Consider the following 66,125-nt stretch of genomic DNA (forward strand, 5'->3'; position numbering starts at 1 on the left):
CTCCACTTCCAATCCAGCTCTGCTATGGCCTGGGAAAGTAGTAGAAGATAATCCAAGTCCTCAGGCCCCTGGACCCACATGGGAGACCCAGAAGAAGCTCCTGGTTTTGGATTGGCACAGCTCGGGCCGTTGTGGCCAACTGGGGAGTGAACCAGCGGATGGAAGATCTCTCTCTCTCTCTCTGCCTCTCCCACTCTCTCTGTGTAACTCTGACTTTCAAGTAAATAAATAAATCTTAAAAAAATACTATGCATGAATTTCAAAACATTTTGCACCAAAGCAAACTTATCTATTTGTTTATTTGAGAGGTAGAGAGACCCAGAGTTCCCATCTGCCAGTTTGCTCTCCAAATGTGACACTTGGAGTCAACAATGCAGTTCCCATGTGGGTGTGGCAGGGATCCGGTTATTTGAGCCATCACTGCCTCTTCCCGGGGTCTGCATTAGGAGCTGGAGCAAGGAATTGAACTCAGGTACTCTGAGAGGAGACAGAGGCATGTTAACTGCTAGACTAAATGCCCGCTGCAAACATTTAATTCCAGGTTTCTATGCACTTTCTGAAGTACCCTTGTATTTCAGGCATCTCAAGTACCCACATTCCGTTGGCATAAGTCAAGACTAAGTTAAGAGGGCACAGATCCATTTCACTTGACATTGATAAAGAGGTTTAAATTCTCTGAAGACCTGTCTAGTGAGTTGCTTAGAAGCTGTGCTGAGCAAGTCTAGGATTCCAGAGAGATGCTGAAAGCCAGCGGGAATAGGTTTGCCAGGAGCACTGCATCGTCATGGTGTGAACTTGAAAGACCTGACCACAATAGTGATACATCACTGGCCTTGAATTCCAGTGCACAGTACATAGTGTTATGGTAAGACGCAGGATATGAGAAAAGAGAAGACATTCTATTTTTCATATTTCTTCCCCCTTCTAAACTGTAAATAAAAGGGAAAAGATATTACTGAGCAAATATTCTTCAGAAAACATTTGATTTCTTCTCATGCTTAGAAATTTTGCTATAGGAATAATCATTGCTACTGTTTACAGTGGGCATTCCTCACTTGAAAACTAAACTCTGAAGTGTGAAGTGTTTACCATGCTTAGATAAATCACATATTTTCCCTTGTGAGTACAGCCTGTTCAGGTTTATGTATGCCATTGGATAATTCCCCAGTTTAAAAGCATGACGTTGGATGCATTTGTGGAAGTTTGCTCTTTAAGATACTTCCCAAACAGGCCAGTTAAAGGAGTGCTTTGTTATTGAGTTTGGTTTTGATCAGTAGAGGCTCCAAGAATATTGATAAAAAGGAGAAAAAGAAATGACTATTTTTCTCAAATTTGAATAGAGACAAGGCTAAGAGTGAGAAGTTTGTCATGATGATGCAGAATTTTCAAAGGAAGAAACAAGTAAATGCAGCTAAGGGACCTGAAGACTCCTCTAATTTCTGCACCTCCTCTCCTATGGCTTCCCTTCACAAAACACCCAATGAATTCCTGTAATCTTCAATCATACTCTAAAATATCCCCACTCCCTATATTGTTAGGTAAAGTAACTCAACTATGAACAGACCAAAAGCTGGTGTACAACATCACCTCATTGTTCTCATCATGTTCGGTTCTACCCTCCCACCCCAACTATTGATGTGAGAGGGGCCAGATGATGTCTCCCTCACCAAGATCCTGAGAGATGCGTTAGTGAGCTCTGTGAGTGCTCTCGCCCGATGGCCAGCTAGAAGAGCATGCCATGAACACATGATGTCCCTGATTTCCATGGGGATGATGGGATCTCAGTGGGGAAGAGGCAGAGGCAGCACTGAGTGCCTTGGAGTCGGGATGCATTGGCCTGCAGTTCTTTGATGGTGGCTAAGTTAGCATGGTGTACTTAGGAGTGAAATAGGTGGGCAGTCTCCTGGAATATGACTTGATCTGCATGAGAGGAAAACAGGCTAGGTCTATAGCCAAACACCTGACTGTAGTCCCTACGTGGACAGTCCTGGACTCTTGTCCAGTTTTGAGATCTAAGTTGTGCTGTGTTCCTGCAGCATATGGCCATCACTGGCACATGGCACATTCCTGGGACAGACTTATTTGGCCTCACCTTGGGCAGCTTCACAGTATAATGATGTCATCATGGTACTTCCTATGAACAGGTTTTCCATGGAGCAGCTTTGACAAGTTGCAAGGCATGGCACTTTCCTGCGAATAGATTGTTCTAGAAACTCAGGTGGTCTATTTCCAGTTCCTGCCAGCAGTACAGCACCATAGCAAACTTCTCTGCCGTTCAGTTTCCCATGTCATACCTGCCTGGCCTGGATCTCAGCCCTTGAGGAAGAGTCTCTTCTCTGGTGCTGTGTCTAAACCCTAGAGTTGACAGCTGGAACCTACTATTTCCACAGATTTGAGGTTCTTTTTCCTTCTTTTTTTTTTAGAGGTTTATTTATTTATTTATTTGAGATATAGAGTTAGAGAAAGAGAGAGGGAGAGACAGAGAAAAAGGTCTTCCATCTGCTGGTTCACTCCCCAAATGGCCACAAAGGCCGGAGTTGAGCTGATCCAAAGCCAGGAGCCAGGAACCAGGAACTTCTTCCAGGTCTCCCAGGCAGGTACAAAGGCCCAAGCACTTGGGGCGTCTTCTATTGCTTACCCAGCCCATAGCGGAGAGCTGGATTGGAAGAGGAGCAGTCAGGACTTGAATTGGCGCCCACATGGGATGCCAGCACTGCAGATGTTGGCTTTGTCTGCTACACCACAGCACTAGCCCTGGCTCTTTTTACTTTGAACAAGTCTAAATTCTATTCCATAAGTCCCTTATTACAGTTAAAAATTATTTATATTAAGATTTCTCGGCTGGCGCCATGGCTCACTAGGCTAATTCTCTGCCTTGCGGTGCCAGCACACGGGGTTCTAGTCCCAGTCGGGGCGCCGGATTCTGTCCCGGTTGCCCCTCTTCCAGGTCAGCTCTCTGCTGTGGCCAGGGAAGTGCAGTGGAGGATGGCCCAAGTGCTTGGGCCCTGCACCCCATGGGAGACCAGGAGAAGTACCTGGCTCCTGCCAGCGGATCAGCGTGGTGCGCCGGCCACCGCAGTGGCCATTGGAGGGTGAACCAACGGCAAAGGAAGACCTTTCTCTCTGTCTCTCTCTCTCACTGTCCACTCTGCCTGTCAAAAAAAAAAAAAAAAAAAAGATTTCTCAGTGTCTCAGTGTGGTTTCTACTTACTGATTGGACCCTGCATGATACATATAAAAATTAAAAAAAGAACATTGACCCTATTATGGATTGGATTTTGTCCCCTAAAAGTGACATGCTGAAGTCTGTACCCCTGGTAATCTCAGATAACTTATTTAGATCTTATTTAGAAATAAGATCTTTGTAGATGTGATTAGTTAAGATGAGGTCATTCTGTGAGTCATAATAGACAGCTGGTTTATTAATAGTTTTAATCATTGTTGCATAGCATTTGTGTACAATTAACAATTTTTAGCACCACAGGTCTTGAAGATTCTGGAGAGAAAAAGCATTCCTTTGATTTAGAACCCTCACAAGCTTGTGGATCTTGATTAATGTGTTTTTTATTATATGGGTTGAACTAAATTTGCTATATAAATTTGTTATATACCCTATTTGGGTTTTTTTCCCCAAGCTTTTAATCTTGGAGTTTTCATGAATAAATCTACTTTCTTCAAATATTGAATGCTTTTTTAAAAAATTCTTCAGATTTTTTTCAATAGAAAAAAACCACATCAGTGTTTTATGCATGGATATTACATGTAAAGCTGTTAAAATAGATAATTTTAAATGCAAAAAAAAAAAAAAAGATGAAGTCTTTCTGGAATAGGGTGGCTCCAGATCCATTATGAGTGATGCCCTTCTGAGAGGATAGCTGTGTGAAGGCACAGGGAGAGTGCCTGTGACTTTGGAGGCCAACATTGGAGTGATGCATCTTCGGGCCAAGAGACGCCAGTGATTGCTGGGAACCAGCAGAAGCTGGAAGAGGCAAGGAAGACGTCTCCCTTACAGCCTTTGGAGAGAGCACGACCCTGTTAATGCTTAGATCTGAGACTTCCTGCTTCCAGAACTATGAAACTGCACGTTCTGTGGTTTTAAGTGCCACAGCTTGTGGTACCGTGGCAGCCCTAGGAAACTAATGCTGACCCTTAGCTCAGACCATAGCAAAAATTAATCTAAAATTAATCGTGATCTGATGTAAAAAATGAAAATTATGGGGCTGACATTATGGCACAGCAGGTTAAGGCATGCCTGCAGTGCTGGCATCCCATATGGGCACCTATTCGAGTCCCAGCTGCTCCACTTCCAATCCAGCTCCCTGCTAATGTACCTGGGAAAATGGTGAAAGATGGTCCAAGTCCCTTGGCCTCTCCTACCCACCTGGGGGTCTTAGAAGAAGCTCTAGACTTCTAGCTTTAGCCTGGCCCAGCTCTCATCTGCTGGTTCATTCCACAAATGCCCAGAACAGGACAGCTGGGGCTGGGCCAGGGCTGAAACTGGGAGTTGGGAACTCAATCCTGATCTCCCATGTGGGTGTAGAAGAAGCCTAATTTCTTGAATCATCATCATAGCTTGGGAAAAGTGTTAGAACAGAGACTTTTGTTTTTAGATTCATTTTATTTATTTGAAAGAGTTATGGGGCCAGCATATGCAGTGCCGGCATCCCATATGGGCACCGGTTCAAGTCCTGGCTGCCGCACTTCTGATCCAGCTCTCTGCTATGACCTGGGAGAGCAGTAGGAGATGGCCCAGTCCTTGACCCCTAAACCCAAACAGCTGCAGTAGTGGAGCTCAGCTGATCTGAAGCCAGGAGCCAGAAGCTTCCTCCAGCCCCGCCCCCCAACATGGGTGCATGAGCCAAAGGACTTGGGCCATCCTCTGCCACTTTCTCAGGTGCATCAGCAGGGAGCTGGATTGGAAGCCGGGACTCAAACCGGTGCCCATATGGAATGCCGGTGCTGCAGGCTGGGGCTTTAACCCACTGTGCCATGGTACAGGCCCCTGAAACAGATACTTTACATTAAAAAAAAAAACAAAAAACACATGAGAGGATGTTCAATATCATTAGTAATCAGGGAAGAGCAAATTAAAATCACACTAAATGTCACTATGAACCAATTAGAGTGGCTAACTTTAAAAGACTAATGATAACAAATATTGCTGGGGATATAAAGCAGTTGAAACTCTCAGACGCTGTCAGTGGCAATGCAAAATGGCACAGTCAATTTAGAAAACAGCTTGGTAGCTTCTTGAAAATTTATAGTGTCTTTGTCCACACCAATCTTGTATGCAAATGTTTGTGGCAGCTGTATTGTAGTGGCTTCAAACTGGAAATTACCCAAATATCCATCCACAGGCAAATAGAGAGACAAATTGTGGTTATCCATGCCATGGAAGAGTATGGAGGGGAAAAACTGAATGAATCACTGACTGACACAGAAAACATGGATACATCTCAAAATAGTAGTGTGAGCAGACAGAAACCAAACCAAGAATATATACTGTACTGCTCCATTCCCATAAAATTCTTGAAAAACCAGTTGATGTAGATAGAATGGAGAGCAGTGGTTGCCTGGGTACAGGTTTGAAGGAGGGATGGATTGCAAACAGGCCTGTGAAAACCTTTTTTTAAGACTTATTTATTTATTTATTTAATTGACAGATAGAGTTAGACAGTGAGAGAGAGAGAGAGAGAGAGAGAGAGGTCTTCCTTCCGTTGGTTCACCCCCCAAATGGCCGCTACGGTCAGAGCTGCACCGATCCGAAGCCAGGAGCCAGGTGCTTCCTCCTGGTCTCCCATGGGGTGCAGGGCTCAAGCACTTCGGCCATCCTCCACTGCACTCCCGGGCCACAGCAGAGAGCTGGACTGGAAGAGGAGCAACCAGGACAGAATCTGGCGCCCATATGGGATGCCAGCACCGCAGGCGGAGGATTAACCAAGTGAGCCACGGCGCTGGCCTCAAGACTTATTTATTTATTTGAAAGAGAGAGAGAGAGAGAGAGAGAGAGAGAAGGGAGGAGGGAGGAAGAGGAAGATCTTCTATTTGTGGGTTTATTCCCCAGATGGTCGCAATGGCCATGGCTGGGTCAAGCTGAATCCAGGAGCTTCTTCCAGGTCTCCCACGTGGGTGCAGGGGCCCAAATGCTTGGCCATCCTCCACTGCTTTTCCCAAGCCATTAGCAGGGAGCTGGATTGGAAGAGGAGCAACTGGGGCTCAAACCAGTGCCCATATGGGACGCTGGCATAACAGGCAGTAGCTTTTCTTGCTATGCCACCATGCCGGCCCCCCGTGGAAACTTTTGAAGGTGATAGAAATATCCAGCATCTTGTTTGTGGAGATGATTTCAGAGTTGTATTTGCGTCATAAAATTTATCAGCTGGTACAATTTAAGTATATGCATTTTATTATACAAAATTATGTTTCAATAAAGTTGTGAAGATGGAGAGGGAAAGAAAACAAAGGTTGGTGGGTCAACACTCTATGCCACGTCAGCTCTTCTCGTTGTCCAGAGGCACACTGAGTCCCCCGGAGGGTCTTCTTTGCCCACTGTCCTCTATGGAACCCCTACAGGGCCACGCGCAAGTTGTGTCCTCTTCGCCTTGGCAGCTCGTGTCCTGTGGGCGGCCAGGCCCTGGGTTTTCTGCCAACAGAGCTCTCTTTAAATCCTGCTGGACTACCTTTGAGGGGATTTCACTCGCGAATCACATGAGAAATCTTACAAAACTGGGGCCATGGAATTAGGACCTAACCTTTGAGTTTCCTCACTCTGGCTTCAGCTATGTCATTTGCAGTAGATGCCACCTTAGGATGGTGTGCTATCGCTTCTCAACCTTTTGGCTAAGATCAAACGTAGGATGGTGTGGATGCTGAAGGGCTAACGCGCCAGGAATTTGACTCCTGTTTCCAGGCCACAGCTAAGGTAACGGGGTCCCAGTGGGAGCCCTCTGGCTTTCACTGGACATAGGGTCCAACACCCAGGGAAGGGCTGGCACCCAGCTTCCTCCTCCTGGGCTCCTCCTGGGTGTCTCATCCCTCGTCAGTGCATTACTTAGAATAAGGGGCAGAGTGACAGTGATTGTGAACTAAGTATGTGTCAGATGCTCACAGAGAAAAATAAAAGTATAATAGATATTAAGAAGGAATGAGAGGTTATAGAAGCAGGCAGAAATTGAACAAATGGGTAAGACAGACGGTGAAGGGAAGATTAAGAATGGAGGCAGCGTCTGTGGACATCTTCTGGGAGCGGTTTTACTGTGCAGGGAAGCATAAATGGGGAAGTAGCTGGAGGGAAATGCATCTTAAAAGACAAGATGTGCCAGAATCTTCTGAGAAATGCACATACTGTGATTCAGCATTTCTATTCTGAGTGATAAAATCAACAAAAGGTTGCACATGCGCACAGAAAGGCCTGATCAAGAATGTCCAGAGCTTGGGATGGGAGTTGTGGTGCAGTGGGTTAAACTATTACTTGGGCTGCCTGCAACCCATACTGGAGTGAGCGGGACTGAGTCCTGCCTAGTGCCCAGCTCCGATCTAATGTGCCTGAGAGGTAGCAAGTGATGGTTCAAGTACTGGGGTTCCTGTCACCCATGTGGGAGACCCAAATGGAATTCACGGCTCCTGCTTTCAGACTAGCCTTTGAGGGCATCCGGGGAGTGAACCAGTGGATGGAAGATCTCTCCCTGTGTGTCACTCTGCCTCTCAAACAAATATATCCATTCTTTATTTAAAAAATAGAACGTCCACGGCAGAATTGTTTGTAACATCAGTAACTGGAAACAAACCAAATGTCCATCAACAGTAGAATGATTAAATAAAGTGTGAGATAGTTTAAAAAAAAAGGAAAATACAGAACAGTGTAAATGACTTTGCTATGGTTATATGTATAACATTGACAAACTTCATAAATGAAATATTGGGCAAAAGAAGGTAGACACAAATTAATGGTTGCCATTGGGTAGGGCAGAGGGTTAGGAATAGAAGAGGCCATGGAGGGCATTTCTGGGTGCTGGGAATGTCCCATTTTCTGTGGTTGTTCAATATGTGCATTCACCTTGTGGTAATTGGTTGAGCTGTTTACTTTTTAAAAAGAAAGTAAAGTAAAATTCATGTAACATATAACTGGGGTGGGCCTACATCTCACTTTGAAGTACTTGGGTTTGACTCCCAGCTTCAGCACTGGACTCCAGCTTCCTACTAATGCAGATCCCAGAAGGCAGCAGTGACGGCTCAAGTAGGTGAGTTTCTGCCATCCATGTGGGAAATCTGAGCTGAGTTTGCAGCTCCAGGTTTTGCCTCTGCCCAGCCCTGACTGCTGCAGGCATTTGGGGAGTGAACCAGGTCAGAGGGCTCTCTTTCTGCCTATCTGTCCCTCTCTTTATGTCTCTCTGCCATTCTGCCTCTTAAAAAAAATGAAAAACATGACACATAATTGACCATTATTTAACATGGATAATTCAGTGCATTTAGCACAATGTTGTTCAAGCATCACTTCTATCTAGTTCCAGAATAGTTTCATTGTCCTCAGAGGGAAGCCCATACCTATTAGGCAACTGCTGCCCATGTCCTGAGCTATTTATTTTTCTTTACTTTTTCACATGCATATTATACTTCAACTAAAAAAAAAATTTAGGGGCTGGCTCTGTGATGTAGTGGGTAAAGCCACCACCTTGTGGTGCCGGCATCCCATATGGCCACCAATTTGAGTCCCAGTTGTGCCACTTCCGATCCAGCTCTCTGCTGTGGCCTAGGAAAGCAGTAGAAGACAGTCCAAGACCTTGGGCCCCTTCACCCGCATGGGAGAAGTTCCTGGCTTCCGGCTTTGGAATAGCACAGCTCTAGCCACTGTGGCCAATTGGGGAGTGAACCAGCGGATGGAGGACCTCTCTCTTTGCCTCTCCTTCTCTCTGTGTAACTCTGATTTTCAAGTAAATAAATAAATCATTAAAAAAATTTTAATTGCAACCAAGCAGATTGAAATTTGATTTTTCCCTAGCAATATTCATCTGCTTAGATAAATGAGGCATGAAAGAGCCACTCCAAGGCTGGGGATCTGTCAGGGAAGAAAGACTCAGGCCAGAGGAGAGAGGGGGATTCGGAAAGGAGCAGCTCTGATGGCAGTCCAGGAAGTCTAGGCTGGACAAGGAGGAGAATAAATTCAAGGAGCTGATGAGTGTCAAGCCATGGTAGGGACTATGGGGCAGAGGTTTTGATGAGGTTGAAGAAATGTGTTGCACTTGAGCAAGTAACCCAGGGGTGGTCAGAAGGTAGGAGGCTTAAAGAAAGATTTCAGAGGTGGGCCATTTCTGGGGAGAGTCAGGTGTGAGTGGTTGGACACAGAGGTCTGTAGAGATGTGCTGGTTAAAGATCTAACAGGCCAGAATATCCAAGTGGTTCAGTTATGTGGTGTTGGAGGGTTCCAGCCAATTACTGATGAGTCACCAAGAATGGATGAGAAGGACTTGACAGGCATTGGGTAAGATGTGGGACAGAGGATTAGCAAGGCCAGGAGGAAACGTTTGAAGATGATGAGTATGCTCATGATCTTGGGCATCGTGATGGTTTCGGGATGTGTATGTATGGTAAAATTTGTCAGGTTGTGCACTTTAAATATGTGCAGTTTTTTTGCATGTCAGCCATAGCTCAATAAAGCTGGAAAATAAATAAATTCAATGCATGGCTGCTAGGGACCAGGCACTGTGTATGCCTCTTTTAATTCTTATCCTCTCCCTCTCCTTGAGGCAGGCATTATCATCTTCCACTTCAGAGAGGAGGAAACCAAGGGCTCCTCTCTGAATTTTCCTTTCACCCTCTTGTTTTAACTGAACCCGCCAGCCTCTGAAGACCTTGGCGCCCTGCCTGGCAGGTGGAGGTTGAATTCCTTCCCTCTCACACTAAAATGCCTCCGCATCTAGGAGTGAGGGCTGTGCCCTTCTCATCCCCTCGTTGGCTTTCAGACCATTATTCTTCACCCCTCTGTCCAACATCCTAAAACCGGTTTATTCAGGTCAGCTTTTGAACTCAGGACCATCAGACAGTCAAGGATGAGCTCTTTTCTGATGCTGTTCCTCGGAGATGGGCCAGCAGCAGGGGGAGCTGGGCTTCTACCTCCCAACCAAATGTCCTGGACGAGGTCTGAGTTCTTTAGGCTAGTTTTCCCATCTGAAAAATGGGGCTAACACCACTAGTTCTGTGGGTGCAAATGGGGAAACGGATGTGAGTGGAACAGTTGCTAACGATGCTTAGTAAACATCTGAATGGGGCTCAGCCTGGGTGGCTGGAAAGGTCAGAACACACAGCCTGGATGTTGTAATTATTAGTTTGCTGACCTTGGGCAAATATTTTACCTCACTAGATTTTCCTGGAAGGATTTGTGTATCTCTCTTGTCCCAACATATTATTTTGAAAAGTTTCAAATATATAAAGTTGAAATAATTGTACAGTAAGCACCCATGTATCCACCATCAGGATTCTAGAGTTAACTTTTTGCTGCTGTCTGCTTTATCACACACCTATCCATTCCTTTGTCCATCTGTTTTAGACTAAATGTTTGTGTCCGCCCCCGACCCCCACAATTCAAATGCTGAAGCTCTTACACTTACAGTGTGCTATATTAGGGGATGGTGGCCTCTAGGGAAGTTATTGAAGTTAAATGCAGTCACAGGAGCAGGGGAGCTTTGATCTGATAGGATCAGTGTTCCTGCAAGAAAAGTAGCCGACAGGTAGACTATGCGTTGTGTCTACACCCGCCCAAAGAAGTCATGTGAGTACACAGTAAGGTGGAAGCTGCCCACAAGCCCTGAGAGGAGACCTGAGAAGCAAATCTGCCATGCTGGCACCTTGATCTTGGGCTGCTAGCCCCAGTCCATGAGAGAGAAATTTCTGCCATTTAAGCCACCCAGTTTATGTATTTTGTCATGACAACCCTGATAGACCATCCATCAGTCCAGCTGTTCTGATGGATGTCAGAGTAAGTTGCAGACATGAGTACACTTTACCTCCAAACATATCAGTATGCAGTTCGGTGTTTATTCAGATCTCACTTTTTAGTCCTATTAAAAGTAAATATATTAGGATGGGCATTTAGCTTTGCGCTTAGGGTACTCATTCAGTTGTCCACATTCCAAGCTGGAGTACCTGGGTTTGATACCTGACTCCAGTTTCCCACAATGCAGACCTTGGGAAGGCAGCAGTCATGGCCCAAGTAATTGGGTTCCTGCCACCCATGCGAGGGGCCTGGATTGAGTTCCCAGCTCCTGGCTTCAGCCTGGTCCAGCTTTGGCGACTGCAGGCATCTGGATGAGTGGATGGGAACATGATCTCTTGTTCTTTTTCTCTGTCATTGTGTCTTTCCAATAAGTAAATGAAAACTTAGAAAATGATAGTTATTTAAAAATTATAAAAATGTTTATTATATTTTATTTAAATTTAAAATAAACAAAAATTTAATAGAAACTATTTAAACTAAGTTTATGTATATATAATATGTAAGATGCTTCTCTTGTATATTTAACTTACATATATTTTATATAATTGTATGTAGGTGTATGTGTGTACATAGAAGACATTTAAATTATTAGCCTCTGAAGAGAGGAGTGAATAACACGTAGGCAGATAATACTTTTACCCTTTATTATTTTATAAGTAGAAAACAATGAGTTTTCAAACGTGATGGTTATTAAATGTACTATTTCCCACTTGATATTTTACTTTTTCCCCAGTACATATATATTAAAAGGTAAGGGCTCGAAGCACAAACACATTCATCATGCCTTAGGAAAATTGCCACAAGCATCCAGAGAGTGTTCAAATTCCAATAGTCTCGTGTATATCAACAAATTTTTTTTCCAGTATTTAAAAACATTAGGATTCAAATAAAGCCCACGCGTGGTAAGTTTTCTAAGACTTAATCCACATTTCCCTCTCCAGCGCCCTCTTTTGGCTTCTTTGCAGTGTGTTGAGGTTGGATGCTATGCGTCGTGCTGGACTTCCCAGAGCTGCCTTTTGCAAGCTGTCTCCCTAGCCTCTGTGGTGCTGGGCAATATGTTCTTCTGTCCTCAAAATTCCCTGTCCATTAGTGGTTAGGACTAGAAGCTTCGTCGGGTTCAGGTTCAGTATTTTTGGCAAAATAACTTCGTAGATGGTGGTGTGTTTATTTGACAATCTTAAATTAAGAACTTCCGGAACCAACTGCCTGTGTACATACAGATGTGGTGCATTTTTTTTCTCAACTTCCAAATGTTACCAAAGGAATTATATTTACTAATTTCCACACTTCCTAAGCATCCTCTTAGCGGAAGTATGAGTATGATTCTAGGGAAAAGTGAAGTTGGGAGTCTGGAGACTGGAATGTTATACTGTCTCGGTTAGAAAATTCTAATTCCAAGGTGCTCCCTCACGCTTTCCATTATTGAACTCCTTTATTAACTCACTGTCTAGCTCTTTCAATACACAGTTCTGAAGCTTCTGGCTTTTCATTTGCACAGGTCCTTCCAAGAAAGAGCTTAGCAATGTATTCACAGGGTCATGTGCCTTTGTAAAATTTGCAAAAATAAGATACTGAAACCACAACCAGTAACGGCTGTGTCTTTTTTCACTACAACTTCCCCTCTGTTGCACTTCCCCTGGGCTGTGCAGTGTTGGGGCCCCCACAGGCACTTTAGGGATCTGACCAGGGAGGAGGTGATTTGGGGGGGTCTACTTGGTGAGAGTCGTGTGGGGTGTCTCTATATGGGTGATCGTCACTTCACATCCAGTTAAGTCATTGCCGGTGACTGGAGGTATGGATGGCTTTGGGAGTTCCCCAGCGCCCCTGTGCTGACTTATCTGATATTGTGGCTTGCAGAGGTGGGGCTAAGGGTCTGGGACATCATAAATGTGTCCATCCTGCCCAGCACTGGGGGAATGTGGGTATTGGGAGATAAGCCAGGCTTGCAATACAAAGCCAGAAGCTCATCTGTGGAAGTCTTCTGATCACAGGAGGTCAAAACTGCCATGGAGAATTTGATTCTGTTGGGGAGGTTCTCTTCTATCAGGAATAGGCTTGATTTTGCCCTGAAATCTTACAGGTCCCGTAGGAAGAAGTCTGATGTAGGTTCTCCCCAGTGATACCACACCCCTAACCTTTTCCAAGGCACTGCCAGTTATGAGTTGTGAAGCTGATTTGGGGGTACAGGCAGCCCAAGGGGGAGTCTTAATCACTGCCCCAAACTCTCACCCCATTTTTAAATTTTGAGAAGCCACCAAAGTTTTCCAAAATGGCTGCACTCTCTTCCCTTCCGCAATGCATGAGGCTTAGTTTCTCCACATCCTGGCTGCCGCTTGTTGTTTTCCAGTTTTTTGACACTAGCCATCCTAATGGGTGTGAGGTAGAAAAAATAATTAAAAAAAATTTATTATAATTTCGTTTCCAGCCTGGGGCACATGGACAATGTGCAGGATGCTGGGAAGTGGACAGGGCTGCCCTGGGAGCAGGAGGCGGGAGTTCTGGGCAGCGTCCACCCCCATGGCCTCCCCTCCTCCCAGCCCCCTGGCTCACAGGACCATCTATGCCTGTGTACATCTCCCTTACCTCATCATTTATGGGGTCTCTCTGCCCCTGTGGGCGTTGGAGTTTGAGACACCCCTGTTCAAGAATGAGCCACTGACAATGTTTGTCAACCACCCTGTCACCAGCAAAGGTAGAGGCCACTCAGGCCCCTCCCTCACTTCCCTGGCACCTATCGTCCCCTCCCACGACCACCTGCCCTGTGTGGTGAGACATTGCACTTGCGGCAGCCCTGCCTGGTCCGGTTGGTTTTCTTCCTAAAACCTGTGCCGTGAACATTAAGTGTAGCCTGCTGAGGACAGCTGTGTTGTTTTCTTTTTAAAGAAGCAATGATTTTATTTTTATTTTATTTTTATTTTTTTTTTATTTTTTGACAGGCAGAGTGGACAGTGAGAGAGAGAGACAGAGAGAAAGGTCTTCCTTTGCCGTTGGTTCACCCTCCAATGGCCGCCGCGGCCGGCGCGCTGCAGCCGGCGCACCACGCTGATCCGATGGCAGGAGCCAGGAGCCAGGTGCTTTTCCTGGTCTCCCATGGGGTGCAGGGCCCAAGCACCTGGGCCATCCTCCACTGCACTCCCTGGCCACAGCAGAGGGCTGGCCTGGAAGAGGGGCAACCGGGACAGAATCCGGCGCCCCGACCGGGACTAGAACCCGGTGTGCCGGCGCCGCTAGGCGGAGGATTAGCCTATTGAGCCGCGGCGCCGGCCAAAGAAGCAATGATTTTAAAAATGGGCTGGCTGCCTGGTGCTCTCCATGTCTGGCTAGTGGGAGCCTTTACCGGGAGAAGGGGAGGCAACACATGTGCATGAGCACACACATACACATACTCAAGCAAACATGCATGTTCACACACACACATTCACACACAAATATGCTCATGTAATTGTGTGCACACACATGCACACAAACTGATACCATCATGCATGTCACACTCAGACACACACTTTCATACACACACACACACACTCATGCACTCACGTGTATACATACACATACCCACACACTCACATACATATGCAGCCATGCACACACATACATGCACACACACAAACCCACTCACAGACACATACATATGCACACATGCATGCACGCTTGCACACACACACAGGGACCCAGCAGCCAGGACCTGGGTGGCACAGCTCTGTGTTTCTGCCCACTCTGAAGCTTCATGTGTCCTGTCACTTTCCCTGCTGAACTCTGAGTTCCTCCCTGGTGGTCAGGCGCACTGAAGTTTCTCCCTCATGTCAACTTCCCTGCTGCTTGGCCACTTCCTCCTTCTCTGGGAGGCCCCTCTTCTGCCCCTCCTGTGTTTCCTGGTCTCTGCAGTTCAGCCTGCTGTGGGCCAGAGGAAGCCCGTGGTGTTGGTCAGGAGAGCAGGGGAATCAAAAACGTGGGACAGCTGGCACATGGCCCAGCTGAGCTGTGAGGGCCTCTGACCCTGTCTTGGATGATGCCCTACAATGCACAGATGGCAGCCAGGGGAGGGGTCTACAGCCCCCACTGGGGGACCACACAGGTTGATATTATTAACGAATCTCCTCTAAGAATTCGTTCCCTCTTATTGTCTGCCCAATCTTCATTTCATCCACTGAACATTTTTTTTTAAAGATTTATCTGAAGGTTAGAGTGAGAATGATGAGTTGGGGTGAGGGAAAGATCGACCTCCCATCTGCTGGTTCACTCTCCAAATGGCCTCAACAGCCTGGCTGGGCCAGATTGAAGCCAACAGCCTGGAATGCCACCCAGTCTCCCACATCAGTGAAAGGGACCTAAGCACTTGGACCATCATCCACTGCTTTCCCTGGCACATTAACAGGGAGCTAAATTAGAAGTGGAGCAGCTGGGACTGGAACCCGCACTCTGATATGGGATGCCAGTGTTCCAAGCAGAGGTTTAACCCACTGTGCTGCAACACAAAGCCAGTAAACATGTATTAAGTACCTACTATGTGCCAGGCGTTAGGCCAGGTCTTGGGGCTATGATGATGGAGCTCCTGTAACCGAGATGAGCTGGGTGACCATTAGTCATTAAGAAACAAACGGGGGTTGGCATTGTGGCGTAGCAGGTAAAGCCGCCACCTGCAGTGCCAGCATCCCATATGGGCGCTGGTTCAAGTCCCGGCTGCTCCACTTCTGATCTGGCTCCCCACTATTGCATCTGGGAAAGAAGTGGAAGATGGCCCAAGTCGTTGGGCCCCTGCACCCACATGGGAGACCCTGATGAAGCTCCTGGCTTCTACCTTCAGACTGGCCCAGCTCTGGCTGATGGGGCCATTTGGGGAGTGAACCAATGGATGGAAGATCTCTCTCTGCCTCTCCCTCTCCCTCTCTATGACTCTGTCTCTCAAACAAATAAATAAATCTTAGAGAGAGAGAGAGAGAGAGAGAGACCACAAGGAGAACAGGGAAACTTCTGAGGCCACTGGCAGTCTCTGGCACAGGATCTAAGAGTAACTATTCCTTTCTTGATACCCTGAGCACTACAAGAGCAAGCTCCAAGTTCAGCTTTCACTTTGACAGATAGGAGAGAAGGTGAAGACACTTTATAGACCAGAAAGATGAGATTTCATCATGGATCTCAGGGGCTTGTTGTCTTTTTTTTTTTTTTTTAAGACATTTATTTACGGCAGAATTACAGACAGAGGGAGAGAGAGATTGATCTTCCATCTGCTGGTTCACTCTCCAAACGGCCACAACCACTGGGGCTGGACCAGGCCAAAGCCAGGAACTGAGAGCTTCCTCCAGATCTCTCATGTGTGTGCAGGGGCCCAGGCACTTGGGCCATCTTCTGCTGCTTTCCTAGGAGCATGAGCAGGGAGCTGGATCAGAATTGGAGCAGGTGGGACTCAACTCAGCAGCCACATGGGATGCCGGCATCGCAGGTGGTGGCTTTACCCTCTGTGCCACAACACCAGCCCCTGCCATGATCTCTTATCCCAATGACTCTGTAAGGTCTTCAGGGTCATTGAACATCATGTCTTACCAGGCTACATATCCAGGGCCTGCACAGTGCCTAACACCAACACAAGGGAGTCTGGGCAAAGCTTGTGGTTGGGCTGACAGAGACACATTTGGGATGATATTTCTTCCTGGTCATGACCCTATTGAACTGAGTACCTATTATAGTCAACAAATTGAGCTCCGGACTTAAGACACACATCACACATCACTTCTTCGCTCACAGGGCCCAAATGGGTGCTGCACGTCCATGCAGGAGGCCGCCGCAGGAGTCTGGGAGAGACATGAGGGTGTCTCAGCCACCAGAACCAGCTAACAAGAGCACAGGGTTTGAGAGCTGCCTCCTGCTGGCACAGCTGCAGTCTGCCTACCGGTAAAAAGGCCACATTCATCTTCAGTCTAGGCCAGTGCCTTCTGAGCCACCGGCATCAACAGTTTTCTCTTCCTGAAGAAGATGAAGCCAAAGATTTCTTCCCTCTTAGGGGGCAGGGACTTGAGTGCGACGCGTGATAGCTGTCACCGCCCTGAGAGAGGTTCATTTCCATGGCTGTGGCTATAGAAATGCTGAAGCCCCCAGCCCTCTTCCCTGGGGATGAGACCCTCTGACGGACCCCCTTTCTTCCCTGACTGTCCCAGCTCCCGAGTTCTCCACACTGATGGGAAAGTGATTGCTACGGTGTGCGTGCGGTTTGTCCCCCGAGGGTTCAGGTTTGGTCTCGGTGCAGTGGTGTTGAAGTGGTGGGGACTTTAAAAGGTGAAGCCTGCTGAGAGGCCATCGGGTTCCCGGCCTGAAAGGACTGAGTCGTATTCATGGGACTCTGCTCATATCTCACGAGAGGAAGTGGTTACAAAAGGAGTGAAACTGCCTCCCTGTCCTGACGCAGGATCGCTGTCTTGCACACACTCCCTCCATGATACCATCCGCCACAATGTGCTGTGGTCATGGGGGGTGGGCAGCTTACACGAGCTGGCGCTGTGCTGTGTGGACTTTCAGCCACTAAGCCTGTGAGCTAAATAAATCTGTTTTCTTTATACATTACTAAGCACAGCTATTTTTAAGATTTATTTTTTTGAAAGTCAGTTACACAGAGAGAAGGAGAGGCAGAGAGAGAGAGAGAGAGAGAGAGAGAGAGAGAGAGAAAGAGTCTTCCATCCAGTAGTTCACTACCCAGTTGGCCGCAATGGCTGGAGCTGCACTGATCCGAAGCCAGGAGCCAGGAGCCTCCTCTGGGTCTCCCTCCTGGGTGCAGGGGCCCAAGCACTTGGGCCATCTTCTACTGCTTTCCCAGGCCATAGCAGAGAGCTGGATCGGAAGTGGAGCAGCCGGGTCTCAAACTGATGCCCATATGGGATGCTGGCGCTGCCGGCGGTGGCTTTACCCGCCTACGCCACAGCACTGGCCCCATGGCTATTTTTTTTTTTTATCTATCAATGAAAACTGGACTAGTACAGTGATCATCTTGTTTGTATCCACCAAATCTTACATTCAGTGGGGGAAATGAAAGCAGTACTGATAAAGGGAAATTTTCTTAAGGATTTCTGTTTCCTTGTGAAAAGCCTGAAGACATACTTCCTTTATTAAATTATTTATTTTATTTATTTGAAAGGCAGAGTTGGAGAGGGAGGAGGAGGAGGAAGGAGAAGGGGAGGAGGAGGGGGAGGGGGAGAGGGAGGGAGGGGAAAAGTAGTAGTCCTTGGGCCCCTGCACCTGCTTGGGAGACCCGGAAGAAGCCCCTGGTTCCTGGCCTTGGAACAGCCGAGCTCTAGCCACTGTGGCCTTTGGGGAATGAACCAGTGGATGATCTCTTTCTCTCTCTTTCCCTCTCTCTCTCTGCCTCTGCCTTTCTCTAACTCTGCCTTTCAAATAAATAAATCTTAAAATAAAAACAAACAAACAAAAAAACACCTTACACTAATTATGGAATGGGGAGATGAGCTAGCCCAATAGGGTAAACTAGAGTTCTCACACAGAAGGAGGGGAGGGGAGTGGAGGAGAGGAGATTTCTGCCTACAGAGCAGGTGTAGGAAGACATGTTTTGAAAGTTAATGGGGCCGGCGCCGTGGCTCACTAGGCTAATCCTCCGCCTTGTGGCGCCGGCACACCAGGTTCTAGTCCCGGTCGGGGCGCCGGATTCTGTCCCGGTTGCCCCTCTTCCAGGCCAGCTCTCTGCTGTGGCCAGGGAGTGCAGTGGAGGATGGCCCAAGTGCTTGGGCCCTGCACCCCATGGGAGACCAGGAGAAGTACCTGGCTCCTGCCATCGGATCAGCGTGGTGCGCCGGCCACAGTGGCCATTGGAGGGTGAACCAGCGGCAAAGGAAGACCTTTCTCTCTGTCTCTCTCTCTCTCACTGTCCACCCTGCCTGTCAAAAAAAAAAAAAAAAAAAAAGAAAGAAAGAAAGAAAGTTACTTGTAGGGCCAGTGCTGTGGCGCAATGGATTAAAGCCCCAGCCTGAAGTGCTGGTATCCCATATGGGCGCCGGTTCTAGTCCCGGCTGCTCCTCTTCCGATCCAGTTCTCTTCTATGGCTTGGGAAATTCGTAGAGAATGACCCAAGTGCTTGGACCCCTGTACCTGCATGGGAGATCCACAAGCTCCTGGCTCCTGGCTTCAGATCAGCTCAGCTCTGGCCATTGTGGCCATTGGGGATGGACCAGTAAATGAAAGGCCTTTCTCTTTGTCTCCCCCTCTCTCTATCTGTAACTCTACCTCTCAAACAAAATCTTTTTTTTTTTTTTTTTTTTGACAGGCAGAGTGGACAGTGAGAGAGAGAGAGACAGAGAGAAAGGTCTTCCTTTGCCGTTGGTTCACCCTCCAATGGCCGCTGCAGCCGGCGCGCTGCGGCCGGTGCACCGCGCTGATCCGATGGCAGGAGCCAGGAGCCAGGTGCTTTTCCTGGTCTCCCATGGGGTGCAAGGCCCAAGCACCTGGGCCATCCTCCACTGCACTCCCTGGCCACAGCAGAGAGCTGGCCTGGAAGAGGGGCAACTGGGACAGAATCCGGCTCCCCGACCGGGACTAGAACCCGGTGTGCCGGCGCCGCTAGGCGGAGGATTAGCCTAGTGAGCCGCGGCGCCGGCGGCTTTTTTTTTTTTTAAGATTTTTTTTATTTATTTGAAAGTCAAGAGTTACACACACACAGAGAGAGAGGTCTTCCATCCGCTGGTTCACTCCCCAGTTGGCTGCAACAGCTGGAGCTGCACCAATCTGAAGCCAGGAGCTTCTTCCAGGTCTCCCATGCAGGTGCGGGGACCCAAGCACTTGGGCCATCATCTACTGCTTCCCCAGGCCACAGCACAGAGCTGGATTGGAAGTGGAGCAGCCGGGTCTTGAACTGGCACCCATATAGGATGCCAGCGCTTCAGGCCAAGGTGTTAAGCACCTGTGCCACAGTGCCAGCCCCATTATCCCAGTTATTTTAAAAGAGCAAGTTGAAGGGGAATCTCAAGTCTTACTCAGTAAAGGAAAGAACAGCAGTTACCTGACTCTACTATTATGATTCATGTGAACAGCCCTGCCAGCTCCCAACGGTATTTCCCTGCCAGGCTGCATAAACAATGCCAATGGAGGTGAGTGCTGGTTGACTGTATTCCACCTATGAGTAGAGTACTATGCTTGGTTCTATCTACGTAGAAGAAAATTCCACAGTTTGGATTATAGATGCTTTCCCCCTAGTCTCATCATTTTTACACTATTGGGGCCGGTGCTGTGGTGTAGTGGGTAAAGCTGCCTCCTGCAGTACCAGCATCCCATATGGGCATTGGTTTGAGTCCCTGCTGCTCCACTTTTGATCCAGCTCTCTGCTATGGTCTGGGAAAGCAGTAGAAGAGGGCCCAAGTCCTTGGGCCCCTGCATCCTGTGAGGGAGACCCGGAAGAAGCTCCTGGCTCCTGGTTTCAGACTGGTCCAGCTCCAGCCTTTGCAGCTATTTGGGGAGTGAACCAGTGGATGGAAGACATTTCACTCTGTCTCTCCCTCTCTGTCTGTAACTTTAATAAATAAAAATTTTTTAAAAAATACAGAAAGTTCATCTTTACATTATCTAAAACCAATTACTGATTTAATGTATTTTACCACATCCAAGATTTCACTACCATTTCCAACTATGCTTCTGGCCTATACGTAGGCTTAACCCTCACAAGTAAGCATAAAGTGAATGGAGATGTGAGCAAAAGTATCATGCATATTCTGTTTTTATTGATGACTTAGAAAAGCCTTAATTCAAATTATAATTGATATCATTATCAAATTAACTCATAATATAGTTTGAAAACATATTCCAATTGTAACTGATAGGCAAAGGCAGTTAAAAGCCAAATTTTCTTTCTCTGATTTTTAAATATGTAACATGATTATTCATAATATTTGGTTTTACATATCTAGCACTGCATAGTCCTCACAACATTTAAATCACTGAATTAATAACAGAAAATAAATCACTAGTTAATTTTCAGTCTGAGTGTAAAAAGCTGTACTGGTGGGGACAAATAGATTTTTGCAACATACAGAATCAAAACAGTTGGCAGTGACTCTTCAGGCACTAACAAATGCAGGTTTTTGTATGTTAAAATGCAAGAAAGTTTTTTATCCTGTCCACAAATATATTTAGCTGTCATTAAATATTGAAAGTATGGGTATATACTATACTAACACCATCCTATCACCCTAGGGAAAGGTTTTATTTTAAAATTTCTCCTAGATCAGTACATTAAAAAAAATAGACTTTATTGCTTATAACAGTTTGGATTTACAGAAAAATTAAGCCGGTACAGTATTCTCATAATCTCTGTTTCTCCTGTTATTAACATCTTACACTAGTATGGTATATCTGTTACCATGAATGAATGAATATATTAATAAATTCTTAAATAAATAAAATACATGGTTTATTCAGGTGTCCTTACTTCTCCCTAAGGTCTTTTTGCTGTTCCAGGTTCCTTCCAGGATACCTTCCTCGGGGGTGCGGCAGTTTCTCAGGCTTTCCTCGGTCCTGGGGACCTTGACGGTTTTGAGGAGCATGGTCAAGGATCTCGTAGGATGCCTCTCTGCTGGAATTTGGTGCTTCTCTCATCAGACCGAAGTTACCAGTTTTAGAAGAAAGATCAGTGCAATGTAACCTTCTAAAGAGGAATTCGACAGACACAGATTACAAACACATCTAGACTTCACCAAACTGTTGCCATGGAACACAAGCTCATATCATCTTTGTAACATGCCTCTTTGTAGGATTAGAAGCAGAGAAGAATACGGTGAATTTTAAAAAGGTTGCCTTTTGAAAAAATGACTAAGAGGTAGGTAACATAAAAACAGCAGTGGTCACTTTAATTTGCTTCCCAAGCAAGCATGTTTTTTATGAATTAAAGTGACTATGACAGATGAAAATGCATAAATAATATATAGCTAATTGAGTTCTATGTATCTTGAGGTAAAATTTGCTATTTATAAGATAAATGTTATCCTAGTACATCTCTGTTTTTTAAAGCACTTGGTCACATTTTTGTCTACCAAATAAACAACAAATAAGCACTGTGCAGGATCTAGCCCATGAGTCAAAAATAGCCCATCTTACATCCTTAGAACATTTATGGTAGGTGATATTTCTCCAAGAAGTCTCCTGTGCAGAGCTTCTCGGCCTGCAGCGTGCACCACATCCAGCTGAAGGGTCTCTTCAGAGACTCCTGCCTCTCCCTGGCCGTCTCTGATGCCGTGGGGCTGGCATAGGGCCTGACAGTGTCCCTTTCTAACCAGCCCCCAGGTGATGGCAGCAATGCTGAACTGAGGCACACTATGAAAACCACTCCTTCAGAGCAGAGGAAAACAACATTTATTCAGTGTCTGCGAGGATTAAGGTGTTTTACATACATTATTGAACACATAGAGAATCAAGGCCATACCTAGGATCATCCCTGTGTATAAGTGGGGAACAAGGGGCTCAGAAAGGCTGCAGAATTCACCTGAGGATTAGGCACAAGACCACAATTCAGATCTCCTCCCAACTGCACCACCCATGGTTTGCTAGCACAACATACAGTACTGCTTCGTGTGCATAAAAGCAGCAAGAAGAACACTCCTTGGCATGCTCTTTTGAAGAGAAACTGTACCTAAAGACGTGCACAGTGAAAGTTCGGGTCAGCAGGGTATTGACTAAAGGACTGGGATTCTACCTGGACACAGGCAAAGGCTCCGAGTCCTGGAGAGGAACCACTTATCTCTGAATTCTGATACAGTCAAGGGTGGAGTAAACTGACCGTATGTTCACAAAACAAGAACGTGTTTAATATATTACTGATAGTCTTTGACTGTTATTTTCATTATTACTTACAGAAAATATGCATTTAAATAAAAGTCCTTAAAAGGCTAATCTCATTTAAGTTTAAAGCATCATACTATTTTGAATGTCTGCCAGTGTACATTACATTGATAATCAACCACTAACTCTGGCATGGAAGCAATACAGCGGGACAGTCTTCATCAAAATGTTCTTACAATACCAGTTTATCTTCTCTTACAAAGCCAACCAGAAGCAATGGCATTACACAGCAACATAAGGAGTTGAAGTCTTAGGGAAAGTTGTACTGTGTGCAGTAAACAGATTGACAAAACCGAAGTTGCCAATAATATAAATTTCACTGTTATACTTTTGTATGTAAAAAAAAATACTGAGACACAAAATTATTACACTGCTGACTCAAAATAGTTAATGGAGTTCTAAACTTTAGAATGACAAAAAATCCCACCCAATTTTATACCTCTATCAAAACATATTTTCTGTAAGAAAAAGTCCCTTTTAAATATCTATATACATATTACCATGTAATACTGTTAATCAAACCCATAGTTATATTTATTTAAATAAGAATTAAATAAACTATCCCAAATGCTGATTTTCACATCACAAAACATAAGTATTTTAAATCACAACTTCTGGGTGGAATACTGAATACATTGGTTCCTTTGACAACACTAACAAGCATATTTTTAAGAATATATTTTTATCTATAGGTACGATAAAGCTTTATTAAATGGTAAACACTTTTAACAGTGCAGAAATATGAGTTTCAAAGACAAATACATTCAGAAGATTTGCTGTTCAAATAGTATTTTTTCAAAACCAGGTGGTGGAGTATGATAAAATTCACTGAACTGGCAATCCAAAATTGCACTGTCATCAACTAGATGATAGAAAAAGAAAGAAAACAAATTAGCAACATATACCTTTATTTAAATGAACACATAATTATAAAATAAACTATTTTCATAGTATCATAATATTCATAGGAAAAAAGGATAAACACATCTGGCTGTCCAGGTTACCTAAAATAGCCATAGCAAAAACCAAAATCTATCCAAAACACTGAAGAGGGATCTATATATCAAAATATTAATAATTATCTCTAGGTCAGGGGTAGGGAACCCTTTTTCTGACAGGAGCCATTTGGATATTTTTAACATCATTCATGGGCCATACAACATGATCAATTTATTATTAGCCTAGGGGCTGGTGCTGTGGCCCCATAGGTTAAGCCTCCACCTGCAGCACCAGCATCTCATAAGGGCACCCATTCTGATCTCTGTCATGGCCTGGGAAAGCAGTAGAAGATGGCCCAAGTGCTTGGGCCTCAGCACCAGTATGGGAGACCTGGAAGAAGCTCCTGGCTCCTGATCAGCTCAGCTCCAGCTATTGTGGCCATTTGGGGAGTGAACCAGCAAATGGAAGACCTCTCTTTTTGTCTCCCTCTCTCTGTAACTCTGCCTCTCAAATAAATAACAAATAAACATTTTTTAAAAAATTAGCTTGTTGTAAATGTACTGAATTCTGAGTCCTGCCTGCAGGGGCAGACCAAATGATTTCGCGGACCTCAAACAGTCCATGGGCGAGACGTTCCTCATCCCTGTGAATATGGGTATTTTAGTTTATTCTGATTTGCCTATCTATATTTTCTCAATTTTATAAAATGTATATGTATTACTTTAAAAATATTTTATTTTGAAAAATTATTGACACAGGAAATTGCAAAAATTCTGCCAGGAGTCCAAGGTACACTTTGTCCTGCTTGCCCAGGGTTAACATCACATACAAGAACAGTACAGGGTGCAAACCAGGCAACTGACATTGGTACGCTATTGTGAACTAAACTGCAGCCCTGATTCATGTTTTTCACCAGTATTTACTCAGGAGAAATGAAGGTATAAGCCCATATGAGGACTTGTACATAAATGTTCCTAGCACCTTATTTATAATGGCCCAAACTGGAAACAACCCCTACAATCCACCAACTGGTAAAAGGACAAATTGTAATATAACCACATAATGAACAATACTCAGCAGGAATAAAAATGAGTGAATTATTGACACATGTTATAACACAGATAAGTCTTAAATAATAATACTAAGTGAAAGAAGCCACACCCCAGGGGCCGGTGCTGTGGCGTAGTGGGTTAACACCATGGCCTGAAGCGCCGGGATCCCATGGAGGCGCCAGTTTGAGACCCAGCTGCTCCACTTCCAATCCAGTTCTCTCCTATGGCCTGGGGAAGCAGTGGACGATGACCCAAGTGCTTGGGTCCCTGAACCAGTGTCAGAAACCCAGAAGAAGCTCCTGGCTCCTGATGGGAGCAGCTCCGGCTGTTGCGGCCAATTGGGGAGTCAACCAGTGGATGGAAGACCTCTCTCTGCCTCTCCTCTCTCTGTGTAACTCTTTCAAATAAATAAATAAATCTTTCTTTTTTTTTTTTTTTGACAGGCAGAGTGGACAGTGAGAGAGAGAGACAGAGAGAGAAAGGTCTTCCTTTGCCGTTGGTTCACCCTCCAATGGCCGCCGCTGCAGCCGGCGCACCGCGCTGATCCGATGGCAGGAGCCAGGATCCAGGTGCTTTTCCTGGTCTCCCATGGGGTGCAGGGCCCAAGCACCTGGGCCATCCTCCACTGCACTCCCTGGCCATAGCAGAGAGCTGGCCTGGAAGAGGGGCAACCGGGACAGAATCCGGCGCCCCGACCGGGACTAGAACCCGGTGTGCCGGCGCCGCAAGGTGGAGGATTAGCCTATTGAGCCACGGCGCTGGCCTAAATAAATCTTTCTTTTTTTTTTTTTTTTTCTGACAGGCAGAGTGGACAGTGAGAGAGAGAGAGACAGAGAGAAAGGTCTTCCTTTTGCCGTTGGTTCACCCTCCAATGGCCGCTGAGGCCGGTGCACCGCGCTGATCTGAAGCCAGGAGCCAGGTGCTTCTCCTGGTCTCCCATGCGGGTGCAGGGCCCAAGCACTTGGGCCATCCTCCACTGCACTCCCAGGCACAGCAGAGAGCTGGACTGGAAGAGGAGCAACCGGGACAGAATCTGGCGCCCCGACCGGGACTAGAATAAATCTTAAAAAAAAAAGAAGCCACACCCCCCAAAATGTTTTTAAGTATGCACTTTTGAGTCTATTTATATAACACTATAGAAAATGCAAGCTCAAGCTATGAAGTGACAGAAAGCAGATCAGTGGTTGCCTGGCTGGAGTTGGGTTAGAGGGGTAAGCACCAAAGATTATAAGGGGCAAAAGGAAATTTTATGGGGATGAGTATATTTTTTATCTTCACCACAGTGATGGCAAAACAAAGCAAATACCACCATAAGGCAAAGCAAGCCACTAACAGGCAAACAGTGAACATGTCCTGCTGAGGACTGCGGTCTAGGCTACTGAACACGTTGTCTCCTGACTTAAGAGGTAATGACGTGCCTGTTCTCTTCACAGCTATCTGTCAAGATGCCCACATATGTTTAATGCACAGTACTATTTATTTTATATTGCTAACAAATGCAGGAAAAACCGTTCTGCAGTGGATCTGAGATTTATGGAGTCACCAGTGATTTTAACAGGGTAGTTTCTTTTTTTTTAATATTTATTTTATTTACTTGAAAGACAGAGTTATGGAGAGAAGTAGAGACAGAGAGAGAGGTCTTCCATCCACTGGTGTACTCCCCAGATGGCCGCAATGGCTGAAGCTGCGCCAATCCGAAGCCAGGAGCTTCTTCCGGGTCTCCCACATGGATGCAGGGGCCCAAGCACTTGGGCCATCTTGTATTGCTTTCCCAGGCCATAGCAGAGAGCTGGATCAGAAGAGGAGCAGCCGAGACTAGAACCGTGCCCATATGGGATGCCGGCACTTCAGGCCAGGGCTTTAACCCGCTGCACCACAGCGCTGGCCCCAACAAGGGTAGTTTCAATGCAGTGGTGGTAATGGCAACCAGACTGGGTTTGCGAACACACAGTGATAATAAAGGCAGTGTGCATAGGTTATTCTACAAGACATGGCCATACAGAGAAGGGTAAATACAGGGCTACCAGTTCAAGGGAGGGCTTCTGGGATGGGAGAGATTCAGAATGTTTATAAGTGTTGAAGACAAAACTGATGACATGACATACAGATGGAATAACTGGCACAGTGAGCCCGTAGAGCTGGGAGGTTTGAAATCTAGATCACAGGGGCCGGTGCTGCAGTCAAACAGGTAAAGCCACTGCCCGCGATGCCAGCGTCCCACATGGGTACCGGATCATGTCCCTGCTGATGGCCTGGGAAAAGCAGCACAAGATGCTCCAAGTATCTGAGCTCCTGCTACCCATCTCGGAGACCTGGATGAAGCTCCAGGCTCCTGGCTTTGGCCTGGCCCAGCAGATGGAAGATCTCTTTCTCTCTGTAACTGTGACTTTCAATATAAATAAATCTTTAAAAATTTAATTAAAAAAATAAAAATGAGTTCTACACTGCAGAGTGCTTTGAATGGGTGGAAAGAAGGCAAGACTGCAGTCAATCCGAAAATGCCTCAGGAGGGAAGGGAGAGAGGAAGTGGAATTCACTATTGATAGTCTGTTTTTTTTTTTTTTTTTAATAAATTCAAGAAGCACAGTGAAGGTCTGGAATGCACAGAGATGTAGAAGAATTTCCAAAAACTATTGAGAGCTTAGATTAAGACTGGAAGTCAGGTTATTGTGATACTTCTTCAGTGTTGTGCAGGTTTTTTCTCTCCACTGGTTGAGTTTAAGAGCAGACAAAAATGAATGACCAGACTGATCTAGAATTATGGATAGGATGGAGAACAAAGGGTAAGGCATCTATTTTTATTTTTGATAGTATCAGTCTATGAAAATATTTGGTTTAATTGGACTGGTTTATGAATTTCAATTTATGAAATATATTATACTAATCTATAATTTATTACCCATCCTTTCCTACATTAAAAATAATGTCCAAGAAAAGAAGCAATTTAGATTAATGTTATTTGTCATACTCATATAATTCAGTCATTCTACAGATATTTCATTTGACAGAAGCCATCTCAGATACCAAGCTACATTTATATTCATTTAAGTAAACTAAAAAAATAGTTTTAGGCTTATCTAATATGCAAGAATATTAATCTAAACTGGGTTTTAAAATATACTTTACATTCAAAGGTATAAAAAGTAAAAAAAATAACTGAAAGGTAAAGTTTGGAAGAAAGGAAGCCTAGTGAAAACCTCAAATGAGCCGGCGCCGCGGCTCACTAGGCTAATCCTCCGCCTAGCGGCGCCGGCACACCGGGTTCTAGTCCCGGTCGGGGCGCCGGATTCTGTCCCGGTTGCCCCTCTTCCAGGCCAGCCCTCTGCTGTGGCCAGGGAGTGCAGTGGAGGATGGCCCAGGTGCTTGGGCCCTGCACCCCATGGGAGACCAGGAAAAGCACCTGGCTCCTGGCTCCTGCCATCGGATCAGCGCGGTGCGCCGGCCGCAGCGCGCCAGCCGCGGCGGCCATTGGAGGGTGAACCAACGGCAAAGGAAGACCTTTCTCTCTGTCTCTCTCTCTCACTGTCCACTCTGCCTGTCAAAACAAAACAAAACAAAACAAAACAAAACAAAACAAAAACCTCAAATGAAGCTGGCGCCGCGGCTCACTAGGTTAATCCTCCGCCTTGCGGCACCGGCACACCGGGTTCTAGTCCCGGTTGCCCCTCTTCCAGGCCAGCTCTCTGCTGTGGCCAGGGAGTACAGTGGAGGATGGCCCAAGTGCTTGGGCCCTGCACCCCATGGGAGACTAGGAGAAGCACCTGGCTCCTGGCTTCGGATCAGCGCGGTACACCGGCCGCAGCGGCCATTGGAGGGTGAACCAACGGCAAAGGAAGACCTTTCTCTCTGTCTCTCTCTCTCACTGTCCACTCTGCCTGTCAAAAAACCAACCAAACAAACAAACAACCCTCAAATGAAAAGTAAATCACAAGTTTTGTGGTTATGGTCATTTTGTTGAATATTTATACTTATTGTTGTATCCTTTACTGACATCCCAATCTGTCATCACTAATGGGTACGTTTATAGTCATGACAAAAAAGTTAAAAACTAGTTTTTACTAGGACACAATTCTATGTTTTTATAAAGTAACTAAATGAGGAAACGAAGACTCATTAAAACCATATACAGAAGCATGACTCGTCCATTGATTTAAAGTTGGTAACATAAAAACTGAAGCAGGAGAGAGTGATAAAGGCATTGGGTTTGTTTATCTTTTTTTTTAATGAGAAGGACTTTGTTTTTTTGAGATATGCATACAAATTTCAGAAATAAAATGATAGAGTAGGTGGCATCTTCCTAACAGTAATACAGGGAGGGAGGTGAAGATCAGGAGGAACACTGGGAGAGGAAACCCGAATGGCTTTCTCTTCAGTACACCTTTGAAATTCTCTATAATACAAATTAATTAAGTGGCATAGAATCATCTCTTTAGAAATACAACTTTTGGAGGGACACACACAGAAATGTGAGTACTTATACAGCTATCATAAGCAGGGCAATTAATATGAACCACTGTAAATCATAATTTCTCTCACAAGAGCACTAACATTCATGTTAGTTTATAAAGGTAACTAATGTTCAATCTACATATAATATTCCCATCCCTAGTTTCCAAATAGTCTTTGCAAACAAATTTCTTGCTCTTTAATCTTTCCTAATAACTGAACAAAAAAAGATTTGTAAATTCATTTTATTTTATTTTTTAATTTTATTTATTTTTTTGACAGGCAGATTTAGACAGTGAGAGAAAGAGAGAGAAAGGTCTTCTTTCTGTTGGTTCACCCCCCAAATGGCCACTATGGCCAGTACGCTGCGCTGTGCTGCGCTGATCCGAAGCCAGGAGCCAGGTGCTTCTCCTGGTCTCCCATGTGGGTGCAGGGCCCAAGGACTTGGGCCATCTTCCACTGCCCTCCCGGGCCACAGCAGAGCTGGACTGGAAGAGGGGCAACCGGGAAAGAATCTGGTGCCCCAACCGGGACTAGAACTCGGTGTACCGGCGCAGTAGGCAGAGGATTAGTCAAGTGAGCCTTGGCGCCGGCCAAGATTTGTAAATTCAATAAAGCTTTTTGTAATTTTCTAGAATAAAAGACTACAGGATGAAAAAGGGGATAGGGCTATTTCATGTTTAAGTATAATCACTGTATTTAGCAACCTTTATTTTTAAAGTACAAATACCTTTATTACAGCATAAAGCAGTATTTTAAGCATTAATTCATTTTACAGTAAAAACATTTTATGTACAACTATAGAGAATTCGCTAAACATATAACTTCAACTTAAAAATGGATTATAATTTAAAAGTGAGCTGAATTGTTTGATACACAAATTGAAAATATTTCTGCTATAGAAAATAACTGTCCAGGCTAGCTCAATAAGCCCATTTAAACTAAATAGTAGCTGAATTATACATTTATAAATATGGTTTGAATTCTGGGATGAAGAAAAAAATGTTGGCTTAATTTATCAAAATAGTTGTTCTTCTTAAAATTAAGTTAGCAACCTTTTTTTAATATGTGGGGAATAAAAACCATTCCGAATCCTGCAAAGGAGGATTGTAATACACTACTGAGTAATGCCATATAAAAAGGACCTTATTACAACTTTTCCAGACTTGTATTAGTTATAAAATTGATACAAATGTGAAACAAAAGTTAACATATAGCTAATAATATAACAAATATTTTAGCTTACCATAAACAACTGGATACACTGTTCCTCGTATACCTGATGCTGGACAATGCATGTTTTTTCCATTCAAATATACATTCAACTCTACATGGTCATATGTAATACCCTATGAAGGAAAGAAAAAAATTGAACAAGATAAAAATATAAATGTTCAATAAAAACCTGAGCAGTCAGAAGACACTGATTGGGAAGTATGCAACTGAAAAAAGGTGAGCCTAGTGTCCTAATAGATTTCTTTATTTAATTCATTTATTTGAAAGACATAGTTACAGAAAGGCAGAGGCAGAGAGACAGTGATCTTCCATCCATTGGTTCATTCCCCAAATGGCCACAATGGGCAGAGCTGGGCCAACCCAAAGCCAGGAGCCGGGAGCTTCTTCCAGGTCTCAGGGGTGGGGTGGGGGTTGGGGTGTGATGGTGGTGGTAGTGCAGGGGTCCAAGCACTCGGACCATCCTCTGCTGCTTCTCCAGGCCATAGTAGAGAGCTGGATCAGAAGTGGAGCAGCCAGGACTCGAACCAACGCCCATATGGGATGCCGGCACTGCAGGCAGTGGCTTTTACCTGCTACATCACAGTGCTGGCCCCCTAACAGATTTTATTAAGGGTTTAAAATTTGGTGAAGTCTACCTGAACTGCCTTAAAAAAAATTAGTAGTGATTATGTGGGAGGAAAAAGTCAGATAAAATTTTAAGAGTCCACATTAAAACAAAGACAATGGTTTAAATTGTAATCCTATGTTTGGATAATCTGGATTTTATATTTTGAATATTAAGATGTTATAGGCACAACATATCATAAACAGCTCTTTTAAACTCATACAGACAGCACTGCTTTCCTCTATAAACAGTTGATCTTAAGAGGAGAAAACAGGCCGGCGCCGTAGCTCAATAGGCTAATCCTCCACCTTGCGGCGCCGGCACACCGGGTTCTAGTCCCGGTTGGGGTGCCGGATTCTGTCCCGGTTGCCCCTCTTCCAGGCCAGCTCTCTGCTATGGCCAGGGAGTGCAGTGGAGGATGGCCCAGGTGCTTGGGCCCTGCACCCCATGGGAGACCAGGAAAAGCACCTGGATCCTGGCTCCTGCCATCGGATCAGCACGGTGCGCCGGCTGCAGCGGCGGCCATTGGAGGGTGAACCAACGGCAAAAGGAAGACCTTTCTCTCTCTGTCTCTCTCTCTCACTGTCCACTCTGCCTGTCAAAAAAAAAAAAAAAAAAAAAAGGAGAAAACAAAGTTTTCACTGCTAAAGCTTGCTACTTCTCACTGTTTCACATTGTGAAGAACATCTTTATAAAACAAATTTCCCACAAGAAATCACATATTTTTTGTATCTCTTTATAACCAAGGTAAATGCTGTACTTAGAATTGAATATAATTGGTCACCTGTGTCAATATAAAGAAACAGAAAAACAATAGCTCAAAGATTAAAAAAATACAATGGAATAAAAAATGCTACTTTTTAAATGTATGATTAAAAGATCACAATTAATAACAATTAGAGGGGCTGACACTGTGGTGTAGTGGATAAAGCCCCCGCCTGCAGTCCTGGCATCCCATATGGGTGTCAGTTTGAGTTCCTGCTGCTCCATTTCTGATCTAGCTCTCTGCTATGGCCTGGGAAAGCAATAGAAGATGGCCCAAGTCCTTGGGCCCCTGCACCTGCTCGTGAGACCTGAAAGAAGCTCCTGGCTCCTGGCTTCAGACTGACCCAGCTCTGGCCTTTGCAGCCATCTAGGGAGTGAAACTGTGGATGGAAGACCTCTCTCTCTGTCTCTCTCTCTTTCTGCCTTTCTGTAACTCTTTCAAATAAATAAATAAATCTTTAAAAAAATAATAATTAGAATGCAGAAAAACACTTAGCCTGTATTATGTAGCAAGCACTACTATAGGTACTTCATATGTATTTCCTCATTTTATCTTCCCAAGATAGGTATTATTATTCCCATTTTACTGATGAGGCAGCTGAGGTACGGAGAGGCTAATGATTTAACTAAGGTTTCACAGCTAGAAATGGCAAAGCTGAGATTTAAACCCATGCAGGATGGCTCTGGAATACTTGCTCTTAATCGCTGTGACATACTACTTCTCTTTAAAACTTCATACAGTAGTTACTGATGATAAAATGAGTTCTTTGTGTTGAAGCATTCAGAGTATACGGCAGAAGCTCCCTTTGTGTGGCACACCTCCTGAGAGGCCAGCATCCATGTAGCTGCTCCACTTCTGACCCAGCTCCCTGCTCATGCGCCGGGGAAAGTATTTGGGCCCTTGCCACATATACTGGCGCTCCGGGTAGAGTTCCAGCCTCCTGGCTTCAGCATGGCCCAGCCCCAGCTGTTGTGCCCATGTGGGGAGTGAACCAGTGGATGGAAGATCTCTCTCTCTCTAACTCTACCTTTCAAAAAAAAAATAAATAAATCTTAAAAAAAATTAAAAAGGTTAAGGATAGATAGTAGAGATCTTTCAATAAGTGCAATTATCACTGACCAGGATGTAAATGACTATAATGACCTCAGAGGTTCTGATTGTGGATAAATTTACATCAACTTAAAAGCTTTCTGAGGGCAGAAAGATCTCCTAGATCATCTGGACTCCACTCCCTCCTTCTGCAGGACAGCGAAGGCCCAGAGAAGTCAGTCTGGTGAGTGCTACACACACAGTCTCCTCAGACCTTAGCCAAGCCATGGTTAGAGCGCAAAGTGCTTTGTTAATAGTAATAACCAATATTATTTATTACTATTGAGGAATATTGAGAAAGATAAGTAGTACACAGATTGCTTTTGCTTCATTTTAGCTTATGTATTTAAATATAATAAAGCTATCTAATGCATGGGATTAGCTTTTTTCATGAAGAGACGTTTCTATTTAAAAAACAAAATGTAATTATATAAAAAGAAAGTGCGAGACCCTATGGGACTGCAGGAACTCTGGCAGGCCAGATCAGCAGGTCTCACCACCTGGGGGCAGCAGAACCCGCTGCAAGCGAGCTTTAGGCCCTGACTGCAAAATCCCAACACCAGAGAGAAGTGAGGGAGGGTGTGAGAACCTCCTCCGTCCCTGTCAGCACTGACAGCAAGTGTTTTCTAACCTAATCTGTACTTTCCTGTGCCCTGGAACATGGGCTGGATTCTGCCACATGACACCAAACAACACCTGAGAACGGTTCTCCTGTCTTCTAACCCAGTCTGCTTTTCCCCTGCCACTGTCAGCAGTGTGGCAAAATTTGTGCTCAAGTGTTTGAACTAGGACAATAAAGTTAATATGGTAATGTCTTACTTTTTTTCACCTCTGCATATATTTCATACTTTTTAGTTCTCCTCTTATCAGAATGGGCATGAAAACTCCAAGACTAGTTTAATAACGCTGACAGATGAAAAATGGCATTCTTAAATCTGCCAGTTTGTAATGAGGCATCTCAATGAATGAGATGATAGGAAGGCAAGAATAATACATGGAGCCGGCGCCGTGGCTCAATAGGCTAATCCTCCACCTTGCGGCGCCGGCACACCGGGTTCTAGTCCCGGTTGGGGCGCCGGATTCTGTCCCGGTTGCCCCTCTTCCAGGCCAGCTCTCTGCTATGGCCAGGGAGTACAGTGGAGGATGGCCCAGGTGCTTGGGCCCTGCACCCCATGGGAGACCAGGAAAAGCACCTGGATCCTGGCTCCTGCCATCGGATCAGCGCGGTGCGCCGGCTGCAGCGGCGGCCATTGGAGGGTGATCCAACGGCAAAGGAAGACCTTTCTCTCTCTCTCTCTCTCACTGTCCACTCTGCCTGTCAAAAAAAAAAAAAAAAAAAGAATAATACATGGAAACTCAGTATATCCACAAAGAAAACCATTTGCTACTATTATCTTTTCCTATGTTTGAATTTCATTTTTCAGTGTAAATAGGTTGACAGCATCAACTTGACTTCAAGATTCTCTTTCCAAAAGATGTTCCATATTATGGACAGCTGGGGATGACCTGCAAACACAGAATGAACCACTACAAAAGAACAGGCAAAAGCAGATTTTACAGATGGCTTATGCCCTTAGTCTCCTTTTTTTCCTCTTTAGTCAGTTTAGGGGGGGACATGCTTTCAATGATTAGAAACTAACTATTCTTAATATTTTTTAAACTGCAGGAAAGACTGACCATAATTAAGGATCCTAATTTCTACACCTTTCCTCATCTTTTTCCTAAAACACTGTGCCCTTCTTTAACTTAGTAACCTGGATTCCCCTTGCCTCTGCCATTTCATTATTAGAAGCTCCCCCTCTTTACTTACAGACTCATTTCCATTTGCTGCCAGAGCCACAGTTCTGTGCACAAGGGCACTTAGGCTAACAGAGACTTTGGGACCCTGTTCTCAATCCATAGCTAACAGCCTCATCTGTGGTTAGGGTTTCCCTGGATAACACAGTATGTGAGAAAGAGTTTGGAAAGACACAAAGAGATCTTTGGGTTACATTTTCAACAGGGTGGCTTTGGTACAGAGTTAAATCTATTCCATCAGGAATAACGATAAAGAAATCATTTTTTTTTAAAGATTTATATATCTATTTGAAAGAGTTACAGAGAGAGGTAGAGACAGGGAGAGGGAGAGACAGGGAGGAGGGCAGAGAGAGGGAGAAAGAGAAAGAGAGAGAGAGAGTATCTTCCAACTGCTGGTTCACTCTCCAGATGGCTGCAATGACCAGGCCTGCGCCAGGCTGAAGGCAGGAGCCAGGAGCTTCCTCCAGGTCTCCCACAAAGGTAGCAGGGGTCCAAGCACTTGAGCCATCCTCCATTGTTCTTCCCAGGCCATTAGCAGGGAGCTGGATCAGAAGTGGAGCAGCAAGGACTCAAACTAGCACCCATATGGAATGTCAGTGTTGCAGGCAGCAGCTTTACCTGCTACGCCACAACGCCAGCCCTGAGAACTTTTAAATAACATATAACTCTTACTCTGGTTTCCTAAAAAAACAACAGCAAGCTTTCCTACAATCAAGCCTTAGGATTTTGAGTCTAGCTGTTTCAAGAGTTCTAAAAGTAGAGGAAGTTTAGTTAGATTAAGTTTCGGACCAAAACTTCTGATAAATACTGTAATTTTGTGACAGAACTTTGATAACAATTCAGTAAAAAATGTGGATGTTTTCTCTAAGAGACTGCTAGCCTCAGAAACCTCCAACGCTTTTTGATACAAGGGTCAGTGAACTTGTAACACTCAGGGTCACAGCTTCTGTGAAAGCCAGCCCAGAATTCTGCTGCGGCTCACACTGGTTTTCCCGACTGGCAGTTCTAAAACGGAGGGCAACTGGGCAAGGCAGCAGCCTCTACTTCTGGTACTGTCTGCTACCTCATTAGATACACATGAGACTGGATAGAAACAGGACTCATAAAATCAAGCTCGTCCCACTAGACATATATCCACCTCCAATTGCAGGTCACTCCACGCAACTCCAAACCCACCAGAGCAAGAGGTATATACACTCTTAACACTCAAACCACTAAAGAACCCCCCCCCCAGTCCCCACAACTGCCCGTGTGCATGCTTGCAGTAGCCCAATGCCACCAATATGTGACATTCCTGGGGTGAGCCATACATGCATGAGGTATGCACAAGACAGACAGCTGCTGCGCAGAACACCAGGCCAGGTGCAAATCGAGGTGCCACGTATGGAAGGGATGAGCCAGAACACAGGGCTGGGAGCAGACGGAAGTGCCCCGTGCTGAGTACCATGCCTTCCCACTCAAGAAAATGCCCTGCCCAACTCTCAGCATTGAGTCAGGCGGGGGAACGAACCTCTTCCCGCCATGCTGTCTCCCTGGTGCTCAGGCATAAGCCCCCGGTAAACCTTATCTGGGTTGCACATTGGCCTCCTTTCAATTTTCATTGTAAGGGAACCAAAGGACCTGGAGTCAGTATCACAATGCCAGTGCCTTGGAATTCAAACCAGACAGTCCCGGGCAAAAGTGCACACACCGCAAGCAGCTAATTTAATAACTGATGGGGAAAGCAGTTCCTCCAGGACACTCACCACCACGTCCCCCTCCTGCGGGAGGCTGTTTGCCGGCAGCCTGTTCTTCTCTTCATTGTTGTGGTACAGGGCTCCATCGTTTCTCATCACCAGGCTGTGCACGTCCCGGCCCAGAGGGATCTGATTCAAGTTAACTTTCTGAGTTGCAACACCAATACCCCAGATTCCTAAAAACATAGTTTAAATGCTCCTAAAATCTAAAGAGTGTAAATATAAATGGAGTTTTTTTTTTTTTTTTTTTTTTTTTTTTTTGACAGGCAGAGTGGACAGTGAGAGAGAGAGACAGAGAGAAAGGTCTTCCTTTGCCGTTGGTTCACCCTCCAATGGCCGCCGCGGCCGGCGCGCTGCGGCCGGCGCACCGCGCTGATCCGATGGCAGGAGCCAGGAGCCAGGTGCTTTTCCTGGTCTCCCATGGGGTGCAGGGCCCAAGCACCTGGGCCATCCTCCACTGCACTCCTTGGCCACAGCAGAGGGCTGGCCTGGAAGAGGGGCAACCGGGACAGAATCCAGCGCCCCGACCGGGACTAGAACCCGGTGTGCCGGCGCCGCTAGGCGGAGGATTAGCCTATTGAGCCGCGGCGCCGGCCCTAAATGGAGTTATTTTTAAAGGGAGTGCAAACTGTTTTTCACAGACATGACATGCTATCACTAAACTGTTTTCTGTTATGTTTAAAAAAAAAATCTGAAAGTAATTTGCAAACCGTACCCAACTGTTTTCAGCATAGAAGACAGATAAGAGAGCTGCGTCATCCCGGAGCTGTACTGCCCAGAGTTAAATCCTGACTTAGCTGCATTATCTTGGGCAAGTTACTTAACCTGTTTCCTCACCGGAGAGCCTCACGGAGTTATGAAGATACAATGAGATAATCCAAGCAAAGCATTTGGAACACTGTGAGCACTTGCCTAAATATGCAAAAAGGCGGGTGGGGTAGAGTGGTGAGCAAAGCACACAGTAAACATTAAAAAAAAAATCCAGCTATTATCATCATTATTCATTAAAGAATATTTTTAAAGAGCTATATATTCCATGTCAATGACCTAAAGTTCTTTCAAGCTCTACCTCTGGCAAATGGCAAACTGTCAGTTTTTCTGTCTACAACTAGTGATAGATAATGTAGGCCATGAGCAATGTCATGGAGGGGAGATGATTAACAAAGTGTAAGATCATCTTCTCTCTCGCTCTCTTTTTTCAAAGATTTATTTATTTGAAAGGCAAAGTTACAGAAAGAAGGAGTGATCGTCTATCTGCTGTTCATTCCCCAAATGGGCACAAAGCTGGGCCAGTCAGAAACCAGAAGCCAGGAGCCAGGAGCCAGGAGCCAGGAGCCAGGAGCCAGGAGCTTCTTCCTGGTCTCTCACATGGGTGGCAGGGGCCCTAGCACTTGGGCCATCATCCGCTGTTTTCCCAGGCGCATTAGCAGGGACATTGATTGGAAATGGAGCAGCCGGGACTTGAAATGGTGACCATATGGAGCGCAGGCGGTGGTTTTACCCACATTGCCACGATGCTGACCCTAAGATGGTTTTCTTACTCAGTATCTTAAATTGCTCAGCTTAAAAAACCATTTGGTCTAGGCTGATTTTGAAGCAGGCTAAACAGAATACACAGAGTTCTTGATGTTACCTCAAATTGCTTCCTTCTCAGTTTTTTATCAAAATGAGGAGAAATTCTATAAACAGAAGAAAGTTTGAAGACTATGTTGTCAATGTATTCATTTTTCTGGATTGAGTGAGATCATTAAAGCTATGTGCTTAGACTCCACTGCTGTAGCCTCCTACACAGCTTGACCACACAGCAGGAGAGCGGTGAGAGTGACAGGAGGGGAGGAGACTACTTTCTTTTTTTTTTTTTGTCAGGCAGAGTGGACAGTGAGAGAGACAGAGAGAAAGGTCTTTCTTTGCCGTTGGTTCACCCTCCAATGGCTGCCACGGCTGGCGTGCTGCGGCCGGCGCACCGCGCTGATCCGATGGCAGGAGCCAGGTACTTCTCCTGGTCTCCCATGGGGTGCAGGGCCCAAGCACTTGGGCCATCCTCCACTGCACTCCCGGGCCACAGCAGAGAGCTGGCCTGGAAGAGGGGCAACCGGGACAGAATCCGGTGCCCCGACCGGGACTAGAACCCGGTGTGCCGGTGCTACAAGGCAGAGGATTAGCCTAGTGAGCCGCGGCGCCGGCCCAAAATTATACATTTTTAAAAATTTTTTTCAAGATTTATTTATTTATTTGAAAGCCAGAGTTACAGAGAGGCAGAGACAGAGAGAGAGAAGCCTTCCATCTGCTGGCTCACTCCCCAGATGGCCGCAGTGGCCGGAGCTGGGCAGATCTGAAGCCAGGAGCCAGGAGCTTCTTCCGGGTCTCCCACGAGGGATCAGGGGCCCGAGGACATGGGCCATCCTCCACTGCTTTCCCAGCCCATAGCACAGCAGGGGGCGGCTTTACCTGCTACACCACAGCGATGGCCCCTTGAAATTGTACTCTAAAAACCCTGGTGCTACAAGGTTCTTTGGATTTTTTTTTCCTCTCTTGGAAGCCCCCCTCCATGTCACTCTGGCTGGAGTTCTTTGACTCTATTTTTAGATCTCAAAAAAAATAAGTAAATAAAAGTCAGTTCACTAGCTGCAAAATGTGCCTGGTTACTGTAATCTTCTCACATACATCATACTTATTTTTCAAGAGAAGCAGATCTTTTCTTGAGCCTTAAATCAAATACAAATTTTTATGTGGATTTTCTATGAAGGATACTATCCTCAATGGTATCCCTAAAATAAATGAATTGCTGGAGTTTGTAGCACTCGTCCTGCAGTGAAACTTGAGGTAATTGTGCCCAGTTCCATAAGAGTAAGGAGGCTGTAGAACCCTGTCTACAAATTGCTGTTGTGAAAGTAGTCTCACTGGCGCCACGGCTGTGGCGATTGCCCCTCTTCCAGGCCAGCTCTCTGCTGTGGCCAGGGAGTGCAGTGGAGGATGGCCCAAGTGCTTGGGCCCTGCACCCCATGGGAGACCAGGAGAAGCACCTGGCTCCTGCCATCGGATCAGCGCGGTGCGCCGGCCGTGGCGGCCCTTGGAGGGTGAACCAACGGCAAAGGAAGACCTTTCTCTCTGTCTCTCTCACTGTCCACTCTGCCTGTCAAAATAAATAAATAAATAAATAAATAAATAAATAAATAAGTATAATTTTGAAGGGGAAAAAAATTGACAACCAGTTAGGCATTCAGTTACCAGGCGGGGACAAAACCCAACAAAACCCAGCTAAAGACCTGATTTACAGTTCTCCATCCTGTCTGGCCTGCTCATGATGAAAAACCACCCAGAAGGCTGGGATAGGTAACCTGTTTTCACAATAAGCATGAACTGACTTTTAATGGAAAGGAGAGGATGGATTCACATTTGTTTCATATGTTTAAGAAATCCAGTATCTAAAACTAATTTAGAAAAGAAGCTCTAGAGATATATTAAAAGGGTCAAAAATAATAAGATAAAACAGCAAGAGTCTACATTTTAAATGCCAAATACAATGGTTCATCTACATCCATTAACAGTGCCTGTTTTTCACACACTTTCATACTCAGAGCTCCAACAAAGAGGAAAGGGCAGCTCCTGTAATTCTCACTTATAGATGAGAAAACTGTTTAACCAGGATCATACAAAAGTAAATGGAACATCCAGGTCTTCTAAGTATGAAGTTGGTGCTTTTATATTATCTCCTGAATCTTGTTTATATATTGAAAATTACCTTAATATTTAGAACGATTAGGACTTTTAATAGCAAAATACCATAATACTAACCTGTGGACTGGATTTTGAACTCAAAGTAGCTTTTGTTTTGATGTAAAGGCGCACTGGCTAAACAGCCTCCTGTCCCACAAATTCTTCTTCCATTTTTTACAATGACAACATCTGTTCCTAAACAAAAACACAGATATTACATCAAGTTTTATGTCTTCATATCCAACAGGGTTAGTTTGTTCACTTCTAACTCTTTGTCTACCAAAGATAGGGATGCTTATATGTTCTTCAAAATACAGAAATACTGATGTTATTTTAACATATAATTTATCTTTTTCCTGGCATTGTAGCTGTAAGTCTTATTTAAGTAGCTTAAAATAAACTATAGTACCTCTGAAACATGCTGAAAAATTTTTTTTAACATTTTACTTATTTAGTTGAAAGGAAAAGTTACGCAGAGAGAGGGAGAGCCAGAGAGGGAGAGAGAGATCATTCATCTGCTGGTTCACTCCCCAAACAGCTGCAATGGCTGGGGCGGGCCAGGTGGAATCCAGGAGCCCAGAGCCTCCTCCGGGTCTCCCACATGGGTGCAGAGGCCCAAGGACGTGGGTCATCCTCTGCTGCTCTCCTAGGTACACTCGCAGGGAGCTGGATTGGAAGTTGAGCAGCCAGGACATGAATTGGCGCCCATCTGGGATGTCAGCTGCAGTCTTGCCCACTATGTTACAATGCTGGCCTCTATACCGAATATTTAAAACACTTTTATATGCTTTAACCATGTAGGGAGCTGTTACAGGTCATTATGGAAGCTAATCCTCAGGAATAAGCAACAGAAGCAGGAGAAATAAATGCAAAGAAACTGAGTTCTTGGCAGCACAGTCTTTCCTGATGCCAGTGCTGCTTTTGTACATTTTGGTGACATGAATCAGTAACTATCGCTAATAAATGAATGTGATGATTTCATAAATCCCTTAATTTAAACAAAACATAAATATTTAAAAGAAACTTCAGCAAACTGAACTGATATAATCTACTGAAGATCAGTTGAGTGTCTCTAATGTACAAGGAACTATACCAGAGCTTAGTCAAGGAGGAACTGGAGCCCTCACAGGATATGCAGAGGAACACAGATCTGTGCTGAAATAGGTGACAATGAGAAATGCAAATTTTAGGTTACTAAAATGTTTACCAAGATAACTACAGCCAATCACACTGTGAATATGTGAACAGGGTTTTAACTTCATCACCTGCAACTTTCATGGAAAATTTTAGTTTTAACTCAAATGACATTTATAGATGAAAGTGAGAGAGATACTCGTCTTTTGATTTATGACTCCAACACCGATCATTTACATGTTGTGATTCAGGAAAGCATGTGTATCAGAGAACATAAACAGATGTAACATAATTCTAATATGAAGGAACTATCCCGTATCAAGGCTGCAGCTAATTATTACCACTTTGCTGGGAATTAAATGTACAAGTTGAACAGATTTGGATATTAGAACTGTACTGGACTCTTCTTGAGGGGGTTAAATTAGGGTATAGTAACAGCAGGTTGAATTCATACTACACAAAAAATTTTCTGGGACAAATACAAAGGAGAAATGCTTTTCATATCCCACCACAATTCTTTTTTTTTTTTTTTTTAAATTTTTTTTTTTTTTTGACAGGCAGAGTGGACAGTGAGAGAGAGAGACAGAGAGAAAGGTCTTCCTTTGCCGTTGGTTCACTCTCCAATGGCCGCCGCGGCCGGCGCACCGCACTGATCCGATGGCAGGAGCCAGGAGCCAGGTGCTTTTCCTGGTCTCCCATGGGGTGCAGGGCCCAAGCACTTGGGCCATCCTCCACTGCACTCCCTGGCCACAGCAGAGGGCTGGCCTGGAAGAGGGGCAACCGGGACAGAATCCGGCGCCCCGACCGGGACTAGAACCCGGTGTGCCGGCGCCGCTAGGCGGAGGATTAGCCTAGTGAGCCGCAGCGCCGGCTCCCACCACAATTCTAAACTGGGTGATTTAAGAAAGATATACTCTCTTAAGACAAAACTAAGATTCCTACTGTGTGGTTATTAAAAAATCATCAGCATTCTTTTGTTTTTCTAGTCAAAAATGTTAAGCCCTAAACTCTAAACGAGAACCTTATAAATAGTTTGCATCTAGCTACCCCTCATACCTCCAGTGGGCTCATAATGGAGAGCTTCCTACTTGATGACAAAGACGACAGAGGAGATGGCTCACCAAGCAAATGATTCAGGAATGAATGAATGGATGTGCTATACCAAGCACTTGGTGGTGGACATGTCACACCTATCTTCCCTTTCCTAACGGACTTCCCTCTTGTATCAAAACAGTTCCAGGGATGTTGATTCACACTCTGGCTTCAGGGGTGAAGCATTTGACCTGGTTGTCAATCACTGCATTCCACATTTCTTGGCCACAGTGATTGGGTCAAGAATGGTTACATGACCTAACCAGCCACAGTTAGAGTCTCAGGAATTTCTTCAGAACAATGGGATAAATACACTCTTTCTTGCTGGACCTGAATGAGGAAGCATACAGTGCAGGGAGCTGCTGCAGATCATCATGGAAGCCAATCCTCAAGAAAAAGCAACAGAAGCAGGAGAAATAAATGCAAAGAAACCGAGTTCTTGGCAGCACAGTCTTTCCTGATGCCAGTGCTGCTTTTGTACATTTTGGTTACATGAATCAATAAATTATGTAAACAATTCTGATTTGTAGTTTTTACTACTTACAACTGAAAGCAACCTAAATGAAACGCATTTTCAAGAACTACACGAATAAATGACAATTTCCCCCTTAACTAGTATGTGTGGTCCACACACATACTAGAACCTTCTAATAACAAGCCTATACAGTAGATAATTTACTCTCTTGGACGTCACTGCAAGGTGATAATGGAAGTATCAGAAGGCGCTTAATACAAGAGTCTGCTCAGTTGGAACCACAGAAACAACCTTTATTCTTTTACTTCAATATCAGCCCAATCTTTCTCTCCAGAGCATTCGTTTTGAAAAGATTTATTTATTTATTTGAAAGGCAGAGTGACACACAGAGAGAGACAGAGACAGAGAGATAGAGATCTTTCATTCATGGGCTCACTTCCCAAATGGCTGCAACAGCCAGGGTTGGGCCTGGCTGAGGCCAGGAGCCAACCAAGGACTCCCACGTGGGTAGCAGGGTCAGGTCCCAAGTACTTAGGCCATCTTCTGCTGCCTTTCCAAGTCCATTAGCAGGAAGCTGGATCAGAAGTAGAGTGCCCAAGACTTGAACCAGCACTCCGCTATTGGATGCTGGTATTGTAAGCTGTGGTTTAATGTCCTGTGCCACTATGATGGTCCCTCCAAAATATTCTCTGAGGTACTGTGATTTTTTATAAAGATGACTATATTTAGGGAACATTCTAGATGTTTGTGAATCATTAGGTAATCATTTAAGCTTATTCCATTTCTCTTTATTTCAAAGCTACTTTATTGGATTTCTGTAGTTTGCCGTTTTATTAATCACGGATATTGTTTAGAAAGTCAAGGCTAATTTAAGTATAGCCAGAGCAGCATATGAACACTGCTAAAGAGTAAGTACAGTCCTGCCCAATGTGGGCCTTTGAGGAGTAAGCCAGTAGATGGAGCTCACTCTCCTTGTCCCTCAAATAAATAAAAACAAAATAAAGATTTACTCATTTATTTGAAAGGAAGAGTGTCAAAGAGAGAAACAGAGTGAGAAAGAAATATTCCATCTGCCAGTTCACTCCCCAAATGGCTGCAACAGCCAGGACTGGGACAAGCCAAAGCCAGGGTTCAGGAACTCCATCCAGGTCTCCCATATGGGTGGCAGGGGCTCCACCACTTGAGCCATCTTCTGTTGCCTTCCCAAGGCATCAACAGGAAGCTGGGTCAGAAGCAGAGTAGCTGTGACTGGAACCGGTACTGATATGAGTTGTTGGCACTGTGGTTTAACCTGATGCACCACAACACTGGCCCCAATAAATAAATTTTAAAAAGCATTCACATTCTTTAGGTTACCTAATATATCCTTTCACATATTCATATACCAGCTTACTTCAGAAAGTTCATGGAAAATGGAATTAAAAGAAGTTTGGAGGAAAAATTTTGAAATACATGCTAGTTTTTTCATAATACACATTTTCATGCACTTTTTAGAAAAAGCTTTATTTATAAGTCAGAATTATAGAGAGGGAGAGACAGAGAAGGAGAGAGGAAGAGAGAGATTCACTGGCTCACTTCCTAAATGGCTGCAATGGCCAGTGCTGGGCCAGGCCAAAGCCAGGAGCCAGGAGCTTCTTCCAGGTCTCCCCCGTGGGTGCAGGGGCCCAAGCACTTGGGCTATCCTCTGCTGCTTTCCCAGGCACATTAACAGGGAGCTAGATCAGAAGTGGAGCAGCTGGGACTCGAACCAGTACCCTATGGGATGCCAGGGCTGCAGACAGTGGCTTAACATGCTGTGCCACAACGCCAGCCTGTTCATGAACATTTTGAAGACCACTCATATACGTGGTTTCTAAATTCTTTTGCATGAAAGTAAGCTATGTTTTAATTCCATTTTTCATGAATTTTTGAAGTACCTTCATACATGCTGCTCTATGTGCTTCTCATATTGTCTACTTAACATGAATTCATGCTTGAAGTGTACTCTTCTCCTAATGCAACAACTCTTTCCTCTCTTTTTATTTAGGTTCTCAAATCAAGTCTCTCTGTGACTGGAGGATCTGAATTTACTAGAAGAAAGGTTAATAAAAAACATGTAGATGAAAAACAACGGGGAGGGTGCCATTACTCTATCCAATTTACAGGTGAGAGTCGCTGGGCAGCTTTGGGAAGAGGTAAGCAGGTGGAATGAGTGCAGGTGACAAGTTTTTCCTAGAGAAGACGGAGGCCAGAGAAGTGAGATGCTCTGAGGAGCAGACTGCAGTAATTCAAGAGTCTGGCAGTAGTGATGGGGAGAGGAGCTACAGCTGATCACAAGCGCGAGGAACTTGTCATTGACTGTTTTCTCAGCACTTCAGACGACGCCTGCCACCCTGCAGACGCTCAGTAGCTCATTTTCAATTCCGTGAAAGGATAAATGAAATGGAAATATTTTCTGAGGGACACTGTAGAATATGAACACCAGCTATCTCTAAATGATGACAGATAAGAAATAAAGATTACTTATGTACTACATTTGGAAAATCTGGAAAATACTGTAAATACCCACAGGCAAGATGGTCTAAGGATCACATTTAATATGCGCTATAAAAATATAAAAATGAAATAGGCAGAATATTTCCAGAATTTTAAAGAATGTGGATAGAAGCGGGCACTGCTATAAACATTAAGACCTGTGTGTCCTTTCAATGCACTTTCAGACAATGTGGGAAAAATCAAAAGTGGAGAAGAGTATTTCAAATAAAGCATTCCACAAAAAGGATAGGACTCTAAGTTTAATAATCAGATTGGAAAATCTCTCCTAGAATCATATTCCAAGAACATGGAAGGATGTGGTTAAAGTCTAAGAATAGATACAGTACCGTGGAGAACAGGCTCAGGAGGGGATTGGAAGAACTTTAGAGAAGTTACGCGGCCATTTGGAAATGAAAGGGAAAAAAAGCCACAGATACAAAGGAGTAAAGCGCTGTTTTATTTTGCAATAGCCTGACCTGCTGGGATGAGGCCATGGCGATGAAATTACAGCACCTCTGACCGTGACTAAGGAGAAGCCGGGCAATGGGAGGCTTGAGTTGAAACGACAGGTTCTGAACCGAGGAGCGACTTTGCGTGTCCGCAACCAGCCTTATTTTGGCTTTAGGAGGGAAAAAGGAAATTATTTCCAATAAAACAAACTGCAGCCTATAAACGATGGGGCTAAAGTGAAACCAGCGAGCGTCAGCGCAGAAGGAGCAAGCTTTCTGAAAAAGTGCAGCTTCCGATGGGAGCGCGACAGGAGAGGCCGGGGGCACCTGACGCCGTCGGGGGAGGCAGCTCCGAAGAGACTCCCGGGCAGTGAGGAGGTCAACACACCCACCCCGATGACAGGCGCAGCTCTGAGCGCAGAGCCGCGCCCGCGGCAGGCGCGGCGTCGGAGGGACCCTCGAGACGAAGAGGTGTCGAGGGCTGAGCGGCCAGGAAGGCGGTTCGGGTCGCCGGGCGGGCCGCGGGGAGGACAGCAGGTGCGACCGCGGACCCTGCACTGCCCCCGGCCCGCCGCGCCCTGCCCCCGCGGGCCGTTGGGTCTGCGGAGGGGAGGCCCTTACCCATGTGCTGCGTGTCCAGCTGCACGGCCGGCATCTCCTTCAGAGGGATGTGGCCGGTCCCGCCATCTCTGCAGCACCGCAGGCAACACCACACCGAGGAAGCCATCGCGCAGAGCCCGCCGCCGCCGCCGCCCCTACACCGCGGCGACACCGCCCCCCTGCGCTCCGCTCCGCCTGCCACCTACGGCCGAGCGCCCCAGGTGTCGGAGTGGAACTCAGGGCCGCGTACAGCGACGCCTCAGGCCGGGAGGACGCAGCGCAGGCTGAGCGGAGACGGGCCTGGGAGGAAGATGCGGAGGATCGGCGGGAGCGCCGGGGTCGTGGGGGTGGGCGGGGCTTTTGTCGTGAGGGGGCGTGGCGGGGCGTGGCGGGGCGTGGCGGGCGGGCCGGGAACGAAGTGCGCCTGCGCGCTGGATCGTTTCCCTCCTGGTCCGCCTCGCGCCCGCCCATGACGCTGACAGGTGAGTGTCCTGGGGTTCTGCGATGTTGTGTTTCTTAAACTGTGTTTCGCCGCCTTGACGTTATTTTAAGGGACGGGTTGACAGAAGCAGATAAGTCTGAGGGAGCGGGGGAAACTCATAAAAATGACCTCCGCTTTGCTGGTGTTGAGAACCTACGTGGCTTTTTTTTTTTTTTTTTTTCCCCTCGGAAGGATTTCCTTACATCCGCCCCGAGAGCAGCGTTAATGCCTATTCGCGATTGCACTGTGTCTGTACTCCCGGAACCCTGGCCTTCGGGGCCGCGTGGCCCGGAGCTAGCAGGAGGCCACCTGGGAGGGGACCTGCAGCTTCCAGGCTCCCTGTGTGTGGTGCGCTGAGAGTTCCAGGAGAGAGACAGAGCCCGGAAGGCTGCCGGGTCCCCCTGGGGAAGCCTTCGGTTCCTACGTGGGTGGCCCAGGCACCTGTTACCTCCTTCCCCACTGCGGCCATACTTCGTGGTCGGATCGCACCCTCTCTGCGTCTGGAGATCGTCAGGGGCTGACCTGGCTCTGACCCCTGTTTTCCTGTCAGGTTTCCATCCTGAGGCTTCCCCGGGGTTCATCAAGTTCTGGGAAATCCGACATAAAATGTCATTACTTAAGTAATGGGTCCCCAGGCATGATTTCTAAGTGGAGTACTAATATCCTTTATAGGTGAATTTTGTCCGTAGAATGGCGGGAATTTTTTAGGTTCCTGGGTTTCTTTGCTGCCTATTCCAATGATGTTTTAAATAGAATATTAAGGAAAACCTGCACGTTTTGTAACTTTGAGATTTGATAACCATAGAATTAATAACGTGAGTGATAGACTGATTGCGAGTCTCCCTCCCTCCTGCCCCCATAAGGCATTTTACAACTGAAATTATCCTTTAACTGAAAACCTTGGCCGTTGTTGTGGGAATTTAGTTGGTGTTCTGGTCTTATGCCATGGGGGAATTGAATAGAATGTTGGAGAGGCAACATTTTCCTGCCCACCCACTAGGAGACCAGCCCTTTTTTCCACAAATACATCTTATTGAATTCCTGCAAGGTTTCAAGGTTGATTTTTTTTTTTTTAAGATTTATTTATTTGAAAGGCGAAGTTACAGAGAGGCAGAGAGAGCTAGTGGTCTTCATCCACTGGTTCACTCCCCAGATAGCCAGAGTGGCCAGAGTTGCGCCGATCTGAAGCCAGGAGCCAGGAGCTTCTTCCAGGTCTCCCATGAGGGAGCAGGGGCCCAAGGACTTGGGCCATCTTCTACTGCTTTCACAGGCCACAGCAGAGAGCTGGATCAGAAGTGGAGCAGCCTGGACTGGAACACTGCCCATATGGATGCCAGCAGTGTAGGTGGCGGCTTTACCCGCTGCGCCACAGTGCCCCAGCCCCTCAAGTTTGATCTTTGTCCTCATTTATAGATGAAGAAATAGGCCTAGAGGGACTGAATAATTTGCGCAGCTTCAAAAGAGTAGGCAATGAAGATAGGAGTCAAGGCTTGCCAGCCTGACTCCTTGCCTGATTTGCTCCACCAGATCATGTGCTGATTTTGTAATTCTAACTCTTTAAATACTATTTTTTTTTTTCAAGAGAGAAAGAGGGAGAAAAAACAAGAACTCTTCGCCCACTGGTTCATTGCCCAAATATTGGCAATGGCTGGGGATGAGCCAAGCTAAAACCACAGCTGTGAACTCAGTCCAGGTTTCCCATGTAGATGCAAGAACTCAGTTACTTGCCCCATCACCGTGGCCTCCCAGGGCTCATTAGTAGAAAGCAGGGGGTCAGGAGCTGGAGGCAAACATTGAACCTAGGCACTGTGACAGCTGGCATCCCAACCACCAGGCTAAATGTTCATTGTCTATATTTTTTTTTTTAAAGATTTATTTATTTGAGAGAGTTACAGTCAGAGGGAGAGACAGAGAAAGGTCTTCCATCTGCTGGTTTACTCTCCAAATGGCCAAAACTGCTGGAGCTGGGCTGATCTGAAGCCAGGAGCTTCTTCCGGGTCTCCCATGTGAGTGCGGTAGCCCAAGCACTTGGGCCATCTTCCATTGCTTTCCCAGGCCATTAGCAGGGAGCTGGATTGGAAGAGGAGCAGCCAAGACATGAACTGGTGCCCACATGGGTGCCAGCATGTCAGGGGAGGCTTAACCTACTATGCCACAGTGCCGGCTCCTGTCTGTAGTTCTAACTCTCGTAATTAACACTGTTCTCTTAAGTGTGCTGTCAGTTCAACGTGCAGATTTGCACTTTATTTTTGTAGGTTCCATTAATCTCCATACTGGATGTGAGCTGGCATAACTCATGTATAGATAATAAAATTACTTGTTATAAGACAAAATTTTCATTCAGATTTTTTAAAAAGATTTATTTATTTTATTTGAAAGGCAGAATTACAGAGAGGCAGAGGCAGAGAGAGAGAGAGGGAGAGGTCTTGCATCTGCTGGTTCACTCTCCAGATGGCTGCAACAGCTGGAGCTTTGCAGAACCAAAGCCAGGAGCTTTTTCTGGGTCTCCCACATTGGTGCAGGGGTGCAAGGACTTGGGCCATTTTCCACTGCTTTCCTAGGCCTTAACAGAGAGCTGGATTGGAAATAAAACAGCCAGGACTCGAACCGCCGTCCATATGGGTTGCTGGCACTGCAGGCAACAGCCTTAACCATTACTCCACAGTGCCAGCCCCTCAGATATATTATTAAAAGTAGTGTAGTATATGTACTAAATATGTGATGAACATTATAGTGAGAATTTAAGCCATTCAAGTTAGTCGCATCTTCAATAAAAACTATCACATGGCTGTGAATTAGCCATTACGGTGTAGACAGGCAGAATACCATAGTCTTTCCTGGCTGGATAAGTGGTTTGCTGGGTACTGCCAAGTGCACTTTGCTTCTGCTGTAGCAGCTCCAGGGTGCTCAGCAGAAGGAAGCAAGCAAACCCCGTCAGCTCCTGAAACAGACCTTGCTGTCTTGGCAGATGCCTGCTAGCCATAAGCTCAGAGAGTTGTTTTTCCTTACAGCTGGGATCCTGTTCTCATTATTACTTTCAAAGGAATTATTCTTTCTGTTTGAAAAGCACAATGTTAGAGATATTTTGACAGCGTTTCAAGGCTATTGCTTTAAATAACAATCACAAATAAAGCCTACAAAAAGTATCTCAGTAGTTAGAAGGTCGTTTATCTAAGTCAAGAGCAATAACAAAGAATGACTACTTGAAAAAAAAAATGAGTGTGCTTGCTTCAGTGACATATGCCAGGAACTCCAGAACTGATAGGACAGTAATGTAAAGCATGTGTTTCAGAGTTGAGTTTAACATCGTGCTCAGGATTTTCTTTAATGGTTTCTGTGCCAGCCAGACATCTACTGGTGAACTTCACACCATGTACTGTGTCATGCAAAATGGTTTCTTTCTTAAAAACTCATAAATCAGTTATTAAGCCAAACATTGTTTTCTTGGAATAATCTAAACCACATTAATGATCTTTAAAATGCATAAATATTACAAAAAAGCCCTCATACTTCTAAAAATGAACATGTTTCTGGGGCCTTGACTTACTTGTTATTTTAAGTTTGAGTAATAGTAGCATTTATGTAATGCTTACTATTGCCAGGCAGTATTCTAAGTGCACTGTATAAACTAATATAATCCTTATTTTTTAAAACATTTATTTATTTATTTGAAAGTCAAAGTTACACACAGAGAGAAGGAGAGGCAGAGAAAGAGAGAGATCTTCCATCCGCTGGTTTACTCCCCAGTTGGCCGCAATGGCTGGAGCTGTGCTGATCCGGAGCCAGGAGCCAGGAGCTTCTTCCGGGTCTCCCACGCGGGTGCAGGGGCCCAAGGACTTGGGCCATCTTCTACTGCTTTCACAGGCCATAGCAGAGAGCTGGATCAGAAGTGGAACAACCGGGACCTGAACTGGCACCCATATGGGATGCCGGCACTGCAGGTGGTGGCTTCACTGCTATGCCACAGTGCTGGCCCCTGCGTATACTTTTTTTTAAAAATATTTATTTATTTATCTGAAAGAGTTACACACAGAGAGAAGGAGAGGCAGAGAGATAGAGGTCTTCCATCTGTTGGTTCACTCCCCAGTTGATCACAACAGCCGGAACTGCACCCATTTGAAGCCAGGAGCCAGGAGCTTCCTCCAGATCTCCCACTCGGGTGCAGGGGCCCAATGACTTGGGCCATCTTCCACTGATTTCCCAGGCCATAGCAGAGAGCTGGATTGGAAGTGGAGCAGCTGGGGCTTGAACCGGCGCCCATATGGAATGCTGGCCCTGCAGGTGGCGGTTTTACCTGCTACGTCACAGCGCCAGCCCCTGCACGTACTTCTAAAGACTTCCTTACTGATGTAGATTGTAATTACTGCCTTTGCAATAATAAGGGAAAAAGGATGTTGATACAAAAGTGAAGCAAAGCAGAGATCAATACCAGAGTTGATTTTGTATTCTCAGAAGAAATACAGGGAGATTAGGATAAGTCAAGTTAGTGCTTGGATCTACCCTCCTTGTTTTTTCCTTTTTTGGATTGATTTATTTGAAAGCTAGAGTTGCAAAGAGAGGGAAAGGCAAACAGAATTCTTCTATCTGCTGGTTCGCTCCCCAAATGGCTACAATTTCCTTCAGGGCCCCCACATGGGTGGCAGGAGCCCAAGCACTTGGGCCATCTTGTACTGCTTTCTCAGGCACATTAGCTGGGAGCTGGATGGGAAGTGGAGCATGCAGGAATCAAGCCAGTGCCCATGTAGGACACCAGCGACACAGGCAGCAGGCAGGTTAACCTATCATGCTACAATGCCGACCCCTCTCTGGGTCTAATAATAGGAAAGACACTTAGACCTGTGACTTACCTGTGAAGCATGAATAAAAGTGATTTGTACAGGCTGGAGCTACGGCTCACTTGGCTAATCCTCCGCCTGTGGTGCTGGCATCCGGGTTCTAGTCCCAACTGGGGCTCCGGATTCTGTCCCAGTTGCTCCTCTTCCAGTCCAGCTCTCTGCTGTGGCCTGGGAGTGCAGTGGAGGATGGCCCAAGTGCTTGGGCCCTGCACCCGCATGGGAGACTAGGAGGAAGCACCTGGCTCCTGGCTTTGGATCAGCACGGTACGCTGGCCCTGGCGGCCATTTGTGGGGTGAACCAATAGAAAAGGAAGACCTTTCTCTCTGTCTCTCTGTCTCTCTGTCTCTCTGTCTCTCACTGTCTAACTCTGCCTGTCAAAAAAAAAAGTGGTTTGTACAAAGTTTTCATGGCTAAAGATAAGGCTACATAATCTAGTTAATGGGATGAAGGTTGGAAAACGCTTAGCTGGGCCCAATTTTTCAAATAAAAGATTCCAAGCCATCTCAGACATAGGAGTGATTCTGTGTCTTTGGTCCACATCAGGGTCAAGGAACAAGAAGTCATAATCTGCAGGTTATACAATCAAAAAGCACTCAACATTTGCAGGAAGGACAAGACAGAAGAAAAAGTTGGCACATACAGTGCTTGCCACAGACAAAGTTTAGTATCTTATTGAAATTGTGAAAAAAATCCTAAGGTGTTTCTAGTAACAAGGAAGGCACATGGATGATTTGTTAAAATGTAACCAATATTTCTAATATCTGTACATGTTATTCATAGGTTCTATGAAAAATATTTGGAAAGATTTCACCAGTAGTCCCAATCCCTGGAAACCTGTTATCTCAGTAATAGTCCTATATTGAATGTCCCAAATGCAGGGGCTGTCAGAAACTTGATTTTCTGTTGAGTTCTGCCATACTTCTGTCAAGACACACATGTCTGTGGCTATAGACTGGCTGCTGGGTAGGCCCCTACAGCTCTGGAGAGAAACACTGAGCCATTATACTTTGCAGATTGCATGACTTCAGTCATAGGAAATGCAAGATGACTTAAAATCGCTGGTGACAGTTTATGGAACTGTATAATATTATAAGCCTGCTAAAAATAAAAAATGGACACCCAGACCTGTGAAGTAACTGAAATGCTGACAGTGCGAAGAAGCTCCAGGGATGCTGTGGCCAAGGAGAATGGCCCTACAAGGAATTGAACATGATTAAATGCCTTTTTTCCTTATGTTTAGCAATTCCAAAACTTTAACCAAATGTGGTAAGAATATTTTATATCCCTTCTTAAGAATGTAAACTTCCCGTTCATTGGTTATAATGTCTAACATCCAATGCAGATATAAGTCTACATAAAACACTTAATACACTCTTTAAGAAGAGATGTGAGACTTTGGTAAAGAAAGGAAGAAGAGAGTTAAGATATATGAATTTTCCAAATCATTCAGAAAAAGAAATCAGTTGTATATCTTCTTAGTTCATTGGTGCTTGTTATATAATGAACTCTCAGTAAACATTTATTAAAACAACAAATGAAGCCCCATAAACAAGTAAGTAAACAATATTAAACCCCATTTTACCCAAAACATAGAAAGTAAAGTAGCAGGTAAGCTGAATTCTCAGGCAAAAGAATTCTACATTAAATACACTAAGGCAGGTTGCTATGAAGGAATCTTATATTTGAAAATTTAAAAATGGCAGATATAATTCACATACCGTAGCATTCAACCTAAAATGTACACTTAAGTTATTTTTAATATAGTCATAGAAATGTGGGATTTTGTCACTCCCCAGGAAATTTGCATACACTTAAGCAACTACCCTCATTTCTCCTTAATACAGCACCTGGCAACCACTATTCTACTTTCTGACTGTAGGTTTGCTTATTCTGGACATTTCTTGAAAATGGGATCATACAATATTTGGCCTTTTTCAATATCGGGCTTCTTTCATGGAGTGTGATGTTGTTTGGGTTCATTCATGTTGTAGCATGGATCAGCACTTCATTTTTTTTTTTAATGTTTATTTATTATGAAAGACAGAGTTATATAGAGAGACAGAGACAGAAAGATCTTCCGTGCACTGGATCACTCCCCAGATTATCACCATGGCCAGTGCTGAGCCAGGCTGAAGCCAGGAGCTTTGTCTAGGTCTCCCACATGGATGGCAGGGGTCCAGACACTTGGGTCATCTTCCACTGCCCTTCCCAGTCCATTAGCTAGATAGAGAATGGTACAGCTTGGACATGAACTGGTGCACATATGGGATGCCAGCATCAAAGGCAGTGGCTTTATCTGCTATGCTACCTTGCCAGTCCCATACTTATTCCTTTTTATGGTGAAACAATATTCCACTGTGTGGGTGTACCACATTTTGTTTATCTCTGTATTAGTTGATGGGCATTTGAGTTGTTTGCACTTGTTAGCAATTAAGAATAATGCTGCTTTGAATATCAAATATAGATTTTGGAGTGAATATTATGTTTTAAATTATCTTGGTTGTATCTAGGGGTGGTATTGTTGGATCATCTGGTAACTTTAAATGTTTGAAGAACTGCTAAACTGTTTGCCAAAGTGGCTATAACATTTTACAGTTTCATCAGCAATGTACACAGATTTAAATTTTTCTGCATCTTCACCAATACTTGTTACTGTCTATCTTTTCTGTTTTAGCCATCTTGATAGGTGTGTTATCTCATGGTGGTTTTGATTTGCACCTTCCTGTTGATCAATAATGCTGAACATCTTTTGATGTGCTTTTTGGCTATTTGTAAATTTTCTTTGGAGTAACATCTATTTGGATCCTTTGCTGACAACATTTTTAAAAATTTGTTATTATTTGGCTGGTGCCGCTTAGCTCACTAGGCTAATCCTCTGCCTGCGCGCCGGCACCCCAGGTTCTAGTCCCAGTCGGGGCACCAGATTCTGTCCCGGTCGCTCTTCTTCCTGTCCAGCTCTCTGCTGTGGCCAGGGAGTGCAGTGGAGGATGGCCCAAGTGCTTGGGCCCTGCACCCCATGGGAGACCAGGAGAAGCACCTGGCTCCTGCCATCGGATCAGCACGGTGCGCTGGCTGTAGCGCGCTGGCCGCGGAGGCCATTGGAGGGTGAACCAACGGCAAAAGGAAGACCTTTCTCTCTGTCTCTCTCTCTCACTGTCCACTCTGCCTGTCAAAAAAAAAAAAATTGGTATTATTTGTAAAGGCAAAGAGATCTTCCAACCACTGATTCACTCCCTAAATGCCTGCATCTGCCAGGGCTGGGCCAGGCTGAAACCAAGAGTGGGGATCTCAATCTGGGTCTCCCTTATGGGTGGCAGGGGCCTAAGTACTTGATCCATCATGTGTTGCCTACCAGGGTATGTGTTAGCAAGAAGCTGGAATGGAGAGAATAATGCAAGCTCAAGCACATCACTCTGATATGGTCTGCAGGTGTCCCAAACAGTGGCTTACCTGCTGTGCTGAAGAGCTGCCTCTCTGCCCATTTTTAAATTGAGCTATTTGCTCTTGAGTTCTGAATTCTTTAAAAAAATTATTTACTTTATTTTTATTTGAAAGACAGATATCTTCTCTCTCCTGGCTCACTCCCCGTATGCCTGCAACAACTAGGGCTGGGCCAGGCCACAGCCAGGAGCCTGGAATTCAATATGGGTCTCCCATGTGAGTGGCAGGAACTTAAGGGTTGTAAGAGTTCTTGAGCTATGTCCCTTATCAGATATACACTTGGAAAATATTTTCTTTTTGGTTGTTTTCTCACTTTCTTTATTTTAAAGATATATTTTAATTTGAAATACAGAGTGACAGAGAAAGAGGGAGACACCTAAAGATCTTTCTTCCGTCCATTAGTTTTACTCCTCAAGTAGCTGCAGTGTCCAGAACTGGGCCTGGCTGAAGCCAGTAACTGAGAACTCCAGCCAGGTCTCCTATGTGGGTAGCAGGACCCTAAGTACTTGGGCCATCTTTTGCTATCTTCCCAGGCACATTAGTCAGGAGTTGGATTGAAAGTGGAGCAGCCAGGACTGAAACTGGTGCTCTAATATGTGATGCCAGTGTTATAAGCAGCAACTTAGCCTGCTGACGCACAATGCCAGTTCCCTTCTCATTTTATTTTTCTTTCTTTAAAGATTTATTTATTTATTTGAAAGGCAGAGTTACAAAGAGTGCCAAACAGAGAGAGATATCTTCCATCCACTGGTTCACTCCCCAGATTGCTGCATGGGCTGGAACTGGGCCAATCTGAAGCCAGGAGCCAGGAGCTGCTTCTGGATCTCCTGTGTGGGTGCAGGGTCCCAAGGACTTGGGCCATCTACTGCTGCTTTGACATTGCAGAGTGATGGTCTTAAAGGACCTCAAGAGAAATAGGCTCTGCCACTTGTGGAGGACTGCCTAACATGTGATAGAGTGGAGTGGGGAGAGGTAGCTGTGTTGGGTGCTGTAATACACATAAGCCACAAACATGGCTCAAGCCCGAAGGTTAGCAGTGGAATATAGGTATCTCAGAGCCATGAGTTATCAAGACATAATCAACACGTCAACACCGTCTGACAACCCAATCTTGCATAATTTCTGGAAAGAATACTGTGCCAATAGGAACAATTCACTTGCTATTCCACCTTTGTGGCCCCATGACTCTGATTTCTGTATCTTCTCAGGGCATCTGATTCACCCCAAGTATCGAGTAGGGGGTTAAAGGGAAGAAACAAAAACTGAGACACAGAGATCCGAGTCTGGACTTGGGGTGCCCCACCTGAATGGCCCTGATAGCCCTGGTTAGTTCCAGGCACCAAAGGGAGACTCAGCACATTTTAAGGAAGGCACTCCCAAAATGCAGGACCGCCTGAAACAGAGCCCAGGGAGGAGGCCCTCCTTCCTGGTTTGGAGGGCTGAAGTGATTTCTGGGCAGCCAAGTAGTTAATGAGAGTTCTCCTTCCTGAAGGATTTTTGTGTATAAATACACTAATGAAATAATGAATCATTAATGCATGCTAAAACAAAAACCCGAATAAGCTTGGTATCTTATATTGCATATCTTAATTTGATGCAATAGGAACATGGCACCTCTTGCAAAGTATTCCTGCCTTAAAACTGAACCAGAATGTGTTGAAATTTCTAGATTTGGCTTCTACTTTATAGAAAATATTAGAATAAAGAACAAGTTAAATGACTCCATTCCAGTGCAGTAAATCAAATCTAGAATGTGGAACTATCAAGATATATACTTTCCTTACAAGCCAACAAGGAAGCCTGATTCTGTTTCATGGATCCTGGCAGGAGACACAAAGCTCGTGAGTCAGAGACAAAGGAGTTTATTGCTTATAATAGATACTATATGAATAGTATTCATAGGATCATTTTTGTTTTTGTCAGTTTCCCATGCCCCTGAAGTCCCATGGAGGTGACACAAAAGACCCTTGATGTATTCCTGGGTGTAAAGTAGTAGGCTTCATGAGATAAACACTGAACGTGGGGGATTCACTGTTGACTTAGTAAGTGGAGTCCAATTTATTTCCAGTTGGATGCTCTCTCTAGAGGAGATGTTACCCCATTCTTCAAGGTTGCTTGCTGCAAGCACAACCCTGAGAAATGGCTCTGCTACAGAATGATCAGAACACTGCATTCTTGACATAGCCAGCAAGAACACACAGGAACAGGCAAAGCACATGGCAGATTCCAACAATCTACCATTAGTTCAATGTATTTTTGACCAAACTTTAGTTCTTTACATGAATATACTACTATAAATTCTGATTACGTTGACCACAGAGGCTTGAAGCAAATTCATTTAATTTTTCTCTCCTAAGAGTTTTACAGTTTCAGGTCCTATGTTTAGGACATTAAGAAATTTGAGTTAATGTATGTATATGGTTTAATGTAATGGTCCAACTTCATTCTTTTGCAAATGGATATCTAATTTTCCTGACACTATTTGTTGAAGATTATTCTTTTCCCATTGGTTGAACCAAGATACCTTTGTGAGAGATCATTTGACCATATACATGAGGGATTGCTGGACTCTCTGTTCTATTTATGCTACTATTATACTATTTTAATTACTGAAGCTTGGTGATTTATTTCAAAATAGGAAGTGTGAGACAATTTTCTTTCAAAAAATTGTTTGAGCTATATGGGGTCCTTTGAGATTCTGTATGAATTTTAGGATTTTTTTCCCTACAGCAAAAAATGGCAATGGGATTTTTTTTAATAGAAAGCTTTTATTTAATAAATATAAATTTCAAAAGTACAACTTTTGGATTATAGTGGTTCTTCCCCCCATAACCAGTCTCCCACCTGCTAGAGGAATCTCCTATTTCCTTTCCCATCCCATTCTTCATTAAGATTCATTTTTTTAAATTTTTTATTTTTTGACAGGCAGAGTGGACAGTGAGAGAGAGAGACAGAGAGAAAGGTCTTCCTTTGCCGTTGGTTCACCCTCCAATGGCCGCCGTGGCCAGCGCGCTGCGGCCAGTGCACCGCGCTGATCTGATGGCAGGAGCCAGGTACTTCTCCTGGTCTCCCATGGGGTGCAGGACCCAAGTACTTGGGCCATCCTCCACTGCACTCCCTGGCCACAGCAGAGAGCTGGCCTGGAAGAGGGACAACCGGGACAGAATCTGGCGCCCCGACTGGGACTAGAACCCGGTGTGCCGGTGCCGCAAGGTGGAGGATTAGCCTAGTGAACCACAGCGCCAGCCAAGATTCATTTTTAATTAGCTTTATATACAGAAGATCAACTCTATACTGAGTAAAGATTTCAACAGTTTGCACCCACACAGATACATAAAGTATAAAGTACTGTTTGAAGATTGGTTTTACCGTTAATTCTCATAGTACAACACATTAAGGACAGAGGTCCTACATGGGGAACAAGTGCACAGTGACTCCTGTTGTTGATTTAGCAACTGACATTTATTTATGATGTCAGTAATCACCCGAGGCTCTTGTCATGAGCTGCCAAGGCTATGGAAGCCTCTTGAGTTCACCAACTCTGATCTTATTTAGACAAGACCATAATCAAAGTGGAAGCTCTCTCCTCCCTTTAGAGAAAGGTACCTCCTTCTTTGATGGCTGGCATTGGAATTTTGATAGGGTTTACACTGGCTCTGCAGATTGCTTAGGCGGTATGGGTACTTTAACAATACAAATTCTTCTGAATCATGAACATGGATGTCTTTCCATTTATTTTCCTTTAAATTTTTAAGCAGTGTTTTGTAATTTTTATGATACAAGCCTTCTGCCTCCTTAGTTATGTTTATTCCTAAATATTTTATTCTTTTTGATGCTATTGTAAATGAGATTAGTTTTAATTTCCTTTACAAATTCGTTGTTAGTGAGTAGAAACAACTCATATTTGCATGTTGATTTTGTATCCTGTAACTGTACTGAATTTATTTATTGGTTCTAAAGTATGTGTGTGTGTGTATAATCAGTAGGATTTCCTACATAGAAGATTATGTTCACTAGTGAATATAGATGATTTTATTTTTTCCTTTCCAACTGGAATGACTTCTATTTATTTTTCTTGCCTAGTTGCTCTAGGTAGGTTCTTCAGTGATATGTCAAATAGAAATGGCAGGAGAGAACATCTTTACCTTGTTCCTGATCTTAAAGGGGAAACCTTTCAGTTTATTTTCATTAAGTATGATACTAGTTACAAACTTTACATACATGGACTTTATTATGTTGAGGCAATTTCCTTCTATTTTGCTGAGTGTTTTCATGATGAAAAAGCTTGAATTTTATCAAATGCTTATTCTGTATCAATTGAGATGATTATGTTTTTTGGTCTTCATTCTGTTAATGTAGCCTATGATATTGATTTTTTAAAGAGATTTACTTATTTATTTGTAAATCAGAGTTATATATAGAGAGGGGCAGATATCTGCCATCTGCTGGTTCACTCCCCACATGGCTGCAACTGCCAGAGCTACACCAATCTGAAGCCAGAAGCCAGGAAGTTCCTCTGGGTTTCCCATGTGGGTACAGGGGCCCAAGGACGTGAGCCATCTTTTACTGCTATCCCAGGCCATAGCAGAGAGCTGGATTGGAAGAGGAGCAGCCAGGACTAGAACCAGTGCCCCTGTGGGATGCTGGCGCTTCAGGCCAGCACTTTAACCCACTGTGCCACAACATTGGCCCCAATAGCATTGAATCTGTAAATTGTTCTCAGAATTGTGAACATTTTGATGATACTGATTCTTCCAATCCATGAATATGAAAAATTTTTTATTTTTTTGTATCTTCTTTTTCTTTCTTTAATGTTTTGTAATCTTATCATAGAGATCTTTGACATCCTTAATTAAATTTATTCCAAGAAGTTTGATTTTTTTGATAGCTATTAAGAGTGGGATTGATTTTACTAGAAATTCTTTCTTAGCCATGGCATTGTCTGTGTATACAAAGGCTGTTGATTTTTGTGTATTGATTTTATTTTCTGCTACTTTACCAAACTCTTCTGAGTTCCAGTAGTCTCTTAGTGGAGTGTTATGGATCCTCTGTATATAGAATCATGTCATCTACAAATAGGGATAGTTTGACTTTCTCCTTCCCAATTTGCATCCCTTTGATTTCTTTCTCTTGCCTGATGGCTCTGGCTAAAACTTCCAGGACTATTTTGAATAGCAATGGTGAGAGTGGACATCCTTGTCTGGTACCAGATTTCAGTGGGAATGCTTTCAACTTTTCCCCATTCAATAGGATGCTGGCTGTGGATTTGTCATAAATTGCCTTGATTGTGTTGAAGGATGTTCCTTCTCTACCCAATTTGCTTAGATTTCTCATCGTGACAGGATGTTGTATTTTATCAAATGCTTTCTCTATATCTGTTGAGATAATCATATGGTTTTTGTTCTTCAGTTTGTTAATGTGATTTATTGATCTGTGAATGTTGAACAATTCCTGCTTACCAGGGATAAATCTTACTTGGTCCTCGTGAGTGATCTTTCTGATGTGTTGTTGGGTTGATTGACTAGTATTTTTTGAGGATTTTTGCATCTGTGTTCATCAAGGAAATTGGTCTAGTTTTCCTTCTCTGTTGAATCTTTCTCAGGTTTAGGAATTAAGGTGATGCTGGCTTCATAGAAAGAATTTGGGAGGATTCCCTCCCTGTTAATGGTTTTGAATAGCTCTAGAGGAATTGGAGTTAGTTCTTTAAATGTCTGGTAGAATTCAGCAGTGAAGCCATCTGGTCCTTGGCTTTTCTTTGTTGGGAGAGTCTTTAGTATTGATTGAATTTCTGTCTTGGCTATGGGTCTGTTTAGGTTTTCTGTGTCTTCATGGCTCAGTTTAGGTAGATTGTACGTGTCCAGGATTCTATCTATTTTTTCTAGGTTTCCGAATTTGTTGGCATACAGCTCTTTGTAGTCATTTCTGATGATTCTTTTTATTTCTGTGGTGTCTGTTGTTACATTTCCTTTTTCATCTCTAATTTTATTAATTTGGGTCTTCTCTTCTTTTTTTGGTTAGTTGCGCCAGTGGTGTGTCTATTTTGTTTATTTTTTCAAAGAACCAGCTCTTTGTTTTGTTGACCTTTTGTGTTTTTTTTTTTTTGGTTCCAATTTTGTTGATTTCTTCTCTGATTTTAATTTTTCTTTCCTCCTGCTAGTTTTGGGTTTGGTTTGCTGTTGTTTTTCTAGATCCTTGAGATGCATTTATAGCTCATTTATTTGGTGCCTCTCCAATCTTGATGTAGGCACCAATTGCTATAAACTTTCCTCTTGACACTGCTTTTGCTATATCCTGTAAGTTTTGATATATTGTATTGTCATCTTCATTTATTTTTTTTGTTTGTTTGTTTTGTTTTGTTTTGACAGGCAGAGTGGACTGTTTCCAGAAATGTTTTTTATTTCTCTTTTGATTTCTTCTATGACCTACTGTTCATTCAAGAGCATGTTTTTCAGTCTCCATGTGTTCGCATATGTTCTAGAGATTCCTGAGTTGCTGATTATTAGCCTCATTCCATTGTGGTCGAAGAAGATGCATGGTATGATTTTGATTTTTTTTTAATTTATAAGATGTGCTTTATGGCCTTGTATGTGGTCAATACTAGAGAAAGTTCCATGCAGTGGTGAGAAGGATGTGTATTCTGAGGATGTAGGATGGAAAGCACTGTAGATATGTTAGGTCCATTTTGCCTATAGTATCGATTAACTCTGATGTTTCCTTGCTGATTTTCAGCTTGATTGATTTCTCCATTGCTGTAAGTGCAGTATTGAAGTTCCTATTACTATTGTATTTGAGACTATGTCTCCCTTTAGATTCCTTAACATTTCTTTTAAATAGCCATGCATCCTGTAATTAGGTGCATATACGTTTATGATAGTTGCATCTTCCTGTTGAATTGATCCCTTGTTACATAGTGTCCTTCTTTGTCTCTTTTAACAGTTTTTGTGTTAAATCTATTTTGTCTGATATTAGGATGGCTACACCAGCTTTTTTTTTTTTTTTTTTTTTTTGGTTTCTGTTAGCATAGAATATCTTTTTCCATCATTTCACTTTCGGTCTGTGCACATCTTTGTTGGTGAGAAGTGTTTCTTGTAGGCAGCAAATAGATGGGTTTTGTTTTTTAATTCATTCAGCCAGCCTGTGTCTTAACTGGAGAGTTGAGGCCATTTACATTCAAGGTGATTATTGATAAGTAATGACTTCACCCTGCCATTTTTCCCATAAATATTCCAATTTTTTACTTTGAATTTCTTTTGTACTTTTACTGGGAGGTTTTCTGCCTTTATTTTCTTTCATAGTGATGGCCATGTTTCTGTGTTTCTGTCTGCAGCACTTCCTTAAGCATCTTTTGCAAGGCTGGACGAATGGTGACAAATTATTTCAATTTCTGTTTGTTATGGAAGGTCTTTATTTAACCTTCATTCATAAATGAGAGCTTTGCAGGGTACAGTATTCTGGGTTGACAGTTTTTCTCTCTTAAGACTTGGATTGTATCTCACCATTCTCTCCTAACTGTAGGGTTTCTGATGAGAAGTCCACTGTGAGTCTAATTGGAGATCCTCTGAATGTAATCTGGTGTTTTTCTCTGTATATTTTAGAATATTTTCTTTATTTTTTAGTGTTGAAAGTTTGACTATAATGTGTCATGGTGAAGATCTTCTGTGGTCATATGTATTATGAGTTCTATGCTTCCTGTCTTTGGATGTCCCTTTCTTTCTCCAAATTAGGGAAGTTTTCTGATGTTATTTCACTAAAAAGGCCTTCTAGTCCTTTCTTTTCTTCTACGCCTTCAGGAACTCCTAGAACCCCTATGTTTGGTCATTTGATAGTATCCTGTAGATTCCCAATAAGTGTTTTTTAGTTTTCTAATTTCCTCTTCTTGTTTTTGGTCCTACTGTATAATTTCCTGCAATTTGTCTTCTAAGTTGGATATTCTTTCTTCTACTTCACCATTTCTATTTGTTAAGGCTTCCCACGGCATATTTTATTTGTTCTGTTGAATTCTTCATTTCCAAGATTTCATTCTAAGATCTCGGTTTTGTGGATGAAATTTTCTTTCATGTCATGTACAGATTTCATTAGTTCGTGTATTTGCTTCTGATTACTTCTAAGTAATCCTACGATCAATTTTTTGAATTCCATTTCTGGCATTTCTTCACTCTCTTCATCTTCACAATCCAGTATTAAAGTGTTGTGTTCTTTTGGGGGCGTCATGTTTTCCTTATTCTTGCTTCTTGAATTGGTGCATTTATTATTTGTTGGTTTCATTGTTTTTTCACTGTGGTGGCTTTTATCTTTGGACTATGCCTCTGGGTTAGTGGAGTGTCTACTTTTTCAGTGAACACCTAGAGGTGTGTGCTGGTTGTGGCCAGGGAGCTCTGTTCAGTGCTCCAGGGTGAAGGGAGTGTTCAAGATGACACTCAGGTTGGGCATGGTAAATCTCCCTCTTATTTATTTATTTATTTATTTTTTTAATCAGAAGGGAGGTTTGTTCTGCTCTGTTGGTGTACATTCAACTCACATCCTCTCCTCAAAGGAGACTGGTACCTGGGTGCTAGCCCCAGTGGGTATAGTATTTGTCTGTGCTGCCCCAAGAACCACCCAAATGATCTGTGCAGTCCTCGGTGTAAGCACAGATTCCACAGCAATGTCCCTCACCAGCGAACCAGGGAACCCTGAGCTTGTGGAGCCTCCCACAGTGACTTCCCAAAGTCCCAGCCACACCCTGAACTTTCCCACACTGCTTCAGTATTTTCACAGTCCTGGCACACAAGCCTCCCACAATTGTGACAGTTTTTGACTTAAAGTCTATTACCTATGACTTAAGGATGGCTATCCTTGCTCTCTTTTGGGTGCAATTTACACAGAGTATCTTTTTCTACCCTTTCAATTTCAGGCTATATATGTATTTTTATCTTTTTATCTTAAGTGGAGTCTCTTTTATAGACAGAATCTTGTTGGATCTCTTTTTCTTTTTTAAAAACTCAATTCAACTACTACTGTATGTCTTTTGATGAAAGAGCTTAATCCATTTTCATTTGAAGTAATTACTGATAGAGAAGTACTTACGATTGTCATTCTGCTAAATGTATTTTATGTATCATTATATCATTATTTTGTCCCTCATTCCCTCTTTTGTGGACTTCCTTTGTGTTTTTTTTTTTTTTTTTTTGACAGGCAGAGTAGACAGTGAGAGAGACAGAGAGAAAGGTCTTCCTTTTTCTGTTGGTTCACCCCCAAAATGGCCGCTACGGCTGGCGCACTGCGCTGATCTGAAGCCAGGAGCCAGGTACTTCTCCTGGTCTCCCATGCAGGTGCAGGGCCCAAGCACTTGGGCCATCCTCCACTGCACTCCTGGGCCACAGCAGAGAGCTGGCCTGGAAGAGGAGCGACTGGGACAGAATCCAGCACCCCGACCGGGACTAGAACCCCGTGTGCCGGTGCCACAGGCGGAGGATTAGCCTATTGAGCCGCGGCGCCGGCCTCCTTTGTGTTTTATTGATTTTTTAAAAGAGTGATGTGTTTTGATTCACTTCTCATTTTCTGTATCCTATAGACATTTTCTTTGTGGTCACCCATAGGATTACATAAAACATAACACTGTAAACTGAAAACAACTTGAATTGCATACAAAAACTCTATTCCTTTACATCTTCTTCCTATTTTATCGATGTCACAAGTTACATCTTTCAGTATTTTTCTACTCATTGGAATAATTTTATAGTTATTTTATGCTTTTTTCTTTTAAATTATGTAACAGAGCTAAAAGTGATTTATACACCCCCATTGCAGTATCACAGGTTCTGTATTTTTCTGTATATTTACCTTTACCAGAGAGCTCTATGTTTTCATATGATTTTATATTCCTATCTAATATCCTTTTGTTTCAATGTGAATGAATTCCCTTCAGCAATTCTTGTAAGGCAGGTCTACTGGTGATGAACTCCCACAGTTTTTGTTTATCTAGGAATGTCTTAATTTATCCTTCACTTTTTAAAATTTAGGTTTATTTACTTATTTATTTACTTGAAAGGCAGAGTTACAGAGAGAGAGAGAGGGAAGGAGAAAGAGAGGGAGGGAGAAAGAGAGAGGTGGGGGAGAGAGAGAGAGGTGGGGGGGAGAGAGAGAGAGAGAGAGAGGTGGGGAGAGAGAGAGAGAGGTGGGGGAGAGAGAGAGAGAGAGAGAGAGAGAGAGGAGAGGAGAGGTCTTCCATCTGCTGGTTCACTCCCCAAATGGCTTCAAAAGCTACAATGGGCCAGGCTGAATCCAGGAGCCAGGAGCTTCACCTGGGTCTCCCATGTGGTTACAGGGGTCCAATAACTTGAGCCATCCTCCCCTGCTTTCCCAGGTGTATTAGCACAGAGCTGGATTAGAAGTGGAACAGCTAGGACTCAAATTGGCATCCATATGGGATGCTGGCATTACAGGCAGCAGCTTAACCCATTTCAATATTATGGCCCCTTAAATGCATTTTTAACTAAGATCATTGTAAGGGATAGGTGATAAGTACATCACTGTTATCCTATTTTTATGATTGGAAATTTCCATAACTAGATTTTAAAAATGGCATTTTAGTGACATCACAGTGCCAAGGTAGTGCACAGACATGACTGTAGTTCCGTGTTCTAAAGCCAGCAGCTGCATCCGCCATCTTACACATCAAACTGCTGGTTATTTGAAGATCAAATCTGGTAATGTAAATCAGCTTATTATCTTTTTTGTAATTATTATTATTTTGAAAGAAAGAGAGGAGAGAAAGAGAAGGAGGGAGGGGGAGAGAGACACACACACTTTTCATCCACTGGTTCACTCCTCAGATGGCTGTCGTGGCCAGCACTGGGCCAGGCTGAAGCCAGAAGCTTCTGGACCTCCTGTGTGGATAGCAGGGCCATCATCTGCTGCGTTCCCCGT

At 44.2% G+C, this 66,125-nt stretch overlaps 1 protein-coding gene across 1 annotated transcript; it reads right to left on the reverse strand.

The window, feature by feature from the left end:
• Positions 1-20,678: 20,678 nt before the first annotated feature.
• On the reverse strand, positions 20,679-46,795 carry SPRYD7 (SPRY domain containing 7). The gene is made up of 5 exons (XM_002720732.6): positions 46,481-46,795; positions 40,274-40,390; positions 36,488-36,654; positions 30,497-30,599; positions 20,679-23,675 (listed from the first exon to the last, which is right to left on the reverse strand). Exons 1-5 carry the CDS (start codon positions 46,584-46,586, stop codon positions 23,578-23,580), a joined length of 591 nt encoding a protein of 196 aa, XP_002720778.1. The 5' UTR covers positions 46,587-46,795; the 3' UTR covers positions 20,679-23,577.
• Positions 46,796-66,125: the final 19,330 nt, after the last annotated feature.

Source organism: Oryctolagus cuniculus, chromosome 9 (assembly GCF_051225735.1).
Source record: "Oryctolagus cuniculus isolate XC-2025 breed Fujian yellow rabbit chromosome 9, ASM5122573v1, whole genome shotgun sequence".
Lineage (NCBI taxonomy): Eukaryota > Metazoa > Chordata > Mammalia > Lagomorpha > Leporidae > Oryctolagus > Oryctolagus cuniculus.

Coding starts and splice junctions, on each gene's coding strand:
- SPRYD7 (XM_002720732.6), bottom strand. CDS start 46,586: ATGGCTTCCTCGGTGTGGTGTTGCCTGCGGTGCTGCAGAGATGGCGGG. Junction 40,391..46,480: donor GCTGGACACGCAGCACATGG/GTAAGGGCCTCC, acceptor GTTTTTGTTTAG/GAACAGATGTTGTCATTGTA. Junction 36,655..40,273: donor GTTCAAAATCCAGTCCACAG/GTTAGTATTATG, acceptor CTATGTTTTTAG/GAATCTGGGGTATTGGTGTT.